This window comes from Hirundo rustica, chromosome 4, assembly GCF_015227805.2.
Source record: "Hirundo rustica isolate bHirRus1 chromosome 4, bHirRus1.pri.v3, whole genome shotgun sequence".
NCBI lineage: Eukaryota > Metazoa > Chordata > Aves > Passeriformes > Hirundinidae > Hirundo > Hirundo rustica.
The window spans coordinates 19594648-19666473 of NC_053453.1; the positions used below are offsets into that span (position 1 = coordinate 19594648).

The 71826-nt window shown below is 38.7% G+C and overlaps 2 protein-coding genes across 5 annotated transcripts; one reads left to right on the plus strand and one right to left on the minus strand.

Annotated features, from left to right (window-relative positions):
• Positions 1-5341: 5341 nt before the first annotated feature.
• MLC1 (modulator of VRAC current 1) lies at positions 5342-19430 on the minus strand. Of its 3 annotated transcripts, none has more exons than XM_040063315.1 (12): positions 19298-19430; positions 18460-18643; positions 16251-16340; positions 14213-14266; positions 13931-14032; positions 12213-12314; positions 11247-11318; positions 10665-10781; positions 9910-9966; positions 8670-8792; positions 7049-7216; positions 5342-5895 (listed from the first exon to the last, which is right to left on the minus strand). In XM_040063315.1, the coding sequence occupies exons 2-12, from the start codon at positions 18637-18639 to the stop codon at positions 5821-5823; spliced, it is 1140 nt and encodes a 379-aa protein (XP_039919249.1). In that variant the 5' UTR covers positions 18640-18643; positions 19298-19430; the 3' UTR covers positions 5342-5820. The 3 variants fall into 3 exon arrangements, with proteins under 3 accessions (XP_039919249.1, XP_058276419.1, XP_058276420.1); XM_058420436.1 differs by lacking the exon at positions 19298-19430 and adding an exon at positions 19133-19241; XM_058420437.1 differs by lacking the exons at positions 13931-14032; positions 14213-14266; positions 19298-19430 and adding an exon at positions 19133-19241.
• A 3614-nt stretch (positions 19431-23044) lies between these two features.
• MOV10L1 (Mov10 like RISC complex RNA helicase 1) lies at positions 23045-54964 on the plus strand. 2 transcript variants are annotated; one of them, XM_040062212.1, is made up of 28 exons: positions 23053-23186; positions 24268-24452; positions 27495-27648; positions 28044-28156; positions 28950-29140; positions 31174-31305; positions 32185-32411; positions 32545-32740; positions 35215-35409; positions 37524-37638; positions 38922-39099; positions 39733-39803; positions 40166-40257; positions 41722-41780; positions 42328-42443; positions 43456-43552; positions 44635-44813; positions 45313-45459; positions 46138-46259; positions 46360-46437; positions 47041-47140; positions 47544-47708; positions 49153-49326; positions 50082-50231; positions 51902-52009; positions 52682-52819; positions 53559-53650; positions 54156-54926. In XM_040062212.1, the coding sequence occupies exons 1-28, from the start codon at positions 23108-23110 to the stop codon at positions 54163-54165; spliced, it is 3663 nt and encodes a 1220-aa protein (XP_039918146.1). In that variant the 5' UTR covers positions 23053-23107; the 3' UTR covers positions 54166-54926. The 2 variants fall into 2 exon arrangements, with proteins under 2 accessions (XP_039918147.1, XP_039918146.1); XM_040062213.2 differs by lacking the exon at positions 46360-46437 and having other exon boundaries at positions 23045-23186; positions 54156-54964.
• Positions 54965-71826: the final 16862 nt, after the last annotated feature.

Below are 71826 nucleotides of genomic sequence, written 5' to 3' on the forward strand. Positions count from 1 at the left end.
AAATCCAATGTTTTGGTTAAGAAACAGCAGTTAAATTTTGTCATCTTATAGAACCTTGGACACTAAGGAGTTAATGCATCGCTATGCCTTAAACACTGACGGCCACTCAAGCAGGCAAATTAAAACTGGCGGTGGCTGGAAAGAGAGGCCCTATAGAGGTTGGGCAGCACCTTTCTGGGGCCCACTTCCCTGTTCTGCTCCATGGTGACCACATCAGGCACAGAAGTGATGACAAGAAGGAGTCAGGCGCTATCAAGGAAGGGTCAATCCAGCAGAGGTGGATTGAGACCACCAAAATACCCCCAAAGCCCCCTGGCTCATTACCAAATAGGTCCAGAAAAACTTGGACCACAGGCATCAATGAATCCTGAGTACTCACAGAAGTGTGATGTGACACATCAATGAACCAAAAATAGTCGAGGTCACAAATCTGCCCACTCCACTGTCCTGTGCCTAAAAGCATCAGTAACAGAAGCTTAGAAGAAATAACAAAGAAGTGAAACATCCTTCTTCCATGGAGTATTTTAACATGTATGCTGACAAGTTCCAATCACCTTGATCTTACAGATTTACTGAACCAAAAGCCACATGCACATAAATGCTTTTAATAGCTGCTTCTGGAACTTTCTTAAATGTATTTGTGAAACAACGCTTTGCATCTATTTATCCTTTGTTTTCAAAACTTCTTGGAGCAATGAGCTGTACAATTCAACTATGTTTATTTGCTTTGCTTGGATTTTAAAACTGCTTCCAAATAATTCAGTTGGTTTTCCCCTTGTTGCTTTAAAAATTACAGAATATCCATTCTCATCTCACCTTTGCCAAAATAGTCACAGCTGTACTGTTTTCCAGCATACCTCCCCTATATTTTCTACGATAAGTAATGTACCTCTTCATTTTTGCTCTACCCTTTTGTAAGATGGAGGTCCTGCAGACAATATTCAGGGGACCTTGAGCAGTTCAAGGATGTTTTACTCTCTAGCAAATGCCATTTTGACTTTCCTTAGTGTATCATTTACCTCCAATTTCCACAGAAATTAACAATGTGATTCACCTTATGAAATTTTATTCTCTTACTGTTTCTGGTATTTCTTAGCACACCTCTATCACATCCTGAATAAAGTTGATCATAGCAGAGCTCTAACGATCTACTCTTTCTATGCAGAAATAGTGTTTCAGTCAAGACTTTCTGTGTGGACTGAAGCTGCTTTTAAGCTCAACAGGCAACCTTATTGTTATTTGCTTCATTTGAACTTTTTTCTTAAATCATGTCTAAACTAGCTACTTTACTATTCCTACATAACTTGTATCCTGGAAATACTGTGTTCATCTGCTGTTTATATTACATCAGGTTTTGGAACCCCCATTAAGATTCTCACCAAAAGCTGGGCAGTATAATTGATCCATGCCACGTTTTTTGAAAACCATCAGTTATGCATTGATGCATTTGAAATTTACAGGGACAATATCTCTTAAGCTCCCTGCTCAAATGGGACTCTAATTCTTGATCATAACCTTAAAAATAATTTCTTTCTAACAGATGTCTTTTAGCCCTTGTTACCTACTACACCTTACCTACATTTTAATCCACATATGTGTTTATTCTGATGCTTTCATTAATTTGTCCCGGAAGAACAGATGATAGCAAAACATACTGTTCTGTTTCTACCAATGTTCCCCTCATCTTCAGAAAAAAGACTCTTAAAAAACCGTTAATAGGAAGGGCCTCCTTTTGTAGTTTGGTAATACAGATACTTTGTACCTTAAACCTTTATTAAAGTTCTGGTCAAGAAGATAGAAAAGACAGAATCTAAACATTTCACGGCCCAAGAAGGTTTGAGTCCAAATCTTGCACATTTCAGGACAGTGGCTTCGTTGTTCAGGTTGTTTTTAATAAAATGCAGAGGTAGACCTTAGAGTACAGAGTGAAATCCACTATTTTACATTCCCCATTTTCTCTTGGGTGAAGTTTGATCTCTGGACCATCAGCTCAGGTACCTTTTTCTTAATTAGTCTCTGTCTTCACAGATTTTGCACACTTGGATACATACTTGGCCCGCTTCAAAAGAGAACATAATTCCACCACTGGTGTACAGGAAACATTTGAAAATGAAAGGACAGATGCATCATAGACATACCTAAGCAGCCAGAAATTGTTTTTATGACTTGATGGGTCGGAGTTTAAGCATAGAATCCAAAGAGATTTCTGCTTTAGCTACATTTTTTGACTTTGTTAAATTAATGTCAATTTCTATGCTGGAAGGCATGTCCCTGTCACATCCATATTGGAGAAGTCCCAGCCTTCTTTGGAGCACAATAGCCACATTCACACTATATTTTGCAAGAGGATCCTGTGACATATCACATATTTCCCAGTTTCAACAACACAGGCAACACACATACCATATTATAACAGCCCCCTGGCTATTATTTTAACTCTCTGTGCAGTTGTATTGCCTGCTCCAGGAAACAGACATTTTGCCTCAGGACCACTCATATCAACCATAAGCTGTTTATAACTTCATCTTCTTGTCATGTTGAGCATGTTCTGGAGTGAAGCAATGTGAGGTGCTACAGTCATCACAACAAAATACTCCCAAGGGATTCAGAGCTGCTTGGGAACTGCACTTTTCTGGGAGTGTGCCTATATTGCCTGCCCAGAGTGAGCCTGTGCAGGGCAGTGTGCAGAAGAGGTACCAGCAAGGCACCTATACCCCAGAGAGACACAAGACAGGCTGGTGAAACAAGCTGCCCAGTGCTTCTGTATTCAACAAGTTACTGATTCACTGTCCAAAGACAACCGCTACTCATTTCATCTGTGTGATTCAAGGGGATCCTCACTCTCCTCCCCCACCCTGTCCTTTACCTTCAAGAGCTGCAATTATTCAGCAATGATGACAGTCAATAAATGTCACAGTAGGCAGCACCTTAGGTGCACTGCTTACAACCTAGGTACAACCCACAGATGCTGAAGACTCCTTCCCTAAGATTAGAATCAGTCATAAGGTGGTTGGGGCTAGAAGGGTATTTTAAAGATAATCTAGTTCCAAATTAGGTTCTGAAAGTCCCATGCATTATTAAAGAAATAAAATAAAGAAAATGTCTTTTTAAATTATTAAAGAAAATAATTTTAGACCTCTATGTAATTGTTAATAAAATTATTCAAGAAGAAAACTAAAAACTTGAGTATTCAAAAAAATCTACTTAGAAAAAAATAAATTAATAATTAAAAAATGCATATTCACAATTCTCCAAAATTTTTGTAGACAATCTATACTTTTATGAACTTAAAGCTCAGAGAAACTGGAATTATTAGCATATGTGCAGGGGTTGCAACTAAAAGTAAATAATTCATGCACCATGTGCACAATACTATTTTCTTTTTTCTTTTTTTTTCAGAAGATGCTTCAGTCTGCTTTTTTTCTTTATTTTACACAGGACTATTTTTTTAAGCTAGACACCTGTCTCCTGGTATAAGCTAAGCAGTAGCCCATGGCATTAATTTTAGTGATATTCAGCAAGGCAGGAAATGGCACATTTCCAGGCAGAAACCCTTCTAACATAGCACATACACATTTACCTCACCAGGCTGACCTCGGAGAGGGATATAATTTTTGTCCTTTGAACAGGCTAGATCTAGCTGGGCTGTGGAAATAGATCATCTACCAGCTGATCCTAATTAAAGCTTCAAGCTATCAAGATTTACTCTGGATCATAACATCAACACAAAAAATCCCATGGTAAAGAAGGGCATATGGGTTGGGGGTGTTGTTTTGAGTTACAAAAACATTGACACACAGAGTGAGATTTACAGTGCAACTTTCTCTGCCTGAAAAATGCTTTTCATGTCAGCAGCCAGTCCTACCTTAATTATGATTTTAAAAGCCTGCCTCTTACCTCTGTGATTTTCCTTCTTGCAGGGTATGAGAAAATTCAGCCTCCGGAGAGGTATCCATGGTGGGGCTCCTAGTTAATCAGGCATGCAGGGAGAAGTCCTGCACCTGGCAGACTGTCCAGCCTCCACTGTGCTGAACAGAGCAGGAAGGGAACCATGGCCAGGCAGGGAGCCATGGGATGTTCATCTTCACTGGAAAGCAGAATCTATGGCTGGCAGCTCTATTACAACATCTTTTTTTATTTGCATCTATTCCTTACCCTTGTTAATCTAAGATGACTAAAAAACCTCAGATACAGTCATATATCTCAACTATTACTCAGGGTCAATGCAAATTTTAACTCAATTATCCTGTTTAGCCTGTTTAGTTTTTCTCTTTCTTTTTGAGGAATGCTATTTTCTTCACTTACTAAAACACTTTAATTCCCCAAGAGAAATGCAAATATCTCCTATTATATATCCTTAGTTTCTTCATAGTCTCTCCTGACAAAAAAAAAAAAAAAAAAAAAAAAAAAAAACAGGAGCTGTTTAAAAGGCTCTCACTCTTCAGAAAAGAGAATCTCAAACCATTTTGACATCATTTTGACTCAAAAGGAGGTTAAAGTGCCTTTGTCTGCTTTGTTGGTATAAGCATTTTGTGGAAAGGAAATTCCATCAGCTGTGCAACTTCCCTTAATTTCTTTTCCCACCCAAATCATTTACAAAAGTAATATCTACTTATATCTAAGCTGGATAACCAAAGCCAGTCGTCGCTTGACAGAAAACATAAGAGATAATCTCTTAAAAACACGGATTCAGTTAAACAAAGTGTTTTTCCACACAAAGTAAAACAAACTGAATTAAGGAAAAGGTTAAGTTATGTTCACACTATTCTACATATTAATACTACAGTTTTTTCCAGTTTCATGCATGAGATTTAGAAAGTGAGATATTTATTTTTAGGTAGAACTGTCACTATTTCTTTGCAACTTTCAAAAAATAGTGTACCTTCAAACCCTTAACCCTTAACTACTTGTAAAATTGGTAGGATTGTAGCAGATACATAATTTATTATCTGTTACATTGAGCGAATGGTCACACAAGTACCACCAGTACAGGCATGAAACTTTGAAATATTTAAGAAACAGCAGCTGCAGTCTGCGGTTGTTGATGTAGTTGGACCAAAAGCACACTGTTTCAGGTGTACAGGGAGGTTGTTATATACGTGTTCTGTATGTAATGTATCTAAAAATAAAAAAATTAAAAATCCTCTTTCAATATCAGTAGTATCTCCTGTTATTTGACCAATTGCTTATGTTTGTTGGATGTTTGCTTGTTTTGGCTAGTAGCTTATGTGTCCCAGCACTCAGAAAAAGCCTCTTATTTTAATAGTCCAGAAATTGAAGTTTAATGGGAACAAATATTCTGTTGTCACCTCTTGGATTAGAATGTCAATCCACGTTCTCAAGTTTCCACATAATAAAGACTTTTATTTATATAAAAGCAATAAGATGCAGAACAACTTTACAACTCCTACAAAAGTGAAGTATAAGCAAAAACATCAATAACTTGTACTCATAACTTTACAAAAGCATTTATCAGTCACACTGACTGCATAACTGCAGTTATAACAGTCTCTTGCAAATATATGAAGCCTACTACATATTACAATATTTTACTTTGCCATCAGCATAAATCCATGTGACTCATTACCTTTTTCTAAAGGTATCTTCTAAACACTAGACTACAGATACCAACAGAAAAGACAGACATGTTAAAAATATTATCAGATTTAAAAATTATTAGAAAGATGCATCATTTACTGTTATTCCATGGCTCCTAGTGCTGCAACTATACTGCTGTTTAAAAACAGAAAAGTTTTTAATTCAAACAGTTGATTTATTTTATTGGATTGTGCTGTGTTGACTGCATTTGTAGAATCCAAACTACTGAGCCATCTGCACCACAACTGCTTTCCAAGCTTTATCTTTGTCAAAATCCTTTAAGGTATTATTGGAAACCTAAAAGTAAACAAATTTCAGACAAATGCAAACATGAAAAAATGTTTCGATTAAAAACTGAAGTTCAAGCAAATAAATATCAGAGAGAAGCCAGAAGAATGCAAATGTGAATGGTTACAGCCAGAACTATTAAAATATTCTATACATTTGTAAATTGTATAATGTTGTATATTATAGAATTTATATTTAGTATATAAAATATAACAGTGTAAATTGTATAATACTTGAAACATTTGGGCCTAAGAAACTTGGCCAACTTCCTATTTTAAACATGTTACTTAAGACATGTTTTCAAGATTTTTTTCTAAAATATGACTGAAAGCCTACACACCTAAACCTTTAACCCCAAAGCCAGAAGCAGCCCCCTGTGGTGCAATTGAAGCAAGATTTACCTACATACACTCAAAGTAAGGCCTTGCCTAAGAATACAGAATTCTGAGAAGCCAAGGGACTTGCAGCTTCACCCATAATATTATTCATGTGTTTAAATACTAAAAGGTAAGCAAAAAAAGTGTTCCTTTTGCAGAGAAAGTGCTCCTTTTAGCATTTAACTCACACCTAATTTCTCAGTGACTCACAAACCAGGAACACTTTTGTAAATAATCCCTGGCAGAGATCTGTTTAGCCATGCCATGACCCATGCTCCAAAACGTGACTTGCAGCAGTGGAAGTGCTGTTGTGCTTCATCTTTTGTACAGAATCTAAGTATCAGGACATAGATCCAGAAAACAAGCAACCTACATCAAATATCCTCAGCAGCCTGAGGGGACAAAGTTCCAAAGCTCCCACTTTGCATTAACAGCTGTCTGCTGACTTGACTGATTTGTCTCTGCTCCAAGTGCTTTCTCTTCTTTCTGGACTGAATCCAGCATTCTGTTTCAAGTGCAGTAAGCATGAGTTACTCTCTGTCTTTAAGGATACAGGGTCTAGCTCAGTACAGCAGAGAAAAGCCTAAGGGGTTCTGTGCCCTATGTCATGCCTAGTCATCATCTAACCAGGAAACTATTATCTCTTGATTACAAAATCAAGTTTCATAGAACAGCTTTTAATCGTGGTCTGAATTAAGATCAATAATTAAGACCACAAAACATTACCAAAAAAGAGTATTTTAAAATAGATACTTTCAAATTTTCTACTGGGTACAAATACAAACCTCTGTTGTTCTGTATTCCTGTTTTTTAACCTGTGATGGTGTCCATGCTGAATCTTGTAGTTTCATTTTTGTCTTGTAATTCACACACTGTATTACAGTTCCAATAGTAAGGCATGCCTGAATTAGTAGCATCAACATCAGAAGCAACAGGAGTACATCATAAGATTGCTGAAAATGGAAATATGTTGTTAACTACTTAAATAAACTATTTTATAAGGTTCCTATCTCTATACTTTCAAGATTCCTATCTAGATTTTTACAATCAAATTATAATTTACAGTTTACTTCAGCATAAAGGTTCAATTAAAATTTTAGTGCCCAAGTTTGCTGAAGGTAGAAGAGATCTGTAACTTTTAAGAAAATGTTAATTTGCCAAATTATCTTTTCCTCTGGAAACAGAACTGAATTGAGAAAACTATCCTCTAAAATATTGTCTTACTGCTGGTTGTGACCTAAGCAATGTCACAGTTATGCCTGGCCCTGTGCCTTGCTGGCTCTGACCTTGCCCTGCTGACCTGAGTTCCTGGATGACCTTGGATCTGGCCCAGTACTGAGCACTTACCTGGCAATTACTGAACCATTGATTGAACCTGGCTATGGCTGGGCTGGACCTGCTTTGCTTTACTATTTTTTGGGGTGCTGTAGGACTGCCCTGCTTGCCAATAAAGTTACCATTCTTTTCCTGCCTTGCTGTTACCTCCTGCTCCATGGTTCATCGCCCTGTGCAGAGCAGCCCACTCTTGCTGTAACCAGAAAAAAGCAAAGAATGTAAGAAATGCTCTGCAGGGTCACAGCAACTGTCTAGAAAGTGTAGTCATCTGACTCCACATGTGTGACAGGAGAAGCTACTTAAAGAGGGTATGTAAGCTGTGGCCATTCCTGAGGTTCAACAACACAATATACTCCTCCAGAATAAGAACAGGAGCACATACTCGGAAGTTGATTTTCCAGTCCCTGAGATATCAATCTAATAAACATTTTCCATCTTTTCCTCTAAAGTTACAAGACTACTTAATGACTAGTGGATACTAAGAGGAAAGACTCATTAAGAGTCTTTACTCTTAATATTCACTAGTCATTAAGTACTCCTTAGTGATTCTTTGAACAACATCAGGGACTGGCAAACACTTTGCCAGTAGAGCCCTAGAAAGCTCCTCAACAGTGCACGGGTATCACTTCATACTGAAATGCATTAAACCTCACCAACTTTTTCTTCTTTGTCCCAATCCAGACTTTGAATGAAGCCAGGTGTAAGCTTACAATCCCAACAACTGGTAAACATACTAAGGAACAGAAAAATGTACTCTTCAAGGAAACCTAGAATCTTTAATTTAAATACTACAAATTATAAAAGCCTCAAGAAGTCTAGCATACTGTATATTATTTTTACTGTGTCTTTAGAATAAAATCCTATCTTTTTAAAACTACAATTCCGGGGTGCCAATAGATGTAACATACTTTCAATTATATCACAATTTAAACAAGAGTTTTTAAATAATTTCTATAACATCTCATTCAATCTTTATAATGTAGTACCTTGTCTTCATATATTCCTAATTTACTACTACCTTGCTACTGTAACATATAGAGGTTCACTTTTCAATTGCATAAAAGCACATACTTTAACAGCAGGTGGATAACTTTTAAAGATGTCAACAACTTGCATGATACTGAAGGATAAGTATGCGGAAGCAGTGAACAACAAAGGAGAGGTAACACTGCTAATGGCAATCAGGACCTCAACCTAAAAAATAAGATAATAAATGTTAAATAATAATCTAAAAAATGAACTCTGGTTTGCAAGCTATGTCTCTTTGAAGCAAGCATAACAGAAGTGTGTAAAACTGTGTAAGATTATATATAAAAGACAAACACTAAGATCCATCCATATTTCATGGAGATACAGAAGCATGCTTTGAACAACCTAAGTTTCCTAGCCAAAACACTGTTGGCCTCTAATTCATATTTTATTCAATACAGATGATGACATTTTTGTTTTATTTTACAAGTGTCTTCCATATGCACATAGAGGAAGCAATACCCAATCTGGAGAGCCAGTGTAGAAGCCACCATTTATTCTTCAATTTATATGAAGTAATGAGAATCAACCACAGATATTGTGGACTTGCAACCTAAAAAAATCTTATGCAAATAAATATGAATGCCCAGAGAAAAATTTATTGCCATACAATAGCACCAATTTTCATTCAAATATCACCCTTACAGGATTATATTCTGACTTCAACTGTGATCATGCCTCATTACTCACTTAAATACGGTCCCATGACTATTACTTAGAACAGATATTTTAAGGAGCCTTAACTACGCATCTAGGACATTCAAGGAATAAATGCACTCTACTGAATATTATTAGTTCTTGTTGCTAATCATGAAGATGAACAATTTGTTTAAAATAGGTTCTAGATCCAGCACAGCCTGCACACCTAATTTTTTTCTTTCAGAAACCACAAGTGACATCAAAGGAAAAAGAGAACCTCATCTCAGGAGGTTGAGAGCAGTTCTTGGCATACCATATGAGGCATGTCATTTTTCTATAGTAGTATCTTTTCCCAAGGAATCACTACCAAAGAAAAAACAACAACAACACCCACAAACAAACAAAAAACACAACTAATCAAACTCTTCAAATTCTTTTCCACAACTGATGAAATTAAGCCTCCAAAGCACCTACCAAAGTTCTTTTAAGGGGTACTAGCTAACATTCCTGCTACAAATTTCTGTCACATTTTGTAGAAGCAGCTAAAAACAAGTGAGCAAACTTAATTAGCGCCCACTATCAGGCAGACTTTCTTAGCATTATTCCTTTCTAATGACAAAATCCAAGAATTTTACACACTTACCAGACATTTACTTGGATATTCAGCAGCTACATGACTTGCAATAGCACTTGGAAAGCACTACACAAAAGAGTGTAACAAAGTAAGTATTTATTGACTTGAAAATTACAAAAATTTAAAAAATTACAAAAATTACAATAGTAATTCCCACTATTCACAGCTTTTTTCTTCTTGTGACTTAGGAACACTGAAAAACTTTTTCTACTTCATGCAAAGGGATTTTACAGACAGATATATAAACCTAATGGTCATTGTCTTCTTTCTCAATCAGTTCCTTCATGGCAAGCAGGGTGGCACAATATCCTTGACAATCCACTGCTCCTGGCTGTTATTAGGGATAAAGGTTACCAAGCACAGTCTCAGACTTTTAAAACAGTTAAACTGAGAGGTTAAATAAGATGCTTTAAGGATTCTACCAAGCTAAAACTAAACTCAACTTTTTCTTTTGCAGCCTGAAATATTCTAAAACCTATGACTGTTTTTGACAAAACACCTCACTTCTAATACCCTTGTTTTAATACTAATTTCCACTTTGCTAAAGTATTGCAAACCAAAACAGATCAAAAATATTGCATAAATATATTAAGTATACTGAAGTGCTAATTAATTTGCTAAGCAGCAATTCCCAAGCAGTATTAAAGCCAAATAAATACTCCAATAGGGAGGAGAAATGTGACCCCCCCCCCAAATAAATAAATAAATAAATAAAAGCCATTGTTTATTGTTTTAAAAGAGTAGCTTCCATTTGCACTACTTACAGCAACTAAGATCCAAAAGAATGTTACTGAGAGATATGGACCTGAGACTAGAACATCCATATTCAAAGCAATTATTCCACCAAATACTGATGAAATTCCAATAATCACCTCAATTACCTAAAAAAAATAAGAGCAGACAGAAATTATTAACAGTGTATTTGAACACGAAATTTCCTACTTGCATACAGAAAGGACCTCACTGGAAAGAATAAAATGCATTCATGCTACTAGCTAGGCATAAAGTCTATCTTTGCCATATCTAAAATATGCCAAAATGCTAGCTAGCTTAAGTGAAAACAAGATCATTATGCATATTTATGCTTTCATTTATTAGCTCCCCAAAACAATAGTTCCGTTTACACCATTTATCCTTAAGTCATTAAGTAGTCTCCTTCCCATAGTAAAGAGCAGTTCTGATTTATCTTGCCATCTTCTAAAAGGAAATATTTTACTATATATCTCTCATTTTTGTCTTTATTCTTTCAGTTCTTAACTACACTGATCTCTTCCTGGCTTTAAAGAACATTAGCACTTAGAAGGATGAAGTAGTAAATTGATTCAATGAAACAATGCTTTTCTTACTGAGTATGACTTCAGAATTCGAGCTGGAAAGCTGACATTGCTCAAAACAATGGCACTGTCATATGCAGTATTCTAGAGGGGGAATAAAAAAATCATGATAAAAAATATACAAAGCAATGCATTTCTTTCTAATATCTTGTACAACCTGTTAAAGATCCTAATGGAGGTGTGCAACGTCTGGTTGACCCAGAAGAGGTGACAGTGACACATCATGGTGTTTTCCAGTGTCACACCACATCAATTACATTAAAACCAAATTAATTAATCCCACATTAGATGTTCCACAGCCACCATTCAATAAGGAAATAGTCATCTTGTCACCCTTTTCCACCTTCATAATTTCTTCCTGGGCCTTCAGATTTTACAGAGGTGGATCAGCAGGAGACGAAGCAGGACAGGGCATTACACAATTTATCAATCAGTACTTTGAACGGCATAGTATGTTTGCTTCATTCTTACCTAGAAGTACTGTCGCATAAAAATGAGAGTGGGGTTTGGGAAAGCACTTGTGAATAAAAAAAAAATTATCAATAGCCCCAAATCCTGAAGCCAAGATTCATTGTCCAGATACCATAAAACTGGCATACAAGACAAATACTTTCTCTGCATCAGGCTTCAAAAAGGTATTGCTTGCATACATAGAAGTTATAGTACTCTAACGTTTCCCACATCATCAAGTTTTGTTCTACAAAACAGAAATAAAACATTTGCCATGACCATTCATAAGATATTCAAGGAACTCTGTGCTGTATAATTTTCAACAGGTAATTTTGCAGAGGGGTCATTTTACTTTTAAAATACTAAAAAAAAAAAAACAATAACTGTTTACTCTGGCACTTTTATTTATAGTTCAAATATAGTTTTAGCAGGCAAAATTATATACTGGAGTCGTCAATAAAATGTCAGCATATGTAATACAGGAAAATGGAATAATTTTTAACATGCAAAACCCTTAAGGGTACCTACTTTCTTTCTTGTACAGCAGTCTTCAGTAGACCTAGCTGAAATTATCACAGTAGTTGCCATGAAGATTTCCAGCAGAATAAGTAGAATCAAGTTGAAATTTATCTGTCAGTAAAATCCCAGACATAAATGAGTTGTGTCTTCCATGTTAAAAATAAAGGAAGGGACTGAGTCTAGTGTGATTAAGCAGGTTGTCTAGTTTCTGTTAGATTTAGACACATCTACTGATTACATACTTTGTTAACTATTTTCTTGGCTCTTGACAAACTTCAAGAACTTAATACTCAGAATGCCTAACCTAAAAAAGAAATATTTACTTCATTTATGGAAATATTCTGCCTGAAGATTTTATCACTGTCTTCCAGAAGAGGAGCTTATGATAAGGGAGTGTTTGCTGGGTACATTTGCTTTTTGCAGGCCCTTCCATGTGAAACCAGAACACTGTAGCAATTAACGGAAGATTCTCAGGGGAAGCAGGGCCACAGGTCCCAACTCCTAGGTTGCAATCCCAAATGCTGCACTACCATATTGGATGCTGAATGAAAACACAAATCAAAGAACTGCACCAAGGATCCCAGTTCTGTGCCCTGCTTAGTGCTGGTAAAGCATTCACTCTTCATGGGTTCATGACTCCCGCAAACTAAACTGTCGTGCAAAAACATGGATGCTGCCATTCCTCATATTCAAGAGAAAAATAGGTAAATGCAATACTTAACATTGCTTTTTGTTCCTTATTATTCTCATGAGAAGAGATAGATACCTACACTACATGGACTGAATAATTTCTTAGAGGCACACCAGTCAGGCAGAGTGGATCTCCCTTTCTTGTCTTCAAAAGCACCATGTTTTTCCATTGGCAGCCCAAGACAACATCTGGTAGTCAGTCAGATCATTGGGGCAAAATACCAAAGGTCTAGGAAGAACTGACACCATTCCAAACCTACACAATTACAGCAAACCATCGCTCAACAACTTAGAACAGAATTATATTGTTTCCTCATGTCAGACCTGCTTTGTTGATGATGAAACCTGGGTCTTTCTCTGGCACGTATCTTGCAGCAATGTTTTTTGAAAAAAGTAGTAAGTGGCAGATTTAGGAGGCTTTTTGGACACTGAAATTCACTTTTGCTTAGGAAATGATAATTGAAACTATGTACTTCGCTGTACTCAACAGACTGTATAGTTGTACTAACTCCACAAACAGCGACGAACGTCATTGTGGTAAAATTCCAGAAAATGTGCTACAATGAAGATACAGGAACTGTTAGGCAAAAGAAGAGGTTTCAAATGTGTGGCCTGCAGAACAATTTAATCCAGATTATAAATTCCCATGATTTAGACATGCTTTGACACAGCTCTAATACTGATCTGAGCTGGCAAGGCCACACGTCACACTTGGCAGCACAGCGCCAAGTAAATGCACAAATTTGAGTCCAGAAGTACTGTAACTAAACTGATGGACTTAGTCCTAGGTACAAGAAGTAAATAACAAAAAAATGAAAAGGTAAATAAATTAGATTCTTGGGAATATTATTGCAGGTAACTAACATTGAGCAAAGTGAAATGTAAAGTTACTGCTGTATGATCTCTCCTCACAGACCAAGGAGGAACACAGAGATATTGGCAGCAAAGTAATGACATGTGATCTCCAGCCACCTAATGTCCTCCCTGCATTAACAATAATAAATGTATCACAATTAGTAACTGTTTTAGCAACTTACATTTATAGCTGATGGATTGAGGACAAGTTTGCATCCAAACCAAATTAAACATGTTGTTGTAACAGCAAATGTAGAGACAAATAGAATCTGAAAATTTGGTATCTGAAAAATAATTTCAGAATGGGTTTCTCTCTCATTTCAAACACAGGAGGAATATGAACAAACAAACACATAGATAGAGATAGAGATAGAGATAGAGATAGAGATAGAGAGATAGAGATAGACAAATAAGAGAGAGAGAGAGAGGGGAAAATAAAATTGACCATAAAGTTTCATACTTACCACGTTAATTTTATTCCTTGCTATAGCAAAGCTCACAACTGCTGAAGGAATACACTGGGAAAATTAAAAGAGAAGACTAGTGGGATCTTCTGCACAATGCATTTTATATATACTTCTACAGATGTATTTTATATGTCTGAATTCATATTTCAGTACACTTAGACAAACAGAAAATCAGAAACTCTGAAGAAAATGTCATTTGACTGAGCTCATTAATCACAATCAGTATCTGAGGATTACAAGAAGTTTAGCTATACCTTTCATATCCCTCACTTTTGAGTAACCACCCAGCATAATGTACTGAGTAAAAGAAAGAAAGTCTTTCATAAGGTATTTCATGCCTTTGCTAGTTTAAATTAACTCTAGAATTAACTGAGATCCTTAAGCGGGAGAAAACAGCTACTCCATAACTGGGTCTGCACATTCTTTAAACAGAGGTCATCCTGGCTGAGTAAACTAAGATTTGCCCAATCTCAAAACAGTTCTGAAGAACCTTGTGAAAATCTGCTGAGTCAAGATACACTTGGAGAATTGTGCCTGGGATGTCCACTCTTTTCCCTAGGAACTCTTTTCATACTTGAGGGCAAGGATAAATGGAAAAGTCATGCACAAATGAAAAGTTTCACAGAGTTATTTCCCTATCCCTCAGCTGCTCCCTATCAAAACAGACATTGTCCCACTACAGATCCAACTCTGTTTTACACAAATGCCTACTAAAATTTTAATTAAAATGTTCTTATGTTAAATAATGAATCATGCAATAAATGCCTCATTTTTAATTCTCTTCCCACACATCTGAACACTGATGGCTTAACAACAGAACACTATAAAGAGATATGTAAAATTCTTGGCAGCACTCCCTTAACACCTAAATGACCTTTACTGAACATAATTAAAACATCCTTTTATGTCCTGGATACATAAGAGTCTCTAGAACACTACAGGACTATGTTTAGGCAACTGAGTCCTACTACTAGTCCAGATGGTGGAATTCTAGAGAGCAATTCAACTTCAGGCTAAATGAGACACTTGGTGGCCAGTTGGCTCCTCATCCCTCTAGGCTCTTCTGACTGCACAAACGCCATCCACTGCAGTAGGAACTCCAACACCTTCTTCACATATAGACACCAAACATACACACCTCAAGCCCAGCGTGATAACCATCTGCACCCAAAGACCTACCAGGTGTCTGGAAATTTTAAACATAAAATTCAAAGAGTCAAGATCAGGGGCAGAGAAAGAGACACTCAGTAACTAACACTAATGTTGCAGAGAATATGGTATCTATCATAAACTCCTCCAACTTTAACACCTTTAGTGGAAACCCAAGTGATAACTCATTCACAGAGCATCGCCTGGGACTTGTTTGTTTCAAGTAAAGCATTAGTCTTGAACCTAACTTAAAAACAAATATATAACTCAAGTTGAGAAAATAATAATGACAGAACAGGATATTGCCATGAACAAAGCAAGTACAGGAGACTTAGCTTATGAATATCTAAAACACAAATTAAGCATATATAATACAGTAAACATATATATGCACCCCTAAAAATATAGTTTAAAAATACTGGGCTCTGTAAAATGTCAGCCATCCTTAATGCATGCTTTACTAGTAAAATAATAACATTCAAGAGAGCTTCCATCTGCTTCAGTACTTGGATATTATGGCAAAATAAACTGAAAAATGAATACTTTGAGACACAATCTGAAATACATTTTGACAGCATATAGCCAGAAAACTTCCCAAATACATAGCAATGAAAAATTTCTTAAAATCAAGTACAGAAAAACTGCTCAGCAGGTTAATATTGCACAACAGTGATGAGCTGATTAACAAAAATGGTAACACAAACCCAGCTGTCTTTATGACAACTGTTATTCCTTTAACCATGCAATGAAAATCCATTTAATAAGCTGTTAAATAGAAATAAATCTTCCACAAAGAAAATTAGCAGTAGAAAAAGACAAAAGACAAAAATTATTTACTATTGCATTTGCTGTCAAACAGCTGCAGCAAATAATTAAGAATGCTTACTGAACCTGCTGCACAACGTAAATAATCCATTTCAGATGGAAAGATATTTCCCAGATATAGTGAAAATCCAGAAGTAATAAGGAGGCAAGTCTGCAAAGCAACAAATAAAATAAATTTATATGAATAAAAACTGGTTTTTTTAAAAAACAACTAGTCAGACATAAATTAGTAATCAATCCCTTTCAAATTAAGCTACTTTTAAGAATGCAGTTTTTGTTTGAATAAATTTGAAGAAAAATATCAAAATATGCTGACTTCTGAAGATATTTTTTTGGTTACCAAGATCTAATAATGAACAGCATTCACATTTAAATCAAGCATTTTGTCCTGACCTGGCAAATACCTCAGTAAAATAATCAAAAGGTAACTGCAGTATCTAGTGGTAAAAATGTTTCAGAAACCTCAGCTATGTCTCTACTTTGCATTCTCTGCTTAACTCCACCAACATTCATTATGCATTAGGGCAGCTGGGAAATTGCCAACTAGAATACAGCAGCAAAAATAGTACTGAGATACATTAGTGAAGTTTCTTCCACTATATTCCAGCATCCCTCCAAATTCTCTTCCTGCTTTCATTCATCGGCACATCCAACAATATTCACCTGCTCCTCTCCCCTTAATCAGTCTTCAGTTTATTTCAAAACTACCGTAGTTACACACTCTGCAATAAGTGATTAGTGTCTTCTGCTAACATTATTTTGTTTTTCCTTGTCATTTCTCTGAGTAGGCATTTCTTTGAAAGGGATGGGGAAGGCAAGAGACAGAATGAATTTTTTTTTATTATTATTATTTGAATGTTTTTTTCATGTTAGAAAATTATTGGGGGGTCTTTAAAAAGTCCTTGTCATAACAGACAGAAAATATGCATAGCGTACGTGCATGTATGAACACACACAGAGAATTTTGGCAGGCTAGAAGAACAGTTTATGGGATCACAAGCTGAAAATGTCCTTGAAGTTCATCACATTGTTCCTGCACAAAACCAGCCCACCAGCCACTTTGATGTCACTCTACAGTTTGCAACACCTCCCTGAAGTAGACTGTTCTGTTCACTATGACTTACATTGCTCAGCATACAAACTTTTTTCCTGGACACTGCCTTTCAGAAGGGTTGATAGAGACTAAACACTTGGGAGAAAAACCTAATTGGAATTTAACCTAAGAGTTTAATAATAAAAATGCATTTTAATTTTTCCATTAAATTCATTCTTCTTGATAATATGACTTCAGCAAATGATCATTAAACACTATAATCTCCAAAACTCAGTAAATTACAGACAGTTGTTCCTTTGGACTTTTAAGTTTCAGAAAATTTAATGCAAAGAGAGCCAGAACTTCTTTTGCTCTCTTTTCATGTGACAGTACATCTAAAAGGAAATCCAAGCCTTGCAGTTTGTCAAAAAGGAAAAATGCTCAACTGTTTCCATAAAAATAAGGCAATACTTTCATTCACTGTGTAAAAGCAAGCAATTATCATATTAACAGTGAGACAATCTTAGTTCCTAATAAAAATTACGCTTCAAAACACATGAGCTGACAAAAAGAAAACATCAAATTCTAATTGCTATAATGAAGTTTAATTAACTTGGCTCAGAACATGGAGAAGCGTATGATGTACATGCAGGATGAGTATCCTGTGATTCTAGCAGTGACACAAAAATTCAAATCACTGTGTTGTTCATGTAAGAAACACAAGTATATACCTCACTACATAACAATTATACCAAATAATTATGTGGCTATTGAACCTTGATAGATGAATGTGGCAATCAAGTTCCACATATATTTTTAATGCCAAAATGCTATCATGGCAGCCACAGAACATTTAATAGTGAGAAATAGTTTTAAAAGAATGCATATGGTCCACATACTTTATATACTCTACCAAAAGGCACTGCTTTGACATACAGATGGGCTGATATTTACCACTACTTTACTTTTACCACACTTATTCTCTCCTTATATGATTATTGACAAAAATAAGCCTTCATATACCATCTCTGATTAGTAGAAAAATAGTCAAAGAATACCAGTAGTCAATGAATTGCTACATTCCAAATTTGCTAAATATGTTTCTATTTTTACAAAGATTTATTTTCAATACTATCAGTGAGTGATCTTAGTCTTCAAATGATGTCAAACAGAACAGATTGCAGGGCACTAAGGCCTCACCTGTATTTTTAAATTTGCTATCATATAAAGTACTTACTCCCATCAGCAAAGAAAATATCCATGTTTTGTAACTAAAGCAAGGATGCAGCCTCTTTGACAGCTGAAGGTCACTGGATTTGATATCTGGTATATAATTTCCATTCTCTTGTTTTCCCCGCTCCAAAGTTGGCATTCTGTCATAGCTAAATTCTTCTCTGTAACCTTCTTCCCTGGTCATAACACTTCACAAAGGCAATTAAATAATAATAATGCAAATTACAAAGAAAGAGAAAAACATAATTTAGATCCTTCACATACTCAGATCAGTGCTCAGCTAGGGTTTTTGTGTATTCAAGACAAATACAAGCAGTATTTAGCTACTGGATGTATGTACATTTCAAAATAAGCAAGCTTTCTAATAGCTTACTTGCACAACTTAACTAAATTACATCCCACAGCCACAGTTCATAATAATACAGTATAAGTACCAACAAATTGAAAGTTTGTGTATCTATGATACCTCAGTAAATTTTTATTTCAAGATCTAAGAACCAGTTTTAGAGGTGTTTAGTTAGTGCATACCTCTATAACCAAAGCTTTTTCAACTTTTTCAACTCTAGGACAGTAAAGATATTCAAAGAGGTTTCAAAATAAATTCCATTTGATTTCAACACTTTTTATCAGCTATCTAAAATGACAGACTTCCCTATGAGTCCCATGAACATACTCACAATAACTCAGCTGTTTCAGCAAACTGTTCTCATTTACCCAGTATCAACCATTTCTCTTATTCACTTCCTCAAGGCTTGCCAATCTATTAAAATACCATGAGGAGTATCTTATATTAGAATTAAGTTACTGCAAATTTTTCAACAGTTAAAAACCTTCGTGCTTACCTTCCACTGAAAAGTTAACTGTCAGTTTGAAACAGCCCTGTGAACACAGCTGCCTGTACACTTTGTGATATTCTCACCGTTCAGTGAGTCATGCCGGCTTTGAAAAGTTCTCCCTTACACTTTGGCTTTCAACAACATCTATTCAGATATGGAACAAAAGCACAGCAAGAACTTCAGTTAAGCCAGGGAACAGGAAAATGCCTCCTGAATTTTAATTAACAGAACACACTAGAAAATGACTGTACTACATCTCATAGGGCTGCTTCCAAATCAGACCAACAAATTAAAAGTTTCATGTCTCTTTTTTATTTGAGTACTACTCCTTACTTAGCATCTTAAATAAAAGCTTCCTCACAGTTTACCACTTTTAGCTATCATTATAGCCAGTGATCGCAATATCTAACAAACGAGTTCTTGTTCCAAAAGAGCAAAATGTACTTTCTCCTAGAAAAAAATTCAGATAAAGCTCAAGTACTCAGTATTACAGTATCTCAACAAGATGGGAAGCTCAAAAGGTAGAGGTTAGAAATCAATCAAGATAATTATTTCCACTGCAAAACCCTTCGTCTTTTTCCACTAACCCCAGTCTTCTGGAGTGTTCAGATAAACCCCGCACATTTCCATCCTGCCGTCATTTGCACTTACAGAACACCCAGATGACTAAACAACGTATTTTAAATCTAGCAGGCAGCAGTGACATGCAATGGCCAGCGTACATTGGATCCAGTCCTCCTGCTTATTAAGCAATGAAAAGGGGAAAAAAATGGACGTTTTTATCTTGAAGATGTTGGCACCTTGACAGCTACAGCAATGACAGGGTCTTTTGTCTAAACTTTAAACACTCTTGTAACCAAGACACAATTAAATCTTCAGTATTCTGAAGGGCATCACCTTCAAAGTATGCTAGAAAAACTTTTGAACAGCACTTCTCAGTCTGCAGAGACTGTAGATTTTCCTTTTTTCATGTCAGCCAATACTGAAAGAATATTAAAATGTTACAGTTGTTTTAATAGATTTAAACAGGGGAATTAATGCACCATACACAGCAATAGACACATCTGTAAACTGTGCTAGAAAAGAGGGAAAAAAGGATTGTACAGTCAAGCAGAACTTTCTGAAGTAATTAAACCCTACTGTTCCTCTGCTCATGGAAGAAACACTGCACAACTATTTCCATTATCTGTAACTTTCCAAAGGCCATGGTTTAATGGAAAATGGGTATTGCTTACTTGGCAGCTTTTTTCAGTGAGTAATAGGTACTGATCGACACAGATTACCACAGACACAAAACACAATCATATTTTAACCCTTTTGATCAGTTTAGGGAGAAGGTGTGTGGGGTTTGGAGTTTTTTATTTTGCTTTGGGTTTTTTTTTTGGGGGGGGTGGTTATTATTTTTACACAAAATTGGTGAGACATTCAGGTATTGACTTGATCTAATCTCTTTGAATTTAAATAAACAAACAAACAAACAAACAAAGTCCTTGCACCACTGACCAGAGTAGGGTTCAAACCCTAGAACAATTTGTTCACAATTCTAAGTGTTTCAGCCAGTATTGTACCTGAAAGTTCCCTCTCTGAAGCATAGTAGCACAGTGTTTTCTCAGGTTATAGTGAAATTTCTCCTATCCCCTTTCCTGTGCACTTCTCAGAATTTCCCATTTCCCTTTTGCACACAGGTTCAGTGCATAATTACTGTATCCTCTGCACTTGGCATCAGCATCAACAAAAAACACTTAAACTTCAAAGTTCAGTTTCTACTCTAAAAATTTTCTGGGGCCCTTATTTTAAGTTCCCTTCATCTCATGCTCCTAGTTCGAGAAAAAGTCTCTTTTTTTGTGCAAGCCCAGGTAACCAGAACCCAAGTCAAAGACTAATACCTTCCAATGCTAGATAAAGATACAATTGGGCTGTACAAAGAGATATCTCCTAATTCCAAAGAATGCATAGGAATTTTACACAAAGACTGCAGCAAGTGTAACAATTCCAACGCATGAGAAGCTTCTGAAGTGACGTTTACATTTAGCATTCTGACCAACTCTTCCATTTTCTGATGAGTTAATAGCTGCACTACACTTGTATTTTTTCACACAATATTTAATTACGCTACTTTAGCTCATTACCTGTATTCCTTGTTCAGTATTTGCACCTCTTTTAAAACCAGATCTCTGACATATTCTGTTTCGCTGAAACTGATTCCTCAGTCCGTGTTTCCCAGCTCATGTCTTGGGGCATCTACTGAACCAAGATCAAAATGTAGATCAAATAGCTTCAAATCGATGTTTTGCTTCCTTAGAGTGACATTTGCTCCCCCATTAAAACACAAACTCCTTTGGCTTAGTCCTTCATGTAAACCAGCATCTTCTCCAAAAGCACAATCTCTTCATCCACCACATTCTGCCACCTACCATTCCCCTGCCGGCACTCCCGCCTGAATCTCAGTGAAAGAAAACAGTACTTAAAATTCTTTAAATCAATGTATCCAAAAGAGGCTAACACTGTCTCAGCACTTTTCTAAAAATAGCACCAACTACAGACACTCATGTGTTTCTCTTTCCAATGGCATCATCTCAGTTACTTCAGAATGAGGCACTGGAATCCGCTCGCAGTCACTGGCAACCAGAATTTATTCTGTTCTACGAACTGTACAGAATTCTATAAAAGTGTTAAACCATCCAAAATGCATTCCTAGCCCTTCTTTGCTTAAATAATCCTGACTGAACCATACAACTAGAAACTAAAAAGCTGCCGAAGACAACTGCTGCTTTAGTCACACAAGTTAGGCAGTGCATTTTGTGATTTCTACAAAAAAAGCACGCACTGCTCTGCTCAACCTCCTGAAAGCACCTCCTCTTTATGTGGCAGTTCCTATTGACACTATCGGGATTCTGAACTCGTCAACTCAGAAAACTTTGCTTTGTGAAACAATATTTGTTAAACAAAATGCAGAGGCCTTATACAAGATACCTGAACTGCACTGTGTGAAGAGAACTGGTAAAAATATGAACTACATAGATAGTAAGCAAGTCAATAAAATTGTATTTCCTCAGGCACTACTTTTCCTGATAGGAAAGTTTATCCTGTTCTGGAGTTTATTCTATCACCTGGAAACTGGCTGCTACTGAGAGGATCAAAATCCAGCAATGCATTTGCACGTGAATCCTTTTCCAACCCACTCCGTTTCAGCACACTGGAGCGACTGGAGGCCTGTCTTATTCCCAGGGCCACGGAGAGCTCTCAGCCCAGGGGAGGTGACAGCCTGTCAGTGGGTTCTCCCCGGTCCGGGCGTCTCATTACAGAAACGTTGTCATACACTACGACCACAATTTTGGATAGCATCATCAGCAAGCAACAGGCTGCACGCACCCTTTTCCTGTAAGCTCTTCCGTGGTAGCCTCGTGCCACAACACATTTACCGTGCCCTCAAGCCCCGCCAGCTGAGGCCCTGGCGAGGGAGGACCCTCGCCCCGGCCGCTCGCCGCTCACCGAGGGCTGCGCTGAAGGCTGAGGGCCGGGGGCTTGCGCTGAGGGCAGCGCTGAGGCCCGAGAGCTGCGCCGAGGCCCGGGGGCTGAGGGCGGCGGGCGGCGGGCTCTCCCCGGCGCCGGGGCAGCCCCTGCGCGGGCCCGCGGGCGCCCCCGGGGCGCGTGGCGCGGCCCCGTGACCCGCAGCGAGCAGCGCCATTGGCCGCGGCCGCGCGGGCTCGAGGCGCCCCGGAGGATTTGGCGTCTCGGCCTCGCGCGTCCTGTGGGTTGTGCCGCCTCTCTCGGCCGGTCTCGGGGGCTCTGACTCTTCGTTAAGGCGCTCCGGCAATGCTCTCTCTCCTTTCTAAGGCGCTCTCTTACTTCTGGAGACGCACAGATGACGGAGATGAGAGATGGACGACCTCTGGTAGGAATTTCGGGCTGGTTGTGGGCTTGTGGTACAGCTTCTAAGCCGTGAGGCGTGCACGTCCTCCACGTGACTGGAACTGAGTGCAGACCTGTTTCTTTAAGAAAGGATGTGAGGAGAAGATTGAGGTTACAAGGCATCATTTTGACTACAGAGCATGTGGAAGTTTTTCCAGAAGTGCTTTCTTGCTGTTTTCCTGGGTAGGATAGGTTGCTTTCACTGCTGAGAGTGTGGAGTGAGGTGTAGGAGCGGTGCCCTGGCAGCCAGAAGGGCCGACCATGGCCTGGGGTGCATCAGGCCTAGCGTCGTTGGCTGGGTGAGGCAGGGGATTGTCCTGCTCTGCACTGGGGCAGCCTCACCTCAAGTCCTGTGTGCAGTTTCAAATGCCTCAATATAAGAACAACGTCAAACCAGTATAGTGAGTGTAGTGGAGGCTGAGCAAGATGGTGAAAGGTCTCGAGGGTGTGACAGGAGCAGCTGAGGTCACTCGTCTTATTCATCTTGGAGAAAAGAAAGCTGAGGTGTGACGTGTAGGTTGCTTGTCTCCTCTCCCTGAGGACCAGTGACAGGACGGGAGTGCATGGAAGGAAGCTGCATAGAGGGAGGTTCAAACTGGACGGTGGGAAAAGGCTCCTCACTGGGAGGGTGGTCAGTCACTGGAACAGGCTTCCCAGGGAAGGCACCAAATCTGTCACAGTTCAGGGGGCATCTGGATGATGTGCTGAGTCGTATTGTTTAGTTTTAGGCAGTCCTGTGGGGAGCAGAGAGTTAGACCCTGTGATCTTTATGGGTCTGTTTCACTGTGAGATGCAATATGAATTGGGTTTTTTTAAAACGGAGCTTAAAGCATGTTGGTTTTAAAGTGTAGTTTGTATTTAACTAGCTTTATTAATTGGTTGAAACCATAAATTGTTGTAAAACCTCAATACTTAACTGTGAAAATAATTAGTTGGCAGGTCTTGCTATTTCCAGTTCGCCTTTTGATAGAACGGATATCCCTTTTAGTAGCATTCATAACTTTTTGCATAGTCCTATAAACATGTGATTTGTGTTTATGTCAACACTTTTCCTTTTGGTGCAGGTGATAAAGAATTGAAAAGGGTACAAGGAGTAGTGACAAGACTTTGCCATGATTATGGGATGATAGATGACATGATAGTCTTCACAAAGGATGTTGTTACAAAAAACATGCTGCTGGCTGTCGGACAAGAAGTTATTGCCACTGTGGAAGAGGATAAAACATCAGGCGGCCTGAAGGCTGTCAGGGTAAGAGATGAAGATAAATAGTAGTCTCACTTTCTCCATAAGTATCTTGAGGCTTTGTTTTGGAATTTGCTGTAGTTTCAGCCTCACAAATTCTACAAAATAGGAGAAATTGCAAGCTTCACCTTGAGGGAATAAGTTGGGTTTTGTGGGTCATTTTGTTGTTTCATTCCATCTTCTTTCAAATTATATTTAGTACTGATTTTCTGAATATAGGTTTAGATGTAGTGAATAAGAAGCTATTAGTTGAGATAATCACATCAGAATTTTAGTCATAGCTACTCCAGATCTACATAACCTTTCCGAGCTTCAATTTTATGTTATGGTTATATGAATGGATAAGAAAATCAAAGCAGTTGATCTTGTGCAAAGTTTGCTTTTTTTGCACAGAAGTAATTTATGTTCTTGTGAATAAGAACAGAAATTACAAAACTTCTTCTAAAAGTTGGTAACTTAATGTTATAGACAATTACAAAAATGGAGATCTTGCTAGCCTTTTGCTTAATACTTCATCTGGAAACCTGTTTCAAGCTTGATTATACCTTGTCACAAATTTTGAGGGAAATATTTCTTAGCAAATCATGTTGAAACCAAATGTAGTTTCTTTGATTAAATAAAACCAAAGAAAGACTTAATGGGGGGACAGTTTTATTCTGTGATCCAAAATTAAACATAGAAGGAAAGTAAACAGGAAGTCTTTTAAGGAAAGTAAACAGGAAGTCTTTTTTTCTAAAGTACCAGCTCTAGTGCTATCAGAAACCTACTATCTTTTAAGATAACCTTATATCTCTTCTTATTTCCTTTTGTTTCTCCTTTTAAAATTTAAATTACTTTCTTGTGTAAAACCTAAGTATTGTTTGTCCAACAAGCAGTATCATTGCTATTTGGTAAAATAGTACGCACACACAGTCAGAAAATTGAATAGTTTAAATCTTACTTTTTCTTCCTTGTTTTTCTTCTGACAGACAGCTTTCACCACACTGTTGAAATATTGTCATTGCTCCAAAATACATAAACATGGTAACTGAGAAACTGCATATGGATCTGCAAAGCAACTAGAATATTTTAGCAGCTGTGGCATGTTTTGCTGTGTATTCTAGATAACGGCATTTTCAAAAGCATGATGATTTTCCTTATTCCTATTTTCCTCCATAATCCTGCAGGCATCTCGGGCTGTTGGCAGTAGTTTGTGGCTGGGTTTGAGACAAAAGCTCTGAGAGAATTTCATGTCAAAAGCTGATTATACTTGGTAGAAATTCAAAGTCCAAGGGCAGTCTTGATTCAATAAGCAAGAAGAAAAAGCTAATTTCTTTAAAGTCTGTTCTAAGAACATAAATAAAAACCTAAACAATTCTGTACTTTGTGATATATTGGCTTACTTTCCATATAGTGGCACAAACTTGAGATACTCTGTACATTTGATAAGAACCAACAACAGTATTTGAATTGTAGTAGTTTTGCATGGCGAAGAACTAAGTCCCTTTTCGAACCCCTAGTTATAGGAGAAAATTTAGCTTCCTGACAAGCATAATTATTAACTACTATACAAAGTGGTGCTTGAATACCAGTACTATCTCCTTTCAAATAACTGAGATACTACCACTTCACTTTGGGTTTTACGTGATCTAAAAGGTACTCCTCTAATTGCAGACAGGAGTACAAGCTCTGCAGCCTGGACCCTGCCAACATGCAGTTTGGGGCAGAATCTGGAAGGCATGATCAAATTTCACTGGTGTCAGTGTGTTTGTTACTCTTTTCAGAAAGAGTGTGGTCAGCCTTGGATGGCTCTCTGCTCAGTTTAATTTTTTTCAGCTGCTGTTTGGAGCTACAGGCCATGTGGTTTGGAGAAATTGTGGCTCAAAAGCCTGGATTTCAAATTATTTCAGGTCAAGTCCTAATTAAACTCTGCATGGAATGATTATAGGTTCTACAGCAGACTTTAAAACCAAGCTGCTGCCAGTGGTAGTAGGAAGGCCATTTTGACATAGTATGAGAAAGAACTTTAGTTTAATTGGTAGAGAAAAATTGAGAGGCATCAAAAGAAAATGTATGTTGGGAGTTCTAAGGTGTTTTCATGTCTTAAAAATATTTATTTAGGTCTGCAAATTACTTTCAAGTGTAACTGCATGTGTAGTTTACATGAAATCTAAATTTACTCGTCTTTTGAGGAACAGTTTGCTGATTCATGTTCTATCCATATGAAGCCTAAAAATCACTTTGGACAAAGTTTGATATTCTCAGACCTTCCTGGTGAATGGGAAGATAATGTCTGTCAGACTGGAACAAAGTACAGATTTTTCTTTAGTTTTTTTGTTACAGTGAGTTTTCATGTTGTCAAAGAAATATTGTGTAATAATTGTTTAATGCAGTAAAACAGTATTGGCTAAAAAATAGCTATATATAGTCAACTGTAGCGTTTGCAAACCTCTGAAGTGTAGGTAGATGTAAGCTATTTATTACTATCATAAATGGTAAGCATTATGTTCAGCAAAACAAATCATATAAAATTTAGTATGATAATATACTTCAGATTGGATCAGACTTCAGTAAACCTACATGTGAGGTGGTGATAGGAAGAGTCTGTAGGAAGCAGCTCTAGGGGTTTTCTTAATCAGATTACTAAAAAGTGACAGGGTCAGTCTGAAATACATGTAGTGTTTATAAATACCATCTTGAAAACATGTTTTTTGCTTTCTGAAATAGTCTTTTTCTACTTCCAGTTGTGTACAGACACATTGCTGGATGTGGTGTTCCTGTCAAATGAAGAAAAATCTTAAGTAGACCTAGAGAAAGGGTTGTGTGAGAATGATTTGAAAAATCAGCATGTAATTATAGCAGTTGTCAGCACTGCAGCATACAGCACTCTTTAAAGGAGAACTGTTTATTACTTGCTCTTTTTGTGTCCAAAAAGTAACAGCTACAGTAAGTAATTGTCTAATAAGAAGCTTTGCCTCCATAAGCAATTGAAATTTTGTATATATATTGTAGGATTATATATTCTAAGTGTCAGCTGTTTAAATGTTGGGTTTGTTTTTGTATTAATAGGTAGACACTATCCAGAATACACAAGACTCCAGTCCTGATTGTGATGCCTCTGAACTAAATAAGAAAACGTTAATTGGCAGCATTACCTTTCTCTCTGTGGATGGTGGCTATATTAATCAGAATACATACTTTGCAATGCAAGACGTCTGGGAAGGTGTGTAGAGACTTCTTGTTTCCTCTTTCTTAATATTTTTGTGTGTACAACGGAAATATCTTCTCATAAGCTTGCAGTTGTCATCCCAAATAACTTCTATTAGAGTATGTGGTGAAACAGCCAGACATGGATGAGGAAAGCTGCCTGTTCATTCTCACTGAGCATGACCTGCATTTGTGCACAAGTTACATGTAAGCAGGTGTATTTTTCCACTAGCATCTCCTACATAGTTTGCCATAACCTGCAAAGCAAAGGACTGCAAAGAGAACTTTGGACTCAGTGAATCTGAATAATGCATTGTTCCAGCTTTTATATAACTTACAGTTATTCTGTAGGGGACTAACATAAATGTTATCAATAGTAATTAACCTTGAGAAATGTTCTGTCTTTTATAGATTTCAAGCCTTATGAAGGTGACTGGGTGCAAGCAAAATACTATATTAACTCAACAACATGGAAGAGTGAAGCAGTTGCTGTAAGGCCTTTGAGGTATAAACAAGTAAACAAGGTAAGTGTTCTGAACATTGTTTTTGGTAGGAGGAATCCTGGGTGAAGTGAGTTTTTGAATTGGTTTCAGTTACAAGTATTGGTAGATCATCTGTAACACATCTTTAATTAAGATAAAATGTATCAATTCATCCATTTCGAGCATGCCTGTAAAACAATAAGGCATTTTGAAAATGCATACATATTTTGGGTTGAACAGGAAGAGTAACTAACTTATATATTATGAATTACTGATTTGAATTCTTACTATTTGTTATAATGAGGATGTGTCATGACTTGGAAATTTATTATCTTTAATTTATTCAAGTGTTTCAGCTTAAAAACAACCATAGCCCCTTTTTTTATTTTAATTAAAATAATTGTTTTATCTAGTAATGTATGTGCTATGCTAGGTTTATGGTTTTGTCTTTGTCTTAACCCTATATATTGAATACTTTCACATCAAACATAGGAAAAAAAATTTTCACATTGCTAGTATGGAAGTATAAACTAGATACGTTAATATGTCTCAAGAAAGGTATCATGGTTGAGTCCAGTGCACATATTGTAGTATGCACTTCAGTGGAACGTAATGCTTATTTGAAGTACTTGTGTTTCTTTGCCCTGATAAATCTGAAGACAAGCTCAGCGATTGTAGGTTAGACCTCTGTGTTTACCTCCTGTGAATAACTGAAATTTCAGAATGCTTTTTTTATTCAGGCTAGAAGGGCTGTTTAAGGAGGAAAAATAGACAGTGTTAGTATGTCTGTTAACTTAAAAAGATATCAAGTAACAGCAAATACAAACTATTACAGGTTCGCATTTCCAGCGTCTGTGGAAGAACTGGGACAGTAGATGACAGTATATTTTTCACTTTGGACTCACTGAGGCTTCCTGATGGTTACTTACCTCGTAGGCATGATCTAGTGAACACAATTGTGGTGGAGAGCAGTCAGTCCTGTTACATTTGGAGAGCTCTCTGCTTGGTGCCAGTCAGCGAGGATGGGTAACATTGTTTTGTTCTCTTTATCGCAGTTAGAGACCTGGTGTAGTTATGCAACTTATATATTTCATTGCATCTGTTAAGCAAGAAATACTGTGAATATTTCCCTAGCTGACTAGAAGGCATAATAGACCATTGGAAATACCAGAGCATGGTATGATTTTGCCCTTTTTTGGTTTTGTTGAGTTTTTTTTTCCTCCTTTCAGAAGGGAACGAAGCAAAACTAGTAGCACCTGTGCACAGGGATATTGCAGGGATATGGCAGGGAGGGAGTTCTGAGTGCATATGAGAAAAATGCCAAGTTCATTGTGCTCCTCTAGTAGGGACTTCACTGTTTGATAACAAATAGCAGCAAAACTCATATAAAATTCAAGTTTCTTTAGTCCATTTTGCATAAGTTACAGTGATTGTTCAGCTATCTGTCCTAAAAGGTAAAGTTTCATGGTCTAAGTAATAGAGATTCATTAGGCTTGCAAGTGTTGAACTGAAAGGTTCTACAGGGACTTTCGATGTTATGTGTGGTATTTAGGAGAATTTGGACACACTGACACTGCAGAAGAGATGGGAAAAAGTAGATGAAATTCAGTATGGAGAAGCAAAATTTAGGGAAATAATCAACTACACAAAAGTAAAATGGGCAACTAGTCAATAACAGACCTCAGCAAACATCGGGAATTTGACTTGTGAATTTAAGTGTCTGTCCTGTGAAACACACAAATACCACCTGAATAAATAGATCTGTTCACTATAAAATCGATCACTTTCCGTGCTGAGGTCTTGGCAGGATTACATAGTCTACCTCTGCAGGCCAGAAATAAATTGTCAGTTGGAAAATCCAAAGGGAGAGCAAAAGGGCATTCTGGTATCTTTCAAACATCATCTTTGGGTGATCTCTAGGAAATTTAGCCAAGGCCAGTATAAATGTCTTCAGGTGATCCACAAAGATTGATATAAGCTGTTTTCTCTAGAGATAACAGATAAAATAAATTGTACCTTGATGAAACTTGAAGTGTTTACATCATTTTGCAAAACAGTACAAATTGTTCATGTCTTTTTTTCAGTTGCACCTATTTTTAATGATGTATTTTATACAGAAAATTATTACTAAAGCCAAATTTAAAAAGTAGACCTTAGGGTTGATTTCTCAGGTTTAGTGTACAATCCTACCATACTGAAAACTGCAGCTTAGGCTGCAGTGGGAGACATCTAGTGGGCTTGGCTAGTAAATTGATGTAGCTAATGAAAAGCATCTGCACTCATTTTCTACTTCAGTATGTCAGATAACTCAGGAGTACTGAGGGTATGTACATATTAGTGAGATTATTAAAATATTTCTAAATTATTTCCATGCCACTTCATCTAATTGAATAGTTTCTTAATTACAGAATAGTAACCATGTAAAAAAATTGTTTCGGCAGGTGGAAGACACCAAAAGTTTAGACCCATGCACAGTGTTTTCAGACAGGGAAGAGCATGTGCTGGTTTCATAGGCATTTTTCATCAGCCCTATGTGATGAAAGTTTTTGAGGGTAGTTTTTGGTTTTCAACTGTTTTTTAATTTTGTCCTCAGCTTGCTGATTTCAGATTGGAACAGTAAGCAGAAGACACAAGTGCTCAGGTTGAAACACTTCCAGTCTAGTCATTTTATCTCTTAGCCGCAGTGCTAATAATGACTCTTGCTAAGGAGCTGCTTTTGTTGCATCTTTGTTCAGCTCCCAAAGAGAGCCATAATGACTTCCTTCACCATTTGATTCAGCTCTTCAGCAGGGATTAGTTAACTTCTCAATCATTTCAGTCTTGCATCCAAAGTTTTATGCTGGTTTATTATGCTGCTGATGAAAGACTTGTTGCTGCTTAAAATAGTTAATCTAATTGTCTTGGAAGTATAAATGGCCCAGGAAAAAATTAGCTGTCTCACCTGCTTCTTTCTAAATACTGTGACTGTGCCTTGGTGTAGTGTTTTCTTAAATCACACTGAATCAAAGATATTTGCTGAGCCTATTAGTGTTTAAAAACTGCTACCTAAAATTTTACAGACAATCTCACCCTAATGAAGGTAATGTGGATGAAGACATAATTAGAGACAAAGGAGAGTTGGAAGTATCAAGAATGACTGACTTTGGAACGCTAAAGCAAGGGGAATCTAAAAGAATGATCATTTGGATAGAGTAAGCCTTTCTGATTGTTTGAAGATTTATTTCTATCACTCTGCAATCTGTTAACCTGGTTTACATTCAGAAGCCTCTTCTAGTGGATCCTTGTGGTTTGTGATCTTCAAGTAACCTCCGGATACAACGGAATTAAAGAGAATTTCACACTGAATTTAGTATCTGCAGGATAGCTTTTTTGATACTGAGTGTTTATCTTGCAGATAATGCTTTGAGACTCCCCAATCCTGTGTCTCTTATCAATCCTAGTAAAATCCTTCCTAGAATGAGGATTGAAGTAAAAGCTTTTACATGTGTGTTTAACTTAGACTGCAGATATTCTGCCATCTTCAGAATCTTAGAACAAGAAGACTGTTGCATACTCATGTGTTAAAAGCAGACCAGAATTTGTTGTTGTTGTGTTTGTTTGTTTGTTTTTATAAATTTGGATGCTGAAGAACTATGTTGGTGTATCCTTAGGAGGGTTTTGTGTTAGTGGTGGGGTTTTTGGGGGGTTGGTTGGCTGGGGAATTTGTGTATGTTTTCTTTTTCACATCTGAGCATAAAGGCTTAAATGAGGACACACCTGCATACCCGTTATTTATTGTTCTATACGCTAAGAGTTGGTTACCCAGTGATGAATTTTAAGCTCCCATTGGTTTATACTATACAGGGTATTTTTACATGCTTAGTTGATATGACCTAGAAATACTAACATAAAGCAGAGGTTCTTGTCCTCATTAGTTAGAATCAGAAGGGCAATTTCTTTCTGGTAGCAGTTATGAAATAAGGGGAACTAACCTGCTGCAGACAATTGTATTTGGCTTCAGGTAGAAATAAACTTCTCAAGAACATTTACCACGCACCTAATTATGTAACTAATCACATAACTACTTCTAGGAATAAAGGGAGCGTACCGCAGTCCTTAATCAGCTGCAAATTAGCTGGATGGGTGAAAGACAAGCAATTCAGTGTTGAAATTCCTCAAAAATGTGAGAATAGTCCATCTTTTCCAATAAATCAAGGAAACCTCTCAAAAGCTGCAGTTAATTCATTTAACAACAGTGGAGGAGCAGCGTGTGAGTCATTGAACCATACATCCATTATGAAGGATGGAGTCATTCCAGGTACAGTGAAATGGTAACATTTGAATGCTGAATGTTACCTCCTCAGAAGACTGGTAAGTTTGTTTGAGAAGATGTGCCTATGTTAGCAGTAGAAATTGTGATAACAAAATTTATTGTTATACATTTACTACAGAAGGAATTAATTTTCAAGATACAAATTTATCAAGGACAAAGGAAAATTATTCCTTTGTGAAAGATGAAAATATGCAAAATGGAGAAAGTGAGCAAAAAGATCATATGGAGCAACCAATTAAGCACAGCAGTATTACTCCGGAAATTGTGATACCACCCGGTGAAAAAATATCCATAGTGATTGTATGCACAGCTATGTAAGTATTTCTTTCCATTATTTTTAACCAATACAATGGCAAGAAGTAATGGAAATAGACTTAACAGTTCCCTTATTCTGGGCATAGTTCTCTTCTGGGCATGCTGTGTACCCTAGCTGGCTACTAGTCCCCATTCAGCTCCTCGCTCATTCCAGCAGGATGGCGGGGACAATGGGAAGAGTAAAAGTGGGAAAACTCATAGGTTGAGATAAAGACAGTTTAAAAGGTAAAGCAAAAGCCACTAACACTAGCAAAGTAAAACAGGGAATTTGTTCACCACTTCCTGTGTGCAGGTAGGTGTTCAGCCATCCCCAGGACAGCGGAGGTCTGTCACGTGATGGTGACTTGGGAAAACAAATGCCATCACTCAAAATGTCCTCCCTTCTTCCTTCCCCCAGCTTTGTGTACTGAGCATGATGCTCTATGATGTGGAATATCCCTTGGGGCAGTTGGTGTCAGCTGTCCTGTCTGCATCCCCTTCCAGTTCCTTGTGCATCCCAGACTCCTCGCTGGTGGGGCAGTATGAGAAGGTGGAAAGGCCTTTACTCTGTGCAAGCCCTTTGCAACACTGTAAAAGCATCCTTATGTTGTCAACACTTTTTTTCAGCACAAATCCAAACCCGAGCCCTATACTAGCTACTATGAAGAAAATTAAATCTAATTCTACCCCAGTCAAAACAGGCACATGGTGTAAAGTAAGCCAATACGTATTAACAAACCATCTGGAAACCTATGTTAGACTTTGGAAGTAGTTACCATTTCAGTGCTTGATTTCTGAATTTTTATGGAAAGAAAATGGTAGTAGTTAATGAAGCAATATGAATGGGAGTAGGTAACATTGCTAAAATGGCACAATGAGGTGAGGATGATGCCTGCAGATGGATATATTCTTTGTAGTAAATCCATTGGTCCATGAGCACTAGAGCTAATACAGATTTCCTGGGAATTGCTGTGTTAATGTGTGATGCATTTCTTCTAGTCTTTAGAATCTTGTATTGCTACATACCCTCATCTCAAGTTTTCCTGTTCTGTGATGGGAAATTCAAGTTATGTATGCTGAAATAGGAAAGAAAAAGCTTTCTTCACTGTGTAATTCACAAAGGTTTGCAAGTCTTAGAAAACACTCAAAAAATAAAAAAACACCCAGCTATACAAAATACTTTTATTAATTTAGTTAAGAATGGAAAGTGGCTTTGTGGGAGCTCTTTCATTTAAGTAGGTGTAGGAACCTTACATGCCAAATTTTTGTACCTTTCACTTGCTTCCAGCTGTAGCTCTCCAGACTTTGTGTTCCACAGCCATTGATTCCTAGGATGGTAAAGGAAAAGTTGGGCAGAGGAAAACAAGGTTTCATTCATCAAAGTAATTCTGCAATAATATTCACACTTACTTCTCTTACCATTTTAAATAGTGAAGCAAGGGGTAAAAAATTTCTTAGGAGGATGATTCAGCTCTAGTTTGAAAGACAGAGCTGCAGGCATGGCTTGCCTTTGTGGGGATAGGCGTGTAGAAAGAACAATTTATATTTCACTGTAAATCCATAAAAGCCACAAAGTCTTAGAATCTTCTAGTAATACAGAATAATCCACACAAAGCTTCATGGGAGACTGCAGCATGAATTTAGCAAGTGTTTGCTGGCCACTTAAGAGACATAGAGACTAGAAATGTAGACCATAAATTTGGACAGTTCAGTGTCTGTTTTGAGGTTTTATATCAGAGAAAACCAGGCTATAGTTTTAACCTGAGCTGGTAGTGTTAGTTGACAAAAGTTTGAAAAGTGGTTCTCCTTCCAAAGAGAAGGTAAGCTGGAATTCTTGGATGCATTTGTTTCAGGCACATGGTAGCAGTGTTGGAACATGTAGTTACAGAATTGCACTGTAGTAGTGCTTAAGTTTCTTAGAAACCAATCCGAAGAAACCTTTCCCTCCTGGTTTTTTCCTATCACTCCCCAAGTAACACTTGCACATATAAAGTATGTTTTTCAGAATTAAGGGATTTTTCCTTCTCTCTCCACTTCACGTGTTCACCGTTAGGGTTCAGTTCTGAGTAGCTTTTTTCAAGGTGCTGCAAAGCTGTTGTTGCATACAGTGAAGGGATTTGCTTCAGGTTCCTCTGGTAGAGCTGTTTGGCTCTTTTTTTGCAGTAGCAGTAATTCCAAGATGTTCCTTGTAACAGGGGTATTAATTCTGTACCCTAGGATGTTGAGTGGGGGGATTTTGCATTTTACCCAAGGTTTTGATGGAAATTGTGAGGTTGAGATTTTTGCTGCGGTTTTGGGTTGGGGTATTTGGTTGGGTGAGTGGGTGTGGTTTTAAATTATTTATGGTACCTGGATTGAACTTGAGGTGGGGAGTGTGAGGAAATATCCTAAATTAGGAATTAATGTGTAACTGAAATGAGAATCTATCTTATGGCTGGAGAAAATGAAGTATGAACATGTTGGTTTTAAGAAGATAACATTTGTTTACTTGAAGGATTCATGGATACAGTAAAGAGCTCCTGTTGCTTGGCTTTTCTGATTTTACTGTTGGCCGCTATATTGAAGCCACTGTAACAAATGAAGAAGAATTACTTATAGCACCTGTACAACCTTATTCTCCAAGAAAGCCTAAAATTATTCCAGAGTCTCAGCCAAGGAAGACAACAGTGGCTGGCCCTCAACTCACAAGGTACTGTCACTTAGAGCACAAAATAATACTTATCTAACACTGCTCTATTTGATATTGCTATATCGGTTCTGTAATGCTGAGAAAGAAATTGTGAAACTGGAAGAATCTGTACATGTTTATATATAGATGTGTGTGTATGTATGTATGTTGTAAACAAGATGGTTGTTAGATGTTGCTGATAGAAGAGGTTGTTTTAGTAATTAACTGCTTGGTTTCTTTGTAGATTTTTCAAGCTATCTCTAGTGTGTAGTGTGGTAATAAGCTCAAACACTGTTCCTTAGTTTTCTGCTTAGTAACAACTGTGTTATTAAGAAAAAAGATGGGAAACGGAAAATAATTTCTGTGATAATAAGTTTATTAATTTTTTACACAACTTAATTGTCTACATCTGACTAATGTCTCCCATCTTTCATTCAAAACTTCTGTTTTGCAAATAAGCTTCCATTTTACTTAGAGTGTTTGTTTAGTTATAAAAACGTACCTAAGCTGAAAAAGCAGAAACACAGTGTTTTCAAATAATCTGTGGGTAGAACACTTATTACAGAGTAGCTGGAGTTGGAAGGAATCCATAAGGATCATCAAGTCCAGCTCCTGTCCCTGCACAGAATCACCCCAAGAAGCACACCATGTGCTTGGGAGCTTTGTCCAAACACTTCTTGAACGCTGTCAGGCCTGGGGCTATGACCCCTTCCCTGTTCCAGTGCTCAGCCACACTCTGGGTGAAGAATCATTCCCTAATGCCCAAATTCAGGCTCTCCTGGCACAGATTCATGCCTTTCCCTGAGGTCCTGTGTACTGGTCACTAGATCCATGCCTGCCCCTCCTCTTCCCCTCATGGGGAAGTTGTAGACTGCAATGAGGTCTTCTCTTCTCCAGGCTGCAAAGAGCAAATTACCTCAGCAGCTTCCCCGTAAGGCTTCCCCTCCAGGCCATTCACCATCCTCCTGACGGGACAGTCCCCTCCCATGTCTGGCTGGCCATGCTGTGCCTGATGCACCCCAGGATACAGTTGGCCCTCCTGGCTGCCAGGACACTGCTGGCTCATGTTCAACTTGCCCCTCGGGTCCCTTTCTGCAGTGCTGCTTTTCAGTGTCTTATGTCCCAGTCTCGCTCTACATCCAGGTGGACTGGGTGCAGAATCTGCCACTTGTCTTTGTCCAGTGTCATACAGTTGGTGGTTGTCCACGTTTCTAATTTGCATAGGTCTGTCTTCAGCACCTCTTTTTGTTTGAGGGACTCATCAGCTCCTCCCAATTTAGTATCATTGGCAAACTTACTGAGTATACCTTCAAATACTTCATTCAAGTCACTTGAGAAGGTGTTGAAGAAAACTAGCCCTAAGATGGAGCCCTGCAAAGCCCTACTAGGGATGGGTTTCACTGTAACCCAGTTGCTCACCGATCATGATGTATTTATCCAGCTGTGGGCTGGATATTTTGCCCTGAAGAATCCTCTGAGAGACAGTATCAAAACTTTTTTCTCTTGTGATGACATCAGCCAGATGTTAGAACTCAGATGAATATCATCAGGTCCCCCAGACTTATAGTCATTCAACAGGAACAGAAAATCCTGCAGAAGTTCAAGTCCAACTTGGAGTTTATCATTCTCAGTTGTGACTCTCCAGCTGTGGGCACTGGCACTCCCACAGCCCCTCATCGGTGTTGACAACAGAGGCAGAGAAAGCATTAAACATCTCTTGTTGGTGTCCCTGTGTGTGAGGTGACCATTCCTCATCCTGTAACGGGCCAATATTATTTCTGCAGTACTTTCTGCTGTTGGCATATTTTTAAAACCTTTTTGCTGTCCCCCACAGTACTGGACAGCCTCACCTTCGATTGAGCTTTGGCCACATGAATTTTTTCCCTACAGTATCAAGGATCACCTTTGTAGGGGATCTCTTACCTTTCTTCCCAGTTTAACAAACTCCTCAGTTGTCTCTCTGGAGGAGTCATTAGTCTGTTGTGTGTGTGTTTTGGGTTTATAGTCTTGGTGATGTGGCATGTTAATTAGCTGGTTTTCACATACATTATGTATGTGAAGCAGGCTAAATTGTATGTTGTAAATTATATGATGTATAAGCAAGCTAAATGATACATTGTGCATTTTTGTTTTAGAAATAAGAGAAGATGGTGTTCAAACTTCCTCCCACATTATACCGTACCGGATGAGTTAAGAAAATGTGTCGAACAGCATTTAGACATACTGACCTTTCAGCCCCTCCTAGCAGAGGTATGTAAGTGGAGATTTTATATAAAAAATATTTTCTGATTCAGTGTTTTTGTTCAAGCACCCTTTGTTTAGGAAGAACATGTAGTTCTTAGTGTAAGAGAAGATAACAACGCTTGTCAGGTAGTCTTAAACTTCAGCCTGCATCCCATAACTTCCATGGATTTGAGTATGTTACAGATTACAAGCTTAGAAAACTACAAAAGCATAAATGGGAAAATATGAAAAGAGAGTAGACATATATTGGGGAGGACATCACAGAAGCTGAACAAAGATTTCTCTATATTCTGACTTTTTAGGCATCATTTGAAAGGGTTTTTTGAGGTGTCAGAAAAGTTATTTCATAGAAAATCACAGTCTCTTAAATTATTGCAATAACAGAGGATTGTTTTCTAGTTATTCAAAATAGTTTTCTTAAGCATTGTCAGATTTAATTCACTATAGCTTGTTCAAATTCTTCCCACAAGTATAGCAGTTTCAGAATACATATAAAACACCCCCAAAAAAGCTATGAAGTCTTAACAAGAATATTACAGTGATTCCTTCTCCAAAACTTTACTCTGATTTCTGGTAGAACATTGCTGCAATTCACCTTTTTTTGTAAATTTTAAGTAGTTATAAACTGGGGCTGACACTTTTTTAAAATGTAAAATGTAAAATTGTCTGCTGACTAAATAGCTCACATTAAACTTGAGATCATAGCATTAAGCTAGTAGGTTAGAGATCCTCTCTCAAAAGCTCTGTAGTGTCTCTAATAATTATATACTGAAGGCCTGCCATTAATGGTTACTGCTTTTTTAACCACACCTGAACCCTAACCTTAGATAGAACTTGGTACTGTTGGAGAGTACCTCTGCAGTAAGATTCGTCAGGCCCTGAGGGAGAAAATTCAGCTCATCATAACTTGTATGATCATCAGCCAGGGCTGACATGACTCTTTTCTGCTGTCTCTGCCCCTGTATTTAGATTTTATGCTTTCTGGGCCTAAACTGAGCATAGAATTCAGCTTGTAGACTGCCCCTGAATTCACATGGTGGAACTGCCACTGTAGTGTGAGAGGCTTGGTTAACTCTTTAGCTAAGGGTTTCTGTATTTGAGCTACAAAGGCTATACTAATCTTGCTTCGGCTATGAAGGAGATTTAAAATATTATCTAGTGTATGGATGCATGTGTTTAAGTATCTTATTTGGTAACCCAGTTGCTGTGCAGTGTTTTGTTTAACATTAGCAATAGTGGGTTCCATATTGTGTACAACAGTAATGTATATTCGGGTTTTTTTTTTTCAGCGTCTTAATCTAGATAATTATAAAGCAAACTTTTCTACTCTTTTATGGCTTGAAGAGATCCAAGCAGAAAGGGATTTAAAAGACTACTACATGAGTGGGGTTACTTTAAAAAGGAATGGGAACTTGCTGGTGCTGGAAGTGCCAGGAGTAGAAGAGGGCAGACCTCGCCTGGTTCCAGGTAGAAATGAATGTGAGATAAAGTCAAACAGCATGTTGATCTATATTTTCACTACAGTGTAAACTATATTGTTTGTTCATTTGTTTAAAGAAGTCTTTCAGATATTTGAGCTCATTACTCAGTTACTCAATTAGGCTACTGGACACGGGAGTAGGGGCAGGGGACACAAGGACACTATGTTAGTGTCTCAGATGGCTTGCTGTGGAAAGCAGCATTGCATGTGTCTGTTATTACAGATGTTTCAATACTTAAAGATTTTTCTTTTACAATAACCAGTGGACCTTGTAACAAAAACAAACTGCAACATAGTAATAGCTTAAAAGGCAATAGGTGTAGTAAAAAAGCTGGGAAAGCAGCTAAAATTAAGTTCAGAATTTCAAGTAATGTAATATACAAGACTGTTTTCAAGAGGTGTTGTCTGATGGCATCAATACTAGATGCCTTTTAAAATGTAATATACAACTACATGTGGCATTTCAAAAGAGTACTGATGGATATAGCAGCTTTGCTGAAGTTAGCCTCTTTCAAATTCCTAGTTTAAAAACATGCAGAAGAGAAGAAATTACATGCTGCCGTGAAAATGTAACCATTCCTTGTAACAATGTTTTGCCTTTTAACTTCGTTTGCAATTAGGTGATAAGGTGATACTGAAAAGTCAGATCTACTCAGATCATATAATAGAGTACGTTGCCTATGTTGCTGAGGTAAGCAAAGTGTTTCTCCTCTTGAAAATACCATGGTCCACAGGTTTTATATAAGGGAGCTTGCAATTTCTGGAGTTACAGACTAGTTTAACCTGATTTCTGAGAAGATAGGTTTATTATATTTTGAATGGTTTTTATTTTCATTGTATTTTTGAAGACTCTGGCTTCACTATTCTTTTGAGATTATAATCTGCTCTGAAAGCACTTTTAACAGAATGTAGATATGTAATATGTTGATAGTAGGTAAATCTAGATGTACTTTTTGGAGTTGGTGGGGTGTTCAGTGCTTTCAGAGGCGCTCCTTTATGTTTAAAGTACTGAATCTTAATCAGTATCCTCACCTTTTTTTATCTTTGTAACAGATATGTGAGGAAGATGTTACTCTTAAGGTTAATGCAGACTTTGAACGGACTTACAACTTGGAGCCCATGGATGTGGAATTTGTTCATTGCAGGTGTTTTTATATAAGCTTTCAGGAAGATGCATTCAATGATTCCTCTAGTAAAGTGACTTCTAAAATATGACCATCAACTGTTTATTTTGGTGGACACAGACGAAGAGATAATTAAGATCTTGCCAATTTTTTCACTTCTTTTCCATAACACACCTTTGCCACCATATTCATGGTTAAATGACTGTAACTGTACAAGTGTTTGAAGAGCTATTATCTTAATCATTCCTAGACAGCCACGCCGATGTCAGAGAGTAAAATGAGGGGGAATGAGGTGGGGTCTTTGGGAGTTGTCTTGGTTTTGAAAGACAGTTGTCTGCCAAGGAAAGCTAGAGCCTCCCTTGGAAGGGAGAATGTAAACCCCCTTCCCTCCAACTTATAATTTTGGAATTAGGGGCTTTCAGGCAAAGGTATGGGAATAGGAGTAACAGTTCTTTACTGGGAATATTAAAAAAAAAAAAAAAAAAAAAGGCAAGCAAACAAAAATCCTGGGAAAAGCCCTGACAGAGTCAGGGATACAACCTGGCACCCTGGTGGTCAGGGTGTTGGAAGCAGTCCAGATAAGTCCTCACGGAGTAACAGATGTGGATCTCTAGAGATGATCCTGTAGAAAGTCCAGTGGTGACCAGATGGGTCCAGTCTTCCTCTGGGAATCCAGTGGAATAACAGGATCCCTTGTGTCCTTCAGTCCTGGTTTTTATCCAGCTAGGAACAGCCGGCTCCTCCCCCACTGGGTGGAGCATCTCCCAATGGGATGATGGAATGTGTCATGTCATTGGTAGGCCCTAATGGCCCATTATCAGAAGATGTCCCCCGGGAGGATGGAGGGCTGGTGAAAGAGACAAGAAACACTGCCCCACCTAGATTTAATGGCTGGGCCATTATCAGAAGGTATCTGCCCCCCTCCCCTGGAGTCACAAGAGATAAGGAAAAAAACATCTCCCAAAAACAGTTTGCAGCAGGTGAAATAGAATATACATTTTTAGGTTACATAACCCAAGACAGGAGTATTTTTCATAGGGTTATTTTTTAAGAAAAAAATACATGGCTGCAAGACTATGTAGGAATTAAAAATAGCTGGTGATAATCTCCCGGGTTTTTTATATTTTTGTTTTATTCATGGGATATTATTACCTGTTTGGAGTTATGTGATCTTCTCTGTAAATTCAGCCTTGCAAAGAAGTTCCTTTAAAGTGTTGAACACCAGGCCATCTTTGTATCACTGAAAAGCTACAGAATATGTATTTCTCAATAATATATGTGTCAATATTATTCATAGCAAAGCTGTTAATACTTCTGCAGCATATTTCTCAATAGATGTTTTTTTAAAAAAATACGTGTTTTTATATAAAACTCTTATTTTTTAATGCACAGTAAAAAGTACCAGATACTTCATAGGTGTGTCTGTCATAGTATATGGAAATGTAAACTTTTCCTTTAATCTACAAATCTGTATTCTGGTTCCAGGATTCCTGGCAGACGATGCCAATTGGCCATTCAGCAAGCTCTCTACCTGGGTGAAAAAGGTACATTTCATTTGACTATTAAGCTGTCTAGAGGAGTTTCTTTGTGCAGAGTCTTGTGCGTTTTATTGCTTTCACATCAGGACATACTGAGAAGAATGCATTGTAATTTGTTCTTAAAGTTTTCCTGGTATTGTTAGGGACTGTTTGGTTTGGTTTTTAAGAAGAAAAAGCAGTGCTGAGTGTAGAGAAGGTTTTTTTCAAAATTGTTTTGTCTCTTGGCCATCACAGGCAGGAGGAGAGCAAGCAAACTTTGTGAACTGTTAGAGCCAACAAGAAATGTAGGAGTCACACATACTGCTGTAATAATAGCCAGTAAAATGGCTGTGTTTTCTGTTACTTCAGAATGTGTTAAAAAACTGATATCCTGTTCTGTGGTTGAGTTGAACAGTGCATATGACCTTCATGTCTTTACCATCTTAGTTCTGATAAACTAGTTTTGGCAGCTCAGACTAAGCTGATGTATCAACAGTAACATTAATCAGTGAAACATGCAAAGTGTTTGTATGACTTTTAAATTTTCTGCTTTCTTTTTCTCTGCTGAATTTAGTGTTATTTCCAGAAAGGCTTGTGTTACAATCACCACAAACTATCAAGACCCAGAATACTACAGAGTATTGTGCTGTTGATGCTGATCTTAAACAATCCTCACAGCAGGAAAGTAAGGTATCTATTTTGTAAATGTTCCTTCAGTCAGACTGGTACCAAATACTTACTGTACAGCTATTGCCAGAAAGGAATTGGATAATGGAGTATCAAAGAATCAAAGTTGTATTCTGCTGCATTCTAATGACAGAAGTTTTTGTTTGCTGCCTGGAGATGGGGGATTTTATGATAAAGCTAACAAAATGAAAAGTGCTTATCAGAAAAGTCTGTGATTGTGATGGGAATTGTCAGATTTGCCTTAGACTAGTTCTCATAGCTACTGTTGAGTAGATATGTAAGTCCAGGCAGGAAATAATTTTGTAATAGAAGATAATCATCCTGTTCTGAGTCGATTTATCCAGGCTTAACTGCCTCTTATATTAATAAAATGTAGTAATCTATCTTAGAAATTGCTGTTGGAGGCTGCCTAATTCTCTTTCCTTTTTGAAGCAGGACTGTCACCAACACCAAATCAAGTAAGCTTTGGAGCATGTGTCAGCATTTCTTTATTTTTATTTAGAGTTTTCACAGAGTCTTCATAACCTGTGCTTTACAACAAGGAGTAATTGTTCAGTCTGGTTTGAAATCAGTATTTTGAAGTTGATTGAGGCCTGATGTCCAGATCCTTGCCAACACCACATTCCCTACAAGCAGTTTTCTCCTGTGCTGCTATCTGAAGGGACATCTCCACCAAGGAAAATGCATATATCTCTCGTAGTGGTCTGGAATGTGACTGTTTGCTTTTGTGGAAGCAAACAAGTTACATAGTCATGGCTTCAAAATCCTCATCTGAGCCTGCAGAGTATTTGTGAAATAAATGTTTAATTTTAACAGAGCCAAACTCTTAGAAATCTTAAACTTAGCATGGAAATTCCTGGCACATTATTCTACTACTCTTACCTTTCTGTCTTAACGGTAGATATTCTATTTAATGGGAAAAAATTAAAACTTAGTGACTTCAAAAGTATTAGGGAAGATAGTTGCCTGTCTTCTTAAGGTTATAAATGCATTTACCTTCACTTGCTCTTTTCAGGTCAAGGAAAAGCAGAACAAACCGACCACAGGTTTGACACCAAGGGAGGTGAACATAACAGATGGGATGAGAGTAACTCTGCAAACAAGCCAACTTGGTATATTTTCTGTGCTTAAATAATAAGTATCACATCAGTAAATAAGGGCTGAGTAAGATACCTTTTAAGATGTCCCTGTGCTCTGTCTTCTTAAGACAAATTCTAGAACTGCTAGCAGGAGGCTTCTATGGAGGCTTTTGATGCATTACTTAAATGTCTCTAATTTGCAGAATCCAGGATAGTTTGGGTTGGAAAGGACCTTAAAGATCATCTAGTTCCATCCCCTCAGCCATGGTCAGGAACACCTTCCACTAGGCCAGGTTGCTCAGAGTTCATCCAGGCTGGCTTTGGACAGTTTGGGGGAAGGGAGAGCAAGCATCTGGTGATATATTTTGTAATGAATGAATAGTTACTTCCCAGTCATTTTCTCCAAACTTTTTGATCATATTCAGGGTTTTCAATTTGTTACTGGGATGCTGTCTCTCATCTTTGGGAAAGCTTTGCTAAAGATGCTAAAACTTTTTCAAGTATCCCAGATTATTCCTATGCTTTTTTTTTTTTGAAAGTGTGACTTTAAATATCATTGTAGTGAAATCTCTAAGAGGAGAGTGATCATGTAATTTTTTATCATAAGTATGCTAAAGAATTACTGATTAGTTACCTAGAATGCACTTCTGTCCAAGGGTTCATATGATTCTGCTAAAGCTAAGGAAAGCTAAAGCTAGACTAATTCAGACCGGGTTAAGAAAAAAATTCCAGCAGTTATAGCAAAGGATTGATCATGTAGTACTGCTACCGTTCCCAAAGTGCCAGTTACTGGAAGTTTCTCAAGTTTTGTGGTTCTAGGACAAGAAAGTGAGCTTGATTCTAAAATTATTGAATAGAGTTTTTATGGATTGTTGGGTTATGTAATCATAGTCCTTTTCTGCCTTTCAATAAAGAGCCAGTACACTTTGGAAATATTAATGGCTTATTTTCTATTTGGTATTCAATGAAAACTGAATTTTTGAGAAATTCATTGGTTGTTAGCAGAAAAAGAAAGCAAAAATTTGAAGAAGCATATTGTGAATTGGAATTGTTTTATTCTACTTGTGTAAAAAACATATATGTGAAGTTCTGAGATATGCTTGTCTTGATTACAGTTGGTGAAACTGTGGCACTTAAACAGAGAGATGGTGATTTTTTCAATCCTGTGCTGAATGTGCAACAGAAACTGGCAGTGAAAAGGATACTGAGTGGTGAATGTCGCCCAACACCTTATCTTCTCTTTGGACCACCAGGAACTGGAAAAACAGTAACAGTTATTGAAGCTATTTTGCAGGTAGTGGTGAATGACAAAACAGTCCTATGTAGTCTTTTCCATGTTGGAACATTTATAGTATTTTTGTAATTACCATCATATTTTTTCCAAGGGAGTTTTCAAAATACTCTTTTTAAAATCATTTTCTATAACTCCGTAAAAGGAGGGAAATCTATCTTCATATGGATTTAACAGAATTCTGAATGGCTTATTTTCATGCCTTTCTGTCTTTAGAACTTCAGTGAACAGTGTCTGCCTTCTGATTAGAGTAGTGCATAAGGTATTCATGAAGGACAAGTATACATTAATATGATAAACAGTAATTAATTCTGTTCTGGGTTCACACAGTTTGAGAATATTTAGTAATGACTGTTGACATGAGTGTTACTGAATTGCAAAAGTGCACGGTGCAAAACTCTCCTGGATTCTGTATTCAGTGAAATAAAATGGGAATGTTTGTGCTATTGCTGCTTCTTAAATAACCTTTATCTTTTTTTAATATCTGTCTTCTTTAATGTAGATACATTTTACTCTCCCAGACAGTCGGATTTTGGTATGTGCGCCGTCAAATGCTGCAACGGATCTGATCTGCTTGCGGCTGCATCAAAGCAATCTCTTAAAACCAGGAACTATGGTCCGAGTTAATGCTGCCTTCAGGTCAGCAGAGGTAAATGTTAGATACCTGCCGCTTAAGATTTCCATTTTAATACTTTTACCCTAAAATACTGATTTAGTATTTTAATTCTCAGTGGCTATGAGGCTGCTTAGGTTTGCTTAGGATCCAGAGTATTACGTTGCTTCAGCTATTACAGAAGATTAACTGGAAAATGTTGATCATAAACCTTAAGCTGATTGTATGACCATAGGATCTTCACCTGTTTTTTGCTGTGCTTAACTCTATGAACAGCAAATAGGCATTGGTGGGGAATTTTGATTTCATTTGGGTTTTTTGTTATCAGTCCGGGTTAAGACTACTTACTCAGAAAGCAAGCAAGTAGGATTGTCATCTCTATACAGGACACGCACCTTGTGGGTTCATTACATATATACATATATATTATACATATGTGTATATATTTATACATATGCGTGTATATAGAGAGAGACATGCATATGAGTATATAAAATATCCAAATGTTCCGTTTCCATGCTTACAATAAAGCACAGATGTCTTGCATATGTACTACTTTGCTTAGGTGAATTAATTAATTCATTTTGATGTATGAATGGGTCTAAACCTATGTGTTTTGCTCAGCTTTTAAAATAGTTTTCAGAGAGCTTTTCTATTCAAATCTAAAAGTTCTGGTTTACGCTGGTATTTCATTTTACCTTTTTGCTCCTGCAGCATATTGATGACATGGTGAAACCTTACTGCAAAGATGGTGATGATATTCAGAAGGCATTGTGGTCCAGGATTGTAGTTACGACATGCAGCACTGCGGGATTTTTTTATCAAGCAGATACACGGTACAGTACCATAGATAGGAGAATCACTGAAGTGGCTGGATGACACAAACCCCAGAGCTTTTAAAGACTGCCTGAACTTCAACTTGGGCCATTTTAATAGTTTATTGCAGGCACCTGTATTGTGTAAGAGAGCAAAGCCCTTGGTTTTAGTAATGTTTAAGCAGCAACTTTCTCAGTGGTAAGTTTAAGAATTATCTTGAGTAATGTTAAATATTTTTGAAACAGTAACTTCTCCTCTGCCATCAGTGGGAATTACATTGCTGTTGACAATCACTTTGGCTCAAAATGATTGCCATGCTAAAAATTACAATGTGCTTGGCTTTTATCAAGTCATGTTTACTAACTGTAAACAACTGTCACATCAAGTGCTATTAACCAGGGTTGTCTTTGACTTGGATTTTAACGTCGGAAAGGGACATTCTAAAGCCTTACTATCTTGAGTTGTTTGGCAGAAACAAAGTACATTGTTTTAATTCAATATCTTAAGGAAACTGAGAATAAGGGAAGTTTTTCTAAGTATCTTAACGTTGGTACAAACAACACTTTCATTAAAGGTTGTGTATATCAGAGTATGTAAGTGAAATCAAAGATGGAAAATTAAAGTGACGGGGTTGTTTTTTCTATATTTCCTTTTGGAAATACCTGTCTTTGCTCTGTGTCCATGGGGTTGCCTGGTACACTTGACAAGGATGTTAACAGAATTACTGAGATCAACCACAGGGTGGCAGAATGAACTAATCTGGAAACAGCCCTGTTTCAGGTTAATGTTATTTAATTATAGGCTTGGACATTTCACTCATGTGATTCTGGATGAGGCAGGTCAAGCAAGTGAACCAGAGAGTCTGATTCCTATTGGGTTGATTTCAGAAGCTGATGGACAGGTAGTTCTCTTAATGTCATTTACTGAAAGGGGAAAACTTGTTTATTATTTTCATATTTTATGGATTATGTAGAATGCAAGCAGCCATTTTCTGCTAATGAGTTTTGTAATAGAGATTATTCATGCATAATATAAATTCTCGACACTTAGACAATTTTCTTTAAATCTAGAAAAAGTCTTGTGTTGGTAGGACTGGGTCAGTGTATAGGAGATATCAAAATAAAAGACGTGTTCTGTGTAAGACAACAATGTACTTCTGTCCTTTGCAAACAAATGTTTGAAGGAAAGCAGAATACCTGGTATGAATTGATCTCTGAATTCTGAAATGTGTACGTAATTATAAAATGAAGCTTCAATAACAGTTGTTTTTATCTAAGATGTGTGTTTTTAAATTTCATATACAGATAATTCTCGTTGGAGATCCAAAGCAGTTAGGGCCAACAGTAAAATCTAAACTTGCACAGACTTTTGGATTAAGTATGTCCTTGCTTGAAAGACTGTCATCAAGAGAGCTATATCTGAGAGATGAGGATGCTTTTGGTGCCTGTGGAGCATACAATCCTTTGTTGGTGAGTTAAACTTTCCATCAACCTTTTTCAGCTCAGTCAAAAAAGAAGTGGTTTCTTACCACCGTTTTGCTCCCTGATGCTTAGTGATAAGTCTAGCTTGAGCATTAGTTCTCTAGAAAAGCTTGATAGCTAGCATATGTAGTCTGAATAATAAAGATTCTGAGCCCTCCAGCACGTCAAAGCTTTTCTTTGACGAGATCCTCTATTCTTAAGTAGCATAAGTCAAATGCGGTGCACAAAGCACAGTTGTAAATAATAGCTTAAAATTCCCTTTCATCTTCATTGTCCAGATTTACCATTACTTCCTTTTCCACAGATGAAGAAGTACAATTTCTGCTTTTAACATAAAAAGACAAACAGAGTCTCTTCTTTGAAGATTAATTTTGCAAACATCATGTTTCACAAAGAGAAGTAGAGAAAGTGTTCATATTTCTTTATAATGTCTTCCTTTGAAGGATAGCTTCCCCAGATTCTCGTATGGGCCAGTACTTAAACTCAATATTAAACGGCAGAGGTAGCATAGTATATAAACAAGTACAGATGTTTGAGCTGCTTTTAATTACTGTTTGAATCCAAAACATAGGGCTGATGTTGAGCTTCCTAAGATGCCTTCCTGTTCTCATGCTAACATACTTTGAAGAATTAAACTGAGAGCAAAAGATGACTAGATGGCCATGGAAATAGAGAAGGGAGGAAATGTGATGGCAGATTTAAGGGTGAAAGTGAGGGTATTTGGACCTAGGCTTTAGGTCAGGTTCAGCCTGCTGAAAAATCTGTCATGCTTCCTCCTCAAATCTGTTAGCCCAAACTTTGGTTGTTGTGTTCCTGACACAGTGCATAAAGAGAATTGGCATAGTGAGAGATCAGAAAGTGTGAGGGCTTTAAGGATACGTTTCAACTGGAATATCCTACGTTATCTTTTTTACAGGACTGGGGGGTTTTGAGTTAGTTATTACCTTCTGGTATGCTTCCTTAAGATTAGTCTTTCATTTAAAGACAAATATATTTTAGATTTTTTAAGGCCAGCTTCTATCAGCTGTTCTGATACTCTCTTTTGCCTATCAAGACTACTTCAAAAGAAAATATTACATCCATTGAAACGCCATGGAAATAATCTGACTCTTAAAAAAAGAGAATGTGTCTGTACATCAGATGTTTCAAGAAGCTGGAGAATGACCCATTCGTCTATCCTGTACATTCAATTCTCTTTGTTTCCCCTTTGGAGGGGAAGGAGATGGTCCTTCAAAAAAAAACTGCTTTGATGTACTTTTTACTTACAGAAGACCACAACTGCAGTTTTTGCCCTGAATAAAGGTTTTTTTTTTTACTTTGGCAGCCTTAGAAACACTAAATGCTAGTGGATGGTAAGGTAGTAGCTGCGTTCTGAGAAGTCTGATGAATAATTACCTGTTTCAGTTACGCATTTGGGGTTTTGTCTTTGCAGATCACTAAACTCACAAAAAACTACCGATCGCATTCTGCGTTGCTTGCCTTACCATCTAAATTGTTTTATCATAAGGAGCTAGAAGTTTGTGCAGATACTGCTGTAGTAACATCTTTGTTGAACTGGGGGAAATTGCCCAGGAAGGGATTTCCATTAATTTTTCATGGAATAAGGGTATGTAAAATGTTTATACAATGAACTGTATAGGCTTGCTAGTAATTTGCTGATTTCTTTAAAATAAATTCTAGAAAGAATATGGAGAAAAGGTTAAACTGCCTTTCACAAGTAATGTAACTTCCTGACCATCTGGTTTTAAAAACAACTAATGAAGTCAAATGTTTGCTAAGAACTTGAGCAGCTGCCTCTTGAAGTGCATTGTGAAGACATTTTCATAGAAGTTTAAATTCATAGCAGATGACCAAACTGGAGTTACCATCAACTGCTCTAGATTGCTTTTGATGAGAGTTTCCTGTATTAAGATGGATACAAGCCTCTAAAACTAAAGGATCATTAGAGCTTAACTTGGCAAGGGAAAAAAGTAGTACCTTGGGAAAAAAAAAATTCTTTAGTCTTCCAAGAAGTTAGTAAGAAGTGGTAATATCTGCTGGAGAAGCTTGGATTAGAACTCTTCCACCTTGGAAAAAAGCAAGACACCAGGTTATTTTTGTTATTCTGAGTTGAGATATAACTCCTTTGATGCATAGTTAAAATACTGTTGTTATATCAATTATATTTATAAATGTATAAAAAAAATATTAAATGTGAGGTGATACTGGTTCTCTAGAAGAGATGTCTACAGAGGAAGAGAAATCATATATAACATTCCATCACTTTTTTGCATTCAAGAGGTATAAAAATAATGTATTAATAAATACGTAGTCTTTTCTGCATCTCATCTCCATCATCTCATTTCCTTTCCCCCAATACAGGGCAGTGAAACACGTGAAGGTTGCAGTCCTTCATGGTTTAATCCAGCTGAAGCTGTTCAAGTAATGATGTACTGTTGCCAGCTGGCTAGAAGTGAATACTCTGCAGTATCAGTAGCAGATATTGGAGTGATTGCACCATATCGTAAACAGGTACAGTGTTTAACAGGTCTGATGTCCTAAATACAGCAACTTTGCAGCTCTTCATCTCATGTATTTATATGGTGGCTGTGGTTTGTTAAAGCAGTGTTAAAAATTCACTGTTGTGTATCATGATACACAGTGTATCAGCAATCATGATGCTGCCATTGAAATCTAAAAGACAGCAATAATAGCATTCTACTGATTTTTCTGTTTTAAAAATCAAACAATAAAGGAGACCAATTTGGAAACAGAAGCAGATTTTTCAAGCAGTTGTTGGAAGTAATGAGTGCAAGTCAAGAATTCATTATCCAACAGCTGGAACAGCAGTCTAATTCTGTCACTCTTTGCACTGAAGACTGGAACAAAAGGGAATTATTGTGAAGTAGATGGCGTGACACCATGTTATCTTGAGGACACTAGAGGAAACAATTACTGTGACTTCTTAGCTGTCCTGTAGTCAGACTTGAAGTTTGTAATGCTGTTAAGCCTCTAGAGAATGTTGAGCATTAACTTCAAATGCTGTGCTTTATTTTTAAATGTATTTATATCCAGGTGTGTTAAGTATGTGATTTTACTTGCATTTTAAAAATAAAACTTAATCCCTCTTCAGTTGCAGAGGAGATTTTAGATAGTGCACATAATTTTTCGTTGTGTTCGCATCTCAGTATTCATAACCTTGCATGTGTGGCTTGGGGAATCATGGCAGTGTATGAGAAATACCAAGCCTTTGTGAAGAAATCTCATTTGCACATTAAAGCTTTGCTTTTAGCGATCCAACTGGTCAGGTGCATGCACCTGCCTGTGTTTACAGTTATTATTTTTTCAAATATGTATTCATAGTATTGATGTGACTGAATTTCTTACACTCTATAAACAGTGATTTCAAATGATTTAATGTGATTTTGTGCTTCATCTACTTATAACACAAGGCATATGATAGTAATGTCCACATAAAGAAAGTCACTTTGTATTGCAGGAACACTGATTAGAAAGTACTCTTTGTAAAAATCTTCAGTTTAGTCAGGCAAGATTTCTTTTTTTGGAGCACTTTGGTTATAATCTCTGAACAACTTCCAGCAGATGGCAGTACAGCAATCCCACACGTACCAGGATCCCAGTGCCTGAGACAACTTGTTCTCTTTCTCTTTTGGTGGTCCTTAAGATCATATCTCACTTTTGCCTTTCACTGTGCATGATGCACCTGGCAAGCAAAGATGGAATCTTTGTAATCTTCTTGAGGGGCTGAATGATGCACCTGGGAGAAAGAGGATTTAAGGATCTGAGTTATTCTTCTCTTTAAAATCTGGACTGCTAAAAATCTCTCTTCTTCTATTCAATTTATGGTAGATTATTCCTTCAGCTTCTAAAGCTGTGATACTTTATTGTAGGAAAAGTTACTATTTATTTTAAAATCTTACTAGTGAATGATGGCTTGCTGTAGTCATTCCTTCCGACATTGCCATGTTAAAGAGCATACAAGTATATGTGGTATGGATCTGGCTTTAAAGCAGTCCACTCTCAAATGTAACACTAAATTCCCTCAAATTATTTTCTTTTTTTTTTCCTCTTATTTTTTTTTCCATGGGTTTTGTTTTGTTTTTTTGGTGTTTTGTTTGTTTGTTTGTTTGTTTTGTGGGGGTTTTTTGTGGGTTTTTTTGTTTGGTTTTTTTTTTTGATAGGTGGAAAAAATTAGAGTTCTTCTCAGAAGTATTGATTTGGAAGATATAAAGGTTGGCACAGTAGAAGAGTTTCAAGGGCAGGAGTTCATGGTTGTCATCTTATCAACAGTACGTAAATTTACTCTGATCCTATTGAGAATTTTTACTTGTGTCTAATTCTTTGTGTCTCATTTTTGATATAGAAGCCATATTTTTTGTCAGTCTGTCACAGTATTTGAAAACAGAGCTTATTAAGTGCATACTTTTAGAGTTACTCTTTTCTTTAAAATCTGGATTATTAAAAATCTGTTGCTTTCTGTTTAAATTATGGTAGTAGTACTTCACATTTGTGGCTTGGAGGAAGATTTTCTCACTTTTTTTTTTTCCTGAGGGCAGTGGTACCATACTTACTTTCACTGTTCCACATCATACCGTAGCTTTTCAATCCACTACTGGATGTCTCTTTAAGTAGTTCTAGCTACATACTACACTCTGAAAAATAAGAAGTTATTATTCAGGTCATCAAAGTTTTCTTTTTTTCAAAGATAGGTTCAAATATAGATGAATATGGGTGAAAAACTAATGAGTCGTAGTTTTAGCACTACTTGCTTTGGCTGTTTTTCCCATGGTAAGTCAAAGCACACTGATGAGGCTACTGAAGAAGGCATACTGAAAGACACTGTGTGAATTGTCATTAAAGAGAGTGGATTGTTGCAGTAAGGAAATATTATGTTAAAGTTATACTGTGGTATGTTGTGATCTCATCATTTTATTTCTAAAACTATCCATAATTAATTTTAGGTGCGATCTCAGAAAGTCGTAATTGATGATGAAAAGCAGTGTTTGGGCTTTCTCTGTAACCCAAAGAGATTTAATGTAGCAATTACTAGAGCAAAAGCTTTGCTGATTGTTGTGGGAAATCCTCATGTCCTTGTGAAAGTAAGTATTGGGTTTATATCTTTGAATTGTGTATGTTAATTTGCCGGAGCATTGAATGATTTTGTGGTTAATTTTGTGGTGTGAGGAAGCATCAGAGTATGTTAGGAACTTGTACAGTGTCCTCAGTCTGCATTTGGGAATATCTGATCTCCATGTGTTCCTGTATGAATGGACAGTTCAAGCACACACACAGTAGGTTGCCAAGCACAAGGGAAATGGTGCTCTGTGCATACAGACTCCTGGGTCCTTTTTGTCTCCAGCATGGAGGCTCTGACTCCCTCTAAAGTTCTCCAGCAGCCTGCAGGTCCAGTAAGCATATTCTGAATAACCTCAAACAATCAGATTCTTCACAAAATGTAGTTGTGTCACTTTTTAAATGGAGGGTGGCAGAAGTGATTGTTCTCAATTAATTCAGTGAGTGCCAGGGAAGAGGACTCCTCTTGAACTCATGCATGATCCTTTCCCAGGAGTAAGTTGAGCTTAATACCTCATTTTATGTCTGACTTCAAGAACAACAAGGAAAACAGTACTCCAGAAATGATCTGAATGAAAATTTAGTTCCCCACACCTAACATGTAATGTAGAGCAGCTATAGGTAGCTTCCTCACATGTTGCACAATACTTGCAGCATTTGTAGAGTTCTGTTTCTGGAAGAGGTCCTATTATACCTTACATTCATGTGCCATGTTAATCTCACAGAGCACCATTATTACAGTTATATATTAATTTTCTCTTGCAGGATCCCTGTTTTTGTGAACTGTTAGAGTACAGTTTAATGAACGGAGCCTATAGAGGTTGTGACCTGCCCACAGAGCTGGAACACCTGCAGAAGTGAGTGTCTGGTCTTCACTTTAACCTTGCTAGATATCGATCAGTTTACAGTATTTTTAGAGCTAGTGTCATTTGAAAGATTGATCAGTACAACAACCTGCTGTGTTATCCTAGTAGGATTGGATTCTGCATTCCTAAGTAAACATTATGTAAACATAATGACGTGTAATCTAATCCTGTTTTGTCCCACCCCCTAAGAGAGTCTGAGCATTAATTATTAATAAGAGCTGCTGTTGACTTTGGTATCTTGTGTATCCCCAAATGATAATGCCATATTTGATGATCGTAAGGTGGAGGGTACAGCAGAAGTATTTAATGTGATTTCACTGTAGTTAAAAACAAAGTGCTTGAGATTGGATTTAAATATGTCCCTTCTGATAATATGTAATAAATACATTGTTCAATGGGTATTACATACTAGATTATACTGTTTTTTTTAATCAAAATTGTTGTTTATGGAAAGGTAAGCAGCAAGATTTTTATGTTTCTCTCCTTTAATTGACAGGTGTGACTAGTTTTTTGTATTCAAGATGCATCCAAGCATTGGGTTTTCTGTTTTGAAACTAACAACACTTATGAGAAATTCAGTCCTGAGCAGATCAAGAACTTTTTGTCCTCAGGGAGAGGCAAATGTTCTGAAATGGATAGAAGTTCCTGCAAACATTTTTTTTCTTTTTTTTTTTTCCTAGAAGTGAAAAAGTTGAAATTAAGAGTATAAAATAGTAGTGGCACCTTACTAGCTTTTCTGTTTAAAATGTGTTTTACTGTGCCTCTGCAAAGAACAGTATGCCTGAATCCTCCAGGCTTCAGGAGAAAAGTACTGAAGGACTCCTACGTCAGCTTTTCCTTATTCTATAATTGTTTCAGCTTCTCAGTTTTCTCAGACTTGTGTAGTGCCACCTTAAACTGGACTGTCCCAAGAATATAGATGTGTGTGTCATTGCTGTGGGAGCCTTACAGTAATATATCTACTATGTGAACTGGAATGATACATTAAATACCTCCACTCAAGCGATTTTGAGTACCTTAAGCCAAAACCCTACTTCCAGTTTTTAAGGCCTTTGTGTGTAGGCGTTTTTGGTTTCCACTGTAGTTTAGCCATCTGCTGTGGTGTATGTCAGAGCAATGCCTTAAGTGGTGGGTTAAAGAAAAAAAATAAAATTAAAACTCTGTTTTGCCTTTCTGTAAATGTGCTATAGAATAAAGTATTGTGTTTTATTTTGGAAAAGTTAAAACAAAATTATAGGTTAGCAGTATTTCTGCTCTTGGTTTAATTTGGCACTGTGCTTTCCCATTAAAGAGTATTTTTCTCTCTTTCTTGTCCTCTCCTTGGTGATTAAGTCTTGCTACACAGCACTTCAGGAGTCGCTCAACAATTAGACACTGTTTAAAAACTGCCAGTACAACAAGATGGCCTTCTGTAACAAACAGAAGTGTGTGAGATAGGAGTACAGGCTGCAGAGAAACAAATGAAGGAGGGGAAAAAGATAGGAAGCTTCTGTTTGCCTTGTTTACAGCCCTCTCATGTCATTTCCATTGCTGATAATGCACGGTACTTCTTTCCCTTGCAAGTCACAATACACAGATACTGCAACTTAGGTGCACTCTTCTTAAGGAAAGATAGTAGTATTGAATCTGCACCTGGGTGCCTAAAGGTGCTGTTTTAGCTGGTGGCTGAGGGAGCTGGGTGGTGCTTGGTGGCTTCTCAGTTCTTTCATAAAATCACCCAGGTGATAATGCAGAAGGGAGGTCCATGAAACACCCTGTGTGTCCAGTGCTGCCATGCTCAGGCATGTCTTTATGAGCACAGAGTAAAGCTAGGGCCCCCAAAATTATTTTGCTTCAGTAAAAGCCTGGGGCATTTGGTGCTTTTATGTGAACAGAGAGAGCTCTCTGTTAATGTGACTTTTAGTACAATGATGCTTAGTGGAAATCCATGTACTCCTCACAATATAGCACTTCTCCATCGCTGGAAGTGTTCAAGGCCGGGCTGGATGGAGCTCTGAGCAAGCTGGTCTAGTGAAGGTGTTCCTGTCCACAGCATGGGGTGTAGAACTAGATGATCTTTAAGGTCCCTTCCAACCCAGGCTATTCAATAATTCTGTGATGCCCTGTCAAACAACAAAGCGTGGCCCTGTCTGAGTACCAGAGAGATGATCCCAGTCGCTGACAACTTGGAAGGTGATGGCTATCACAATATTTGTGTGTGTTTGGAGCGTACATAGCAGCCAAAAGAGCAGTGAAGCTGCTCTGAGGGGAAAGGGGACGCTGTTATGCCTCATAGTGAGACTTTTTAAGCAACAACATGTACCATGTTGAAACAAAGACAAAATCATGCTCAAGAGGACAAGTGCTAATGGTGCAAATCTGTTATTTCAATTGGTCCTTAACAGCCGAGTGGCCCTGGGGCAAGGGAGGGTGGCAGGGCCTGCGGCCTGACCTGGCAGAGCAGCCCAGCCAGAGCAAGGTGCAGTTCCTGCTGCACTGGAAGCCTGTCCTTGGCACAGAGCAGGTGTCCAGGCCAGCTGGGACAGAGAGCTGAGCCAAACCCTTACACAGCCCAGCGAGCAGGGAGGGCAGAAGCATGAAAACATGCATATTGTCAGCTCTTGGCAGTTTGCTGAAAACAGCTTTTGGGAAGTCAGGGGCCTTCGGTGGTTTCCATTCTGTTTCTAAGAGCTGTGCCCTGGGGCAGTGAGGAAGATGAGGCTATGAGAGCAGAAGGATAGTGAGTGTCTCCCTTTTGGCTTCCCTTAAATTAACGAGCAAACTGCCCAGATGGGATAAGTGAGGCGGAAGAAATCCAACACAAACATTCAGTTTAGACTGCCTAATATGAAGACATCCTTTGTGTGGAACAGAACAGTGACCAAAAGGCATTTTTACTTTGCATTATTTCTCTTTGGGGAAGAGCTCTCTGTGGATTGTTCGGGTCTTGCTGTGGAAAAGAACTGTGCCTGAAGCCCTCCAGATGTGCCTTTCATCCTTGAAATAGCATGCTGGTTTTCATAGGCTCCCTGCTTCTACCACCAGTCCAGCTGCCTGTGCAGAAAGGGCAGGTGCTGGCATGGGCAGAGCCAGTCAAGTTCAGCATGTGTTGCACTGTCATTTTGCTCGCAGGTGATGCAATTTCTTCTGTCCAAATTTCTGTAGTCTTGAGGTTGTGCTGGAGTTGCCTCTTTTAAGACTTGACATTTATCAGACATGGTGATTTTTAACTTTAGACCCAAGGAATTGCTGGTAATAGGCTAGAAAATAGCTGCAATTAACTTTCTCAGGCTGGACATTAGTTTTACTTAAGCCATTGCCCATTTTTAAAAACAACTCATTTGCCAGTCTTTGTCAGATTTCTTCATCTGAATAAAACAACCCAGGGATTTTTTAGATGTGTTATACTAGGTACTAGTAGCCAGGTAATAAGTCATCCCAGATATATTCTGTCCTGTTTGTACTGAAAATGCTAACAGTAATATTATCTCTTTTTACTTTATTGTATCCAGAATTTAAGGCTATAAAATGAATGTGTGCTGCAAGCATGTGTGGCTGTTATGGTAGTGTCCTGTATATGAACCTCATTTGTGTATAGAGTCATTACTACCACCACCAATTTTTTTTGCTAGAAAAATCTAGCAAGAGAAAACTTTTAAGAACTGATTTTTTTAAAAAAGTGACTCACAGAAGATACACATGGAAAGAAATAAGTAAAAATAAATTTAAAAAGCAGAATTAATTTTTACTGAATTTACTAATAGTAGAAATAAAAAATACATTCATTATAAGCAGATTAATGCTATCTTTTATATTGCTGTGTAATTTTTATCCAGATTAAACTGCACATCTGCCTGGGATTGAAGTTAACAAAATCTGGTCTGGTGTTAAAAGCCAATCTGACTTGTTTTGCTGCCTGCTTGTAGAGATACCTGTAGTGGTGCAAGAGTTGTTTTATTAAGTTATTAAGTTATTTTTGTAAGATTTATAAGAAGTTATTTTTGTAATGGTTCATTCCACTGTGCCCCCCGCCCCCTATTTTCTGTAATAGTTTCCTCCCTATGAGTTAGTTATATAACCAGACGTTTTATGCCAATCATCCTCCCCTGCACCTGTCCCTGTCAATCCCCCCTCTCTCCTCTTTGTCGCCCTGTCTGTCACTTTGGGACCCTTCCCTGGATTCTGGAAAGACCCAGGAGAGGCGTCGAGTGATAGGCTGGTGCCCGGGGAATCCCCCCCTCCCCTCTTGTGATTTGTTCATTGTTCAGAAGTTGACATCCCCTGTTACACCCCATGTTCCCTGGTTGGCTGACCCGTTGTCACCACACCTGGATCCTCCCCCGTTTATAAGTGGCTGCAAGGCTTTGATCTGGGCTCTCTCTGGGCAGCAGTAGTCTGTGGCAGAGCTCCTTGCCAGACTCCCCTTAGTAAAACACCTTTTACCCTGCTCAAAGAGAGTCGACCCTTTTTCCGTCACCGCAGTCGTGACGCCATCAGGTCCATCCGCCAGTGTGGGGAACCAAGAACTCACCGGGAGGAGGTTACTCGCCCTGCCTGTAACCCCGACCGATCCACGCTGTCGCAGTGCAGAACTGAGCTAGCCTGTGGTCAACGCCTGCTAGGCGTGAGGGACGCTGTGACAGATACCCTAAAATAAGTTACTGTTGTTTCTTCACCATGAGAAATGTGAACAGTTCAACATAGTTTTCCCTCTGTTTCTTGTGCCCTAGTATTTGTGTTACTCTCTGTACACCCAGGCAAGAGCAGAGTGCTGTCTTTAGTCATAACATGCAAAGGAGTAACACTTGATAAGAATCAGCCTTGCATCTACCATACCTGAAGAAATGGTAGCACAAGTTCGGTGACTGGTTTGAACTGCATGTTAATTGGTCTCAAACCTGTTCCTTCTATAAAGGATGTTTCAGAGAGTTTTAAGAGTAAATTTTCCAGTGAACCATGTGGAAATCATCTCTTACCTCGCAACACCGTAGGTACATTTTTAAAAAAATCTCTTGAATACAGCAAAGTGTTTTAAAGTTATATTCTCTCTCTTTACTTCTGTTTGTCTTCAGTGCATCAAACTCCTCATTATTTCCTAGAAAATAAAAATACGTTTGGAATCCAGGAGCAACCTGTGTTCCAAAAATGTCTATTTTAGTAATTTCTTGTGCTCTTACTGTAAAATGAATTTGCCATTTATTGTTTTTTGTGCTGAGAGTTTTTGCAGTGCACTTGTGGCTGGAAACCCATAGGCACATCAGACCTTGCAATTCACAAGCCAGAGGTTGCAGAAATTTTTATCGAAACAAAATTCCAGATAAAATTTCTATCAGCAAGCCTTCTGCTGAATGGTAAAACAACTCTCCAGGAGCTTACCTCATGTAATCTGAAGATAGGGCCTAGATACAAAGAAGTAAATTCCCTCTTCTCAGCAATGCCAGTGAAATTCAGACATTTTCCTAGACAGGCCTGAGTACTTCATGCCCAAAGTGGAATGTAACTTAAATTTCTGTCCACCTTGTAGACTTCACAGAGTTTTTGAAACTGTAGATCTGTTTAAGAGTTTTAGTCCTTCCCCCAACCCCGCCCCATCTCCTTTTTGTGCAGTATGTAGGTATGTATGCATAGACTCTCAGAGTGTGGGAGGAGGAGGTTAATGCAGTACCCTGAGTGCCTGTATGTAAATGTAGACAACTGATGCTATGTTAAAAGTGTGAATAAACTCACAGTTTACATGCAGCCAAGCCTGTGGAGCTGTGGATTTACTTACTTCATTTTAAAGACTGGAAGATGCAGAAATGTTTACGAACATGAGGAATGAAACCATCCCAGTTTCTGTTTAAAGGTTATCCCAAATACTACCTTCTGAAAAATATCTCTGTACTGTTTGCATCCAGAAAATTAACTTCTTTCTTACTGAGTATTTTTGATACTTTAAAATGCAGCTGATTTACACAGTGCAGATACAGGCTCTATGTGAGGATGTTCTCCACTCTCCACTGACTGCAGAGCTAAAAATCCCACTAAAAACCCAGGAGGTAATTGATTTTTTTTAAATGTTCAGGATGTGCGCTGTCTTTACATCAGTGTGTATTTGCATGCCTGGAGCTGAAAACCTTTAAATGATGACGTTCAGTCAGATACATTGAATCTCTTTCTCCCCTTTTACCAGGATATTACAGTTTCAGTGGGAATTTTTGAGCAGCTGCTGCCTATTTTGTGGTACATGTATGCAGTGCCTCGGTCCATTAACACCTGAGTGGTTCCATTAGCACAGATAGAATGAGACAGGTACCTCAGCAATTATTCCACCTCACTGACGTCTCCTGCATCAGCAGCGCCTGGGGAGGCACACACCTCCCTGTCCCTGGCAGAGCAAGGAATTACTGCACACCCTCTGCAGAGCTGCAAAAGGGTTGTGTTTAAAGAAACCGTGTAGCCTGATCCAGCTCCTGCTACCAGCAGTTCCATGCCATGTATTTCAGAGTTTGGTAGAGCCACTCCTGCTTTCCATTGTGTGATGCAGAGCAAGGTTGATAGAGCACCTTGTTTCTTTTTTCAGAAAATGGGCTTTTGTAGGTTTTACTCGTTGACATTCCTTTAACACTATTTTTGAATTTCATTTTTTTTGCTAATCAAAAATGTGTATTTGTCTTACATTCACATAAGAAAATACACTGTGATCTAATATCATAAAGACTTATTTTCCTTTTGTCTCTTTAGAATCATGATGAACAGCTACAGCCCACAAACAGCTGAATGCCCAGGGGCAGCATTATGTTTTCTGCAGATATTACCTGTGTTGCTTGACTTGACTGTTATTTTTCTTACTTTACTTTTCTAATGTGAAAATGTCATTATATCCTAATTAAATTCTGCTCTAGCAGAAGCTTTATTTAATAATATATGCCTCTAACCTTTCTCCATCAAATATTTTTGCGGTTATTATATATCTAGCAGCTTGTGAATGAGCATGAGTTATTCATATGCTGCAATTTTCTGTATCAAAGCTAACAAATACATATTTAATATCTTAGAAAAGCCTTCAAAAGAATCCAGTACATCAAATAATTATTTCTGAGTATATTAACCAAATTTGTAATTTTGTCCAAGTGTATTTGATACAGTTGGCTTCAGATGTGGCTTTCTGGGTTCCTAGTGTAACTCCTGCTCTTCTCTCTGGTTTCTCAGCAAAATACATCAGTTACAAGAAGCTATAGAGATATTACAGCATGGTGGAGAGCTGGAAAGCTTTCAGTTCTTGCCAGTTTTCACATGACATGATCTGGCACTAGCAGGGTTAGGAAGAAGGCACATCCATTCCACATTCTTCGTACCAGGAGGGTGTCTGCCCTTACCTTGTTTGTTGGCATTACCTATGACGCTTACACAGCGTGATCTCTACAGTTTCTCTTCAGGGCAGACTGCATGGCCCATAATTCCCCATCTAAAATGCAGAGGGAGTAGTGTGTTCCATTTTTAATAGAACTTCAGGGTTCGAGGAGTTAAGGTGAAAATTGTTCAGATTACTTTTTAATTAACTCCTTAATAAACAGTTTGCAGACGAGCTGTTTCCTTTCATTTGGTGGGGGGGTTCACGTGACTATTTCTGAATAAGCTCTAGTAGGGAGTGATGGGATATAAAGTATCTCCCACTAATGCAATAGAGTGATTTGATCCTCCTGCTGCGTTGCAAAGAAAATGCTAATTTAGTGCAACTTTATTTTCTGCATCATGACTGACAACTTTACCATCCCTGCCCACAGTCTGCTCTCTTCAGCTCTCAGGGTTTCATCTGTTCCAAGTCTGTATACGGAACTTTGCCTCTTGTCTCTGTCTGGACAAACAAAATGGGTTTGATCCATCACTTGAGCTAATAGCCTTAGGCATGCTCTAGCAATAGGGACTTGTGTCAAAATTAGCATTTTATAATATAAATTCAGATTAATGATAAATGATGCAAGCACTAACATTTACTAGTCAGAGGTAAGTAATTCAATGCAACCAGGATAATCCTGGAGACCTCCACATTCCTACCCCTAGATTACAGAGCACCCAGCAGGAGCCCACTTACTAAGCCATGCACATAAGCAGAGCATTTACACACACGTGCAGTGATTTAGTTTTGCTAATGTGAGTATTTCCACTGCTTTAAGTGTGGCTGGCTGTGTGGGGTAATAAAATTAAGAAAGTGTGTTGGGTTATAGAAGCAGGGAGGTAACCAGCAACACCTGCAGGTTTGCCAAAACTGATAAAACACCACACAAATTTAAAAAGTTTTGCCCAAGCCTTCATTCATGGGATCACAAGAATAACCTGTTCTGTTGGTGAGAATCCAGCCTTTCATTAGACGTGTTGCATGTAATCTCACCCTAATAGTTCTTAGGGGGAACATCCCTTAAAAAGCTCAATGTTTGCAGCCAGGAATGGAGGGACATAATTTGCAGCTACTGTACAGCACTTAACCACACTGCATCCCCCAAGGCATATTTTCTTTCTGGGTTTGAGCATCTTTCCAGCTGTAGGACAGACATGGAATGCTACCTGTGTAACATAAGGCCACCAAAGAGGTTTAGTGTGGAAGAGACCTCTGGAGATCACCTAGTCCATCCCCCCTGTTCTGAGCCGGTCCATCAGGGTCCGGTTGCTCAAGGCCGTGTACAATTGGATTTTTAGTAGTTCCAAGGATCCAGAGTCCCAGTTTCTCCGGGCAACCTCTTCCGGAGTTTGACCACGATTATGGTAATTTTTTTTCTTATTTCTAATTTGAATTTCTACTATACAAATCTGTCCTCAAAAGAAGATGAAGAGAAAAGCATTTCTTTGATAATCTGAAGTAAGACAAAGTCAAAAAAGTTAATCTTGTCTAAACTGTATTAAGCAGGCAGAAATTCCTTTCAACAAATCTGGGAGAATATGTTTTCAGTTTTTCCTATGGAAGGGCTGATAATTACCATCTCTGGATCAAGATAGAAATCGTATTATTTTATTTATCAGTTTAGTTTGCCTTATGATAATTTTAAGCATCAAATTTACTATTTTAACATAAAATCAGTAGACTATTCAAGAGGATGTAAATTACAAAAAATATGTTTATTATTCAGGTTTTGAGCTGTAACTTTACTTAGTTCAAAGTCACAGGAGGCTAGGACACTCTGAGAGATAGTCCTAAAATAGTCCTAAATAATATAGATACTGGCAGCAAAAATTGCAGTCACACTTAATGGCCTTGTGTGACACTGCCCAGCACTCCAGATTCCTGCGAACTGGTTCCTGTTCCTTCCTGCTCAGACCAGACAGGTTTCTTGCCTTTGTCCCATATTACACCTGAGCTACTGAGCCTCATCAAGAGCTTGGGATAAGGCTACTGGATGGACTAGAATGAATTCACAATTTGTCACTGCTGAGCATTGGGCACTTTGGTTGCAGCAGTGGTTCAGACCCCGTTGCTGGTCATGGAATCGTAGAGCCATTTACATTGGCAAGGTAAAGATCATTGAGTCCAGCCATTAACTCAGCTCTGCTGAAGTCCACCACTAAAGCATGTCCCTAAGTGACACATCTTCACCTTTTTTAAATGCCTCCAGGGATGGTGACTCAGCCACTTCCCTGGTAAATCAGTTCCAGTGCTTGACAACTTTTTCTATGAAAAAGCTTCCTGATGTCCAGTCTGAACCTCCTCTGGTACAACTTTAGGCCATTTCTTGTCGTGTCATTTGTTACCTGGGAGAAGAAACTGACTGCCACCTGGCTACATCTTCCTTTTAGGTACTTGTAGAGAGTGATAAGGTCTTCCCAAGACTCATTTTCTCCAGGCTAAACAACTCCAGCTCCTTCAGCTGCTCCTCATCAGACTTGTACTCCAGTCCCTTCCCCCTGGCTTTGTTGCCCTTCTCTGGACTTGCTGCAGTACCTCAATGTCTTTCTTGTAATGAAGGGCCCAGAACTGAACACAGGACTTGAGGTGTGACCTCACCAGTGCCAAATACAGGGATCCTGAAGAAAAAGGTACCTAGGGTCCCTTTGTCACCTGGGGCTACAGTCTGGTGGTGGGGATGCTGAGTTTCCAGATGCAGACACTGCTGTAGCAGAGGGCCTGCCAGTGCACAGCACACCTGACTTGGTCAGGCCATACTGGGCTGGGCAGGTGACAGGTGCAGCGTGCATTTGGAAGTTGTGAGGGGTCTCATCTGTGGCAGATTTTGTGCATTTCTGTCAGGGGCAGTCCTAACAGGATGCAATGTCGATCTGCCTGCTACTGCTGCCAGTTCTAATGGGCAAAAACATGTTTCCACTGTGCTACATCAGAGAATATCTGTGGCTCTGATACTGCTCATCGCTTTTCAGAATTTACTCTTTCTCACTTATATTTGAGCTCTAATTTTTTTGAGAAATGCTGCAAGAATTTTTCCTTTCTGAGTTCTTTACTTCAGTCACTTCTAAATCTCTGAGGTGAAACTTAGCCAAAATATTCTTGTGTAAGCTATAGTCAAAGGGGAAAAGATGATTATGAGTTCTTGAATAGTAAAACCAGATATTTTAACTCTTTCTTTGTTACTCTATTATTATTAAAAACAGCTGTATTCTAAACTTGGCAAAGCACTAGTTTTATTAGCAGTTTTTGTCCAATCTTGTTGGACATACATAGTTTGGCATCCAAGAGAAAATAGGCCTACATCTGGAAATTAATACCAGGAAATCTCCATTTGTACATGCCCATTTGCAAACATTAGACAACAGAAGCCACTGAAGATTGTATTTTAGTTCTGCATTACCTTTTCTGGAATATAAAATGAAGAATGTCACCAGCTGAAGTTCCTGGACCCTTAAGTCCTTCCAATATGTTCAGTTTACACTGAAACACGTCTTGTGGGTAGGCCAATGCCTAAATTCATATGCAGGCAGCATCTGCCAGAAGCTGTGACAAAGGCTGCCTGATCCCCACAACTCAATATACAAAAAATAATTGACCTTAGGCGGTAGGTAGATGTTGGCAAGTATCCACACATCTGCACACGTGGATGCCAAGCTTGAGCCAAGTAAATTGCCTGGGTCTCGTTTTATTTCTCCAAGATTCAGGTGGTTTTAGAGTCTTTTTGCCCTCTGCAAAGCTCTGAGCCAAACGGAAGAAAAAGACAGAGTCTTCAGGTTCTGATTTTTCAAGGTTGCATGCTTCGTTTATTGTTTCTTATCTTACAAATTTCTCAGTGCCCCACAAAGGTCTGTGCAGCTGCTCGGGCATCTGGCGACTCCTCCCGCGCAGGGCTGTCTCTGTCTTTTATACTAATTGCTACGTGTTCTTTATTTATCATTATTTGCCAATACCTATCACTTATACTAAAAAGGTCATCCCTGCTTTGACCCAATCTCTTTAAACTACTTTGTGCCACCGTCACTGCAGAAAATGGAGTGAGGGAAGAAGAAAGAAGAAGCAGGAGACAACGCCCCAAATCCTCCATCTTGCTCCCATTCACTTCCATACTAAAATCCCAAACCTGCTGTTTCCTCACCCCGTGATAAGCTAAACTACTATCTTTCACACTCTTGTGGCTTGCAATCCTTCCTGCAGTGCAGGAAGCCTTTCCCATGGACTGAGATCAAAGCCAATGTCCCTCTGGGCTCTGGGCCAGGGTCCCAGACCCCCTGTCCAGGTCTCTGACCCTCCAGGGCAGCCAAAGGAATGCCCTGGACTCCAACACCTGGGCACCATGCATGCTGTCCTGCCTGACAAGCTCCAGGCAGCAGCTCTCAGTGGTCATGCTGTGCCTGACAGTTTGGGGCAGTTGCTAGGAGCAAATCCACCCTCCTCCGTGGGAATGCAGAACTGCTCCCAGGAGGACGTGTCCCTGTGGTGCATTGTCAGACTTGGTTTTTGTAGCAGTCTCAAGGGCAGAAGTTTGTTGGGCTGCCAAGGCATATGGCTTTGCAGGGCCTGCAGGTTGTGTTTACTGGCAGCTGTGATTCGGGACAGTGGATCAGAGGGACAGTTCATCATTTTGTGTATTCATTAAGTATGGAGGCTGAATACAGAGCATAGGATAGATCTGGCAAACAAGGCAAATGCTGAATTCTCATCCATCACCACTTCAGGAACAGCAGAGCAATACACAGCTTGGTAGGTGGGACAGTACTGCCTTTCTGACATGGGATGCCCAGTAATGGCTCCACAGTGTCTGGAGGATGATGTGGCTTCAAGGGAGGTACTCCAGCCTTTCTGGACCATGGAACATGCCTGACAAAGTCCATTCAAGTACTGGAATGGGCTCTCGGCTATTGTACTTTGCAATCCAGTACATGTAGAAGATTCAGGGTTGGGCTGGCCTGTGCATGTGGAACACAAAAGGAAAATGGCACTGACTTGAAAACCACCTGGATGTCAAGACTGTACATACAGCCATGACTTGGTTTTGTCACAGTCTGTAACTGCGAAACTAGACATATTATGCTGATAGCTTAATAGATTTTAATGTTCTTCTGCCTTTTGGGGGTTTTCTATTTGGGCACTCCTGGGATGAGGGCACTGTTAATCTTTATGGAGTATTTTGTACCTAATTAATTGTAAGGACTTAGGTAGCTGAGGGCTTTTATTTTTCTTTACAGAGTAAGATATCAATTAAAATGTAAATCTTTACAATTGCTTTCTTTGGGACATGGGGATCCTTATAATTGAACTGTGTAGATTACTCACTGTTTTCAAGTACATTAATAACAAAGTGTTGGCATAGCTGCTCCTTCTTAATTCCTTACAATAAATGGACAATACCAAGTGTTAAAAACAAGTAATGACTTATATGCATTTTGTCTGTGCATGCAAGGGCGTTAAAATAGTTGTGTAGTTAGATCAGCTGATTGCTAATAACACTTAACAGTCCCTATCAAAAAGACTGCAGCCTGCATGAAGAAAAAATGATGAAAAATGCAGGAGTTTCACTTGCTTTCTCATCCCTTCTCATTTCCTTTCCCTTTTACACCTTTACTTGAACATGTGATGCAGGGATGGCTGGAGGCTACCTGATGAGACTTGTTTCTCCCCTTCATTTGCTTGAGCTGTCCTCCCTGCAATTGCCTTCACACTGTGGCAGCAAAAATGTAAAGGCCAGATTAACTCCCCATTAAGTGTCTGCAATGGAATGTTTGCAGTGAAAAGCATCTGCCTCTCTCCAGAATAAGACTGAGAGGTCAGATCCCCACCGCAGGGAGAGGGGAGCTGTGTACTCATAACCCTTTAGGGGATCACAGACCCACAAGAAAATTCTCCTTATTCCACAAACCTGTGTAAAGTTCCCTGCTCTGTTGTCCTGCTTTTCTCTTCTTCCTGGAGCACAGCCTCTCTCTTTCGCCTCTGCGGCAGGGTGTTCCACAGCTCTCTTCCTAAACTCACTACTGGGTAGCAGCAGGATGCTCAGCCTTCTGGCAGCACAGCTTGCCGTGCAGATCTGAGAGCTCCCTCCAGAAGCCACCACACTAGAATTCCTTACTAAATGTGCAAGAGAAGGAATCCTTCCAGTAATACTTCTGTATGCCAAGATGCGGGGTTAAAACCTTCCTTCCTCTTAATATACCATTTATTTGAATGTCAAAGAACAGAAATAGCAAGGCAATAATTGAGCATAACAAAATGCTCTGAGCAATTATAAAATTACTTTAGCATTTTTCTTTATTTTTCATCGAAAATTCTGAAATCCAGTAGCAGAGGAGACAGTGTGATATCCTAGGGATTTTTCACTTATCCCTGGAAGTGAAAAATCAGAGCCCTCTTCAGCCTGAAGAATTTGAATATGTAGTTCTGAATAAAATGCCTAATCATGCTATGAAAATTGGCTACAGCAGTGTTCTCCGTCTGCCTTGCTGAAGCAGAGCCAGAGTGCAGCACGGTGCAAGATCAATGGGACCAGGCGGAGGGGACAAGCTATGGGGGACCTGTGTGTAGTGTAGCAAGATGAGGACTCCCAGCAGCTGTTGAGTTCTGCAGAGTTTTGTTCCTTGGCTCCAAATTACATTTATGTATTTTATCTTGTGATGCTCAAACAAGCAGGACTTGGAACAGATATCAGAGCTCTTATTTCTTCACTTAAGGCTTAACAAAAAGAACCATCATCGTCTCATCTGTGCTTCCTTGTGCACTTGTATTACGAGTTTACTTCAACTTTAAATGCTCCTTGCTACAGTGAACTGGAATTATGACTGCCTTCCGTGTGATACTTAATACCACTGCCTGGCAGAATGAAGCCTTTCCTTTGCAAGCTTCAGAGTGCAATTTGAAAGAATGTTGCTGATTGCAGTCTGTACTGAGAGCAAAGTGTTCAGTGTGTGCTTTGCTTTCTTTTGTCAGAATTTATAATTTTGAAGCAAGAGACTAAAACAAGAAACAAGCTGTCCTCTGTCAACAGAAAGATACAAATGCAAAGACACCCTGAAGTCAATATTGTCATGGTTTAACCCCAGCTGGCAGCTAATCCTCCCGCAGCCACTCACTCCCCGAGTGGGATGAGGGAGAAAGTTGGAAGAGTCACAGTGAGAAAACTCATGGGTTGAGATAAAGACAGTTTAAAAGGTAAGGTAAAAGCCACGCACACAAGCATAGCAAAGCAAGGAATTAATTCACCACTTCCCATGGGCAGGCAGGTGTTCAGACATCCCCAGGAGGGCAGGGCCCCCTCACGTATAACAGTGACTTGGGAAGAAAAACACCATCACTCCAAATGTCCCGCCCCTTCCTCCTTCTTCCTCTTTCTTCCTCCTTCCCCCAGCTCTGTATACTGAGCATGATGCCCTATGGGATGGAATATCCCTTGGGTCAGCTGGGGTCAGCTGCCCCAGCTGTGTCCCCTCCCAGCTCCTTGTGCACCCCCAGGCTCCTCACTGGTGGGGCAGTGTGAGAAGGGGAAGAGGCCTTGGCTGTGTAAGCATTGCTCAGCAACAGCTAAAACATCCCAGTGTTATCAACATTGTTCTCGGCACAGATCCAAACCAGAGCACCACACAGGCTACTGTAAAGATAGTTTACTCTATCCCAGCCAAAACTAGCACAAACACACAATATACTTATGTCTTTAGTCTTTTCTGAAGTAATACAAAATGCCAAAATTAAACTCAAATAAAAATTTTAAGATGCTGTTTCCTTGGGGTTTGGGATTTTTTTTGTTTTCTGGGCCTTTTTTTGTTTGTTTTGTTCGGGGATTTTTTGTGTGTTTGTTTTATTTTGGTTGGGGTTTTGTTGGTGTTTGGGGGGGTGTTTGTTTGTTTGTTTGTTTGTTTGTTTGTTTGTTTGTTTGTTTGTTTTCCCCTTGGTTATCGTTTCTGTACTTTCAGTGGGCTCTGTCTGAATGTCTCTTCAGTTTCCCATTGGTGATTCTATCTCCAGGTCCCATCCACTACCATGCCAACCTTTCTAACACTGTGCACAGTTCTGGCCATGAGCCATCTGTATGCAGCTGCAGTCTCAGCTACTGAAGTGTTTCAGCCCTGTCTTCAGCCCTGACTGTCTTCAGCCACAGAGTTGAGCCCACTCAAAACTTGGGGCTTGTATCATTGCAAGCTGTCTTGGTTCCACAATGGTCAATGTTACAATGACAGTAGAGAAAAAGCATTAAGCCAATGCTGGAAAAGCCCCACATCACAGAACAAAAAGTACTGCCCATTTCCTTTTCTTCGTTGTTGTGGGTAATCAGAAAGTCTTGGGAAAATGAAATGGTTTTAGCTTTTTGCATATAAAATAGCTTTTAAAATACTGATTGTGGTATCTTATGTGTCTGACTCTGTTCCCTTAGACTGGAGACCTGATAACATAATTAACACTTGCAATGTCTATCGATTCATCTACACACCTGTAAGAGACTGATACCACCTTAACTGGCTAATGAACAAATATCTGACATGAACTGTGCCACTACAAGCACAACTTGGAGTTACAATTATATTGTCTGTTACCAGTACTACTAATTCACAATTGCTACAAAGAAATCCTATCATTCCTATGCAAGCTCCATCACACCACAATTCCCTTCCCTTTTCCCCTATTAGGGCACAAGCTTTATCCCTTCCCATCCCACCCTTGCAGGCCAAGTCTTTTGGACATAGGCCTGAGAGTGCAGCAGGTTGTCTCAGGGCTGCTGTCCACCATCCTGGGGGACCTGGAGTCACAGATTAGCTTTACCACTGAAGGTGTTCACACTCCTACAACCAGAATATCTCATCCCTCTTTGTTCTCCACAGGAATACACCTAATGCCTGGGCTCTTTTTCTTATTTAATTAATTCCTAGTGGTTATTTTCCTGAACTTACCTTTTCACCAACCCTGCACCTCTTTTTCTCTGCCTAGGGTCCTGTCAGACAAATGTGACCTATTTAATGACATGCTTCTAATCATTTTTTCCTCACTGGTCCCAATTCTGCTATATCCACACCCAAATTTGGTATTTCTAGCACTGTTATCCAGGAACTTTTGATAAATATGGTATTGCTCATACTGTTATCTAGATAGTCCCAAGATTCCCTTCAGACCCTTTCATTCAAGCTGGTTACACTTCCTCTATACCATATGGTTTTTGAACAGAAATATGTTATCTTACTTCGGCCTTGACTTCCTTACTAGCTATTTAAGCCAAGCAGTTTCTTGATTTATGCAAAGACAGCTTGCATACCAGAGCAACAGAATAACCCATTTTGTGCTTATACAATCTCTGCCCTTGAATAGCTTCAGTTGCCCTCCAGGTTCCCATGGTGGTGTTAGCTGGTTTTGAAGCCCAATGTTTGAGTCTCTGGCTCACAATAAGGCTGTAAGGAATGTCCTTTGAGAAGCAGCTGAGTACTTCAGGCACCTACCTAGTTTGGAGAAAAGGCTGAAAGATGACCTCATTGCTGCTGAGGAGGGTAGGTGGAGGAGGCTCTGATCCCTTCTCCGTGGTATCTAGTGATAAAGTTCCATGGGAATGGTTCAGGGCTGCATCAAGGGAGGTTTTGACTGGACATTAGGAAGCATTTCTGTACTGAGAAGGTGATAAAACACTGGCACAGGCTTCCTAGAGAGGTAGTGGATGCCCCCAGCCTGTCAGTGTTTTAGGGCTGTTTTGACAATGCCTTTAACAATGTGCTTTAACTTTTGGTCAGCCTTAAAGCGGTCAGGTAGTTGGACTAGCTTTTCACTGAATCTGAAATGGTATATTCTGCTCTATAAACAACCCCAGAAGAGACCCACTAGCAAGGAGATGTGCATTGCAGCAAAAAAAACTTCATTGATGTCAGCAACCATATCACATCTTGCTGTTAAGAGCCACTTTTCCTTACCAGGGAGTAGAGCCTCCTGTTACTGCCAAAACACCAGGCTGCATTGCCAGTTGCTTCTTTTCACTATTATCTGGCATCTCACTTCACTTTACCACCAAAACTGTCACCTCTGAGCTGAGACCCACTGCCACATCTCCCTGCCATCTGCCAGTTACCATTTCCAACCTTACAGTCTTGTCTCACTGGGAGCATTCCGCAGAGGCATGGCTGCACTCACCAAAGGTGTGACTGCTGCTCACACAGACAGCACCTGCAGCAGCACCTGCACAGCCATGGCAGCACTGACTGCAAACCTGCACTAGTGAGAGCATCCCTGCCAGCACGGGAGCAGCTGGTCTGTGCAGGGCCACACCACCCCCAGGCTGAGTGATGGGATTCCCAGGGTGGGCTGATGGGGTAAAGGCCACGTGGATTTGAGTCACAGCCCTGGCTGAAGGTAAGAAGTGCTCCACAAGTGCCTCCCAGTCCTTCTGCTCCTTAACAATGTTAATAGGGAAGCTGCATCCTTTCCATAAATTTGGCATGATGAACTGCATGAGGGATTCATGGTAGCATGAACAATTTTAAAACCTTCAGATTAAAAGGCAGCAGTTTTCAAGTGAGTGGGAACTGATAAGGACAAGGACAGCACACAATCACCCTTGGGGAAATGGCTAAGCTAAGACAAGCTGTAATATAAGAGACAGTAAGTGAGATTCATATGTAAACTCTGGACACCTACAATGTGTAAATGATTCATCTCATTTGGAAGAGAACATTTACATTTGGTCACATGAACTGCGCTGTTACATTTAGCTATTTCTCCTACATGATTCAGGAATAGTGCTCTGCAATACCTCGCTCAGGCGCCTTCATGTTTGAACAGATAAATCTCACACATCTAGAGGCAGTATACCCTCTGT

What these genes read in the sequence shown, in the direction of transcription:
- MLC1 (XM_040063315.1), bottom strand. Translation starts at nt 18,639, where the DNA reads ATGACCAGGGAAGAAGGTTACAGAGAAGAATTTAGCTATGACAGAATG. An exon ending in CAAGGAATAAAATTAACGTG is followed by an intron (nt 14,033 to 14,212) that starts GTAAGTATGAAA and finishes ATTATTTTTCAG; the next exon opens with ATACCAAATTTTCAGATTCT. An exon ending in ACTGCTGTACAAGAAAGAAA is followed by an intron (nt 11,319 to 12,212) that starts GTAGGTACCCTT and finishes TTCCCCCTCTAG; the next exon opens with AATACTGCATATGACAGTGC.
- MOV10L1 (XM_040062212.1), top strand. Translation starts at nt 23,108, where the DNA reads ATGCTCTCTCTCCTTTCTAAGGCGCTCTCTTACTTCTGGAGACGCACA. An exon ending in GTGCCAGTCAGCGAGGATGG is followed by an intron (nt 29,141 to 31,173) that starts GTAACATTGTTT and finishes AAAATTTTACAG; the next exon opens with ACAATCTCACCCTAATGAAG. An exon ending in ACGTTGCCTATGTTGCTGAG is followed by an intron (nt 39,804 to 40,165) that starts GTAAGCAAAGTG and finishes TCTTTGTAACAG; the next exon opens with ATATGTGAGGAAGATGTTAC.